This window comes from Adiantum capillus-veneris, chromosome 10, assembly GCF_014529385.1.
Source record: "Adiantum capillus-veneris isolate H3 chromosome 10, ASM1452938v2, whole genome shotgun sequence".
Lineage (NCBI taxonomy): Eukaryota > Viridiplantae > Streptophyta > Polypodiopsida > Polypodiales > Pteridaceae > Adiantum > Adiantum capillus-veneris.
The window spans coordinates 144,090,160-144,162,248 of record NC_140940.1 but is presented as its reverse complement, the minus strand read 5'-3'; the positions used below and the strand labels follow the sequence as shown (position 1 = coordinate 144,162,248).

The 72,089-nt window shown below is 44.3% G+C and overlaps 1 protein-coding gene across 2 annotated transcripts; it reads right to left on the bottom strand.

Moving 5' to 3' along the window:
- Window positions 1-14,493: 14,493 nt before the first annotated feature.
- Window positions 14,494-64,398, bottom strand: SPP (signal peptide peptidase). Of its 2 annotated transcripts, none has more exons than XM_086522139.1 (12): window positions 64,241-64,398; window positions 63,538-63,653; window positions 52,851-53,002; window positions 52,678-52,763; window positions 52,411-52,532; window positions 52,082-52,132; window positions 51,489-51,575; window positions 51,273-51,342; window positions 50,420-50,556; window positions 50,263-50,340; window positions 14,901-15,037; window positions 14,494-14,763 (listed from the first exon to the last, which is right to left on the bottom strand). In XM_086522139.1, the coding sequence occupies exons 1-11, from the start codon at window positions 64,278-64,280 to the stop codon at window positions 14,930-14,932; spliced, it is 1,047 nt and encodes a 348-aa protein (XP_086378265.1). In that variant the 5' UTR covers window positions 64,281-64,398; the 3' UTR covers window positions 14,494-14,763; window positions 14,901-14,929. The 2 variants fall into 2 exon arrangements, with proteins under 2 accessions (XP_086378265.1, XP_086378266.1); XM_086522140.1 differs by having other exon boundaries at window positions 14,494-14,759.
- Between the last annotated feature and the right edge of the window lie 7,691 nt (window positions 64,399-72,089).

Below are 72,089 nucleotides of genomic sequence, written 5' to 3'. Positions count from 1 at the left end.
CACGTGTCACTGCCCAACCCAGCCCAAGAGAGTCCGTCCAGTGTGAACCAGACCCGACGGTTCACACCAGACCAACTTTACTAACTGAGTGTCTTGTGAAAGTGACACTGTAGCCTGCTACATTGGTAGGCCAAGTTTATGGGGGATGAGGGTTGTGGAGGGCAACAGTGAGCATCATTAGATACTTGGATGGGACAAGGATTTAGTGCACTTTCTTTGGGCTAAAATAATGTGTATGTCATGGGCTTTAGGGTGTCTATGGTATCGTGTGATGTGTCACTTCATCATGGAATCTCTTGAGGATGAGCAGATTCAGCTTCTTAGAGTTCACATAGATGATAGGCATGCAAGTCAAGCTTATCTTCCAGTCGATTTTGATGGGCATTGGTTCATATATCCACATTGGTTCTTCTCTTTCCCTTAAAATCAATTGTCCTTTAAGTGGGAGATTGTTGGAGTAAAGTCAATCGGGCACCCCACTTATATGTATATTATTACATTCATATATAATTGAGGAGATAAGAAGATTAGGGTGAACTTGCACCCACAACCTCTCTCTCTCTCTCTCTCTCTCTCTCTCTCTCTCTCTCTCTCTCTCTCTCTCTCTCTCTCTCCAATGGAGAAAGGCCCGCAAGGAACATGCAGTTTATTTTTCAAAAAAATTCAGGTAGGCAAGGAAAACATAAACATGGAGATTAGCATCTTGAGGAGGAGTATGTGCCCTCTAGGCACATGAGGCACCCTGCAACATCAAGCCTCACCACTGCTTATGAATCTTTTTATTTATAGCTTTATTTTAAGAATTCACTTTGGGCATTTACACACCATGTGATCGCCCACCAAACCATGCAATAGATGGTTGGGGTGGGTTACACATAAGCCATCCTCTAAGAATAACTTTTGAAAAAGTGTGTGCATTGTCATCACGTGCGATGTAGCCTAATGGTTCTCACACTTAATAGTTGACATGGGGTCTATGGTTCAACCATTAGGCAATGCCTTACAGTTTTGAGTGAGGTAATTGTGCGGTCCAAAATTTTGGATGCGGCCCTTTTTATGGAGCAAATCAACAACTCCCATTTATTCTCCATGCAAGCACACACACCTAGCACCCATATATATGGCGCATGGTGTGTAAACACCCTTAGCCTCTTGCCTAGCATATATTATCATGGGTTGAAAGGTTGACTTTTTATTCGACCACCAATGAACACATTTACAAAGTTTCTTCTCATGCCATTGTTAAATTGCTCTAGAGCTCAAAGGAACGACATCAATATGGTCAAGTCCAAGTTACAAATGCAATGAAGAGTTTTTGCAAAAGAGGCTTTGCCTTATTTGAGTTTTTGAAAGATTGCATTATCAATAAAATTACTGCAGATTTCTTTATCACTTAAGCCTCTGAGTTATACAAAATGCTAGTCTCTGATCCATGCCCCAATACCTAGTGAGAAATGCTATGCAAGCTCAGAGAACCATGTCACTGATAGGGATAATATAACATTGCCTCTTAACCTCATCTCAAGCTATGTTTATGGTAGTATGTGATTTGTTTTTGGGGGGCCAGGGATGGGGTTCAAAAAAAGCATAAGACTTGTATTAATAGAAGAGGGCATACAAAATGAAGGAGCTCACATAGGGGGGAGTTACATATCCCGAGCGAACAAAACTGAGCGATACATTTTTTTGAGCAAATCTTGTCAAAAACTTGACACAAATGTGTACTTGCTTAAGTTATCTAGGCCAATAAAATGCACTAAAAGTAACATACACAAATTGGCCATCAAAGGTAGGAACAAATTGGGCATCAAAGGTAGGAACAAAATTTCAATCCATATGGGATTGGGGAGGCTTGAAGAGTGAGATGATTAGTGTGGTGAAGGAGCCTTGACATGGAGATAGAGGTTCCATTTGCATGCTCACCGACTCCAACGTAACGGTAAGTTAACAAAACCACATCCAAAAGTTGGCCCATGGCTCATCACAAATGTGGTCTTATCCATACGGGTAGCTATAAAAGCAACCTAATGTCCAGCATATGAGCAAAGAAATAAATACCAAAAAGGGTGCAAGACTTTGGGGCTAGTGCATCTGGAAACTCTATTACTACAACTTGCGACAAGGATCTTCTTTGCAACACGTTCGTGGCTTGGCATCTACTGGGTGTATGTATTACATAAGGTCCGTGAGCATTGTTCATGAGATTCATTATGAGAACCCTTTGTATGGAAATGGCCTATTAACTTTGGGAGTAGCAAAAATTAGAGAAAGTACTTTTGGGAAATTACTTTGAGAGCATAGCAGGGAACTTAATTGATGGTAGCATAGCATTTAGTTAACTTGGCATGAACAATACTTTTGCAACAGAGAGAGTTTAGAGAACATGACAATAGTTGAGGACATGATTTATGTGGATCCGGTCCCCCCTCCAAGAGGCATTTGTATTATAGTTTCTCCCATCAATAGAGACATCTTACAATACAATCTTTGTGTTCCTTGTGACCTAGGTAATGCAATGAATATGGAAATATTCATGCATCAAGAGCATAACATAAACTTTGTGAAAAACATTAACTATCCCAAGCCTCAGCCCCAAGACCTCAAACACCTTCGAAGGTGGAGAGAGCTAGCAGCAGGGAATGAGGGTAGGGAAGAGGAAGAAGAAACATTTCATAGGAGAAAGAATTAATTACTCACTTATCATCACTCTTCTTGATAGATGGAGAAGATGGCAAGCTTAAGCATTGAAGCATGGCTCTTGGTTGGATTTGCATTCCATAGCCAAGAGTGTTGGTGTAGGCTCTCAACCTCTCTACTTGCTTGGAGAAGGAGAGGGAGCTCTTGCACTTTGCATTTCCCACAATGAGAGTGTGTGTGGGAGAGTATACCCCTCAAGCAACCCCCTAGCATGCTTTGGTTGACCCCCCCTTGTAGCTCATGCTTGAAGCTCATTGGACTCCTCCATGCCTAGTCAATCACAAGCAGGGGCATATCAAGCAACAAGGGTAGCCTTGGGACAAGTGTCCCCCTTTCCCCTTTGAGAGAGAGGACTTGATAAATGCTAAAACAATCAATTAAATTAACTAATTTATCATTGGACCCTTTGAGAGGCCATCCAATAGGCTTTAGGCTCACCATGAGGACAACATGAAGAGGAGATTAACAAGTGTCCCTTTTGCCTTCTTTGTACCAAGCTTGCCTTGTGTGAGGGTGTGTGTGTTCTCTCTCTACCCCCCTCTTGTAGGGCTCACCCCCTCCTTGTAGGAATAGATGTTGACTTTTGCACACCGTACCCCCAAGCACCTTAGTCAGCAAGCATGACAAAGCACCTCAAGCCTTGGTAGTGTTCCCGCAAGCACCTCAGGCAAGCACGACAAGCACCTCAAGCTTGGGCCGAGTTCCCACCTCAAGCTCAGCCCTAGCTTACCTAAGATCAAAGGACTTTTTAACACTACCTTTGGAGGTCTTTAATGAAGTTAACCCTAAGGTCTTTTAAGCTCCATTAGCTAGTCTTGCTCTTTGATAGACCGTGGACCCCTTTACCATTGGCCCCATGTTGAGATAGATCTGAGAGCACATTTCTATATTCTAACCCTTGTTCCCGTTTATTCTCCCACGTTTAATGATCAGTTTAATATGAGAAAAGCATTTGGGTTGGTTAGATATTAGATTTTATGACATTATCTCTCTCTTGAAATCATAGTCATCCTCGACTATGAGGTAGAAGAGATAAAGCCTTAGTCATTAGTCAATCTTGCTTAGCGGATAGAGGATCCCTTTTTACCCACGATGGATGACTAATCCATTTGGTGCTTGGGAGACATAGTTGCCGCAAGCATGTTGGCTCCTTAGTCCAATTCATTCTCCCAAAGTAGAGAGACAAATTCTACTTGGTGTTTGAGAGATGTCATCATCGCAACCATGATTCTAAGCATGCATACTATTTAAATTTGTGCACAATAAAAAGAGAAACTAGTCTTATAAGACAAAAACATTAGTCATTTAAAAGAAATTTGTACATTTACTTACTTCAATGAAGCATTGTAAGCATTGACAAGGTTCATACCATCCTTAAGTTGTATTCCTTGCATCCATCTAGCATCATTAAAAGGATAATTTTTGAACTTAATAAGATACATCAGATGATCTTACCATGTCGTAGTACCTTGTCTTCATGCCAAAGGATAGCTTCCGATTGTAGCACCTCTTCTTGGTCTTCAACTTTGGGAGGGTCTTCAATAATTGGTTCACTTGGTGGCTCTCCTTTGTAGGGCTTAAGTAGGCTCACACTCCTGCTCAAGTTTTCCACCCATGTATAAACCTTTATGAATCACTAAATCATTCCAAAAAAAAGAAAAAAGATTTTGAGATTGTCTGCTCATTAATTTACTACCATGGCAAGTGTCCCTTTTCTCACATTCAGTGGACAAGAAGGAAGAAGACATCACCACTGATTTTTTGGATAACTTTGACATCGCTTGTGTGGTTTCCAATAAGGATGACAACGCCTCGCGGCTACGAATCTTTCCTCTACTGATGAAAGTAGAGGCCAAGTCTTGGTACAAATCTTCGCCCCAAGCTACCAAGGATGCATGGGACTTACTACGTGCTGCATTCATGAAGAGGTTAAGTGGAGGCACAACCTCCTCAGAAAAGTTATGGTAGTTGCTGACATAGTTAAAGCAGGGAGGTCTGCTAGAGTATGCCACTTACAAATCCAAGTTTGTGGATTTGTGGGAGTGATGGGTTGCTTCATTGGAGAAAGGTGAAGGAGCACATAATTTCCTGAAGTAGGACCATTTCATTGTTGGCGGAGATTCCCTGCAACGTATGAGTTGGCAGTGAAAGTAGAGCCACCTTAAATACAAGAAAATGTGCATGCAAGCAAGAGTCAACAAGTTAGAAGAATCAAGATCAGTTCGATTAACCCCAATTACTACAACAACCACTCAGAGGACCCAACCACAAGAGGCATCAGAAGAGCAGCAAGACCTATTGAGTCGCATCATTACTCATCTTGATAATCTGTTTGTGCATTTGGTGCAACAAGGCATGCACACAACCACAATCAAGAGCAAGGGAGAGGACAACAAAGGCAAAACCAAGAATACCACTGCTACAATTGTGGAGAAGACTGCCATGGTATGTATTACTGTCCACACCCAAGGAGACAAAATTTCAACAGAGGAGCCAAACAAAACCAGATTTCACCACCAAGAGCAAGACCACAACCACCAAGGCCACCACAACAAGCACCACCCGTGCAAATATATTACAACGACCAGTGCAACCACAACCACCACCACTAGTTGGCAACTAGGTGGTGAGTGTCATCAGTCTTGACAAGATGAGAGTGGAGAAACACATCAAGGGAGTAGAGGAGGGTAAGACCAATGCTGAAGAGGTAGACACCATGGGAGGTAAGCACTCTAAGCCTGAGGAAGCTTCAAAAAAGGAACAAAAGAGAAAGTCTAAGCCACGACAAAAAACTGGCATTTTAGATTTCACAATTGGTGAGTCTACAAAATCTTGTGATCTTGTAAATGATGTTTCTATGAAAAACTCAAAGGTCCCTAAGGAGGAGAGCTACCCAATTATCCCAGAGAGACCATGGCTCATGGCCATGAGAGCAAAGCAATATCTAGACACGGGAGTTCTCAAGATGCAAGGTAGAAAGGACAAGGACATTCTATACAACACGAAGACCGGTAAGCAAAAATGGAAGGACCTAGAGACTACTACATATGAGCTCTTTAACATTTCTACTACAGCATTGGAGGAAGAATCTACAACAACGAATGATAGTGAAAACTCTCTTGAAATCATGGGTCTCATTCTCACAAACCACAACAAGCTGGATCCACCAGATATACAACTGCAAGAAGGAAGCATGAAGTCTTTGGCACTACACCAATCAAAGGAAGAAATTGCAGACCAAACTGGAATGGTTATTACCAAGCAATGGGATTGTGAAGTCCACCCTAAGGAGATTCTTAACCAAATGGATGAATTGGCAATTTCTTGGCAACCTAGATATAGAGATTATGTTTGATCATATTGTGTTAGATGCATTTAAGAAAAGCTTTAAAGAACCCTTGCCACAAGGTATGGGCATAAGGGTCATAGAAAATGGATCCCAATGTGAGAAAGATGGAAGTATGGTCTTGCACGCATATAATCGAAAGGAAGTGTTTTTCAACATGTGGATTGCAGCCTATCTTTTGTATATGCTATGCACTTTGGCACAACATGTATCAAGATTGTCTTTAAGCTACAGGGTTGGTGGCTTATTACCAATGTCAAGAATGGAAATGGACCTTTTTGACAATACTCAAGAGGATAGTGACTCTTTTGCTTGCAAGGAGGCCATAAATGGAGGACCCTTGGTACAATCTTGGGGATCATGATTCTATGTATTGTCTTGGAAGGAGCTACAGTACTCAATTATCCTTTCACTTACAGTGGTTACAGATACTTTCCTTTTTTGCATGAGGCAAGAAGTCTTATTGTTAGGACATTGCAGGTGACTATCCTATTCTTTACTTAGGATCCTGGAGGATATTGACACAAAATTTTGGAAGCCGTAGGCTTCCCATTTACTCAAAGGCTGTTTGAGTTCTTGATCATTGATGATGCTCTAGCCAGGGAGCCTTGTCAGGACGTATTTCTTTTCTCCAAAACAGGTGAATGGTCTAGAGATCTCACTAATGGCCAAATACAATGGCTAGTTCAAAAGGCAACTAGATATCGACTTCTTTGTTGTAGTCTAACTCAAGTATGGACTAGAGGCATGAATGCCTCTAGTTTCAAGGGGAGGGCTAATGAGGGCCGCTTTTCAAATTTTTGGTCCACCTATCTCTTGGTATGCACTTACACGCTGCGTGAGATGGCGTACCTCACGGCTACGATGCACTCAGTGCCCATTTTCAAGAAATTGGCACCAACCTACAGACAAATATAGTGTGGCCCAGTGCGCCCAAAGTGCAGAATAATGATCTATCGAGGGTGGCAGCACGGCGCCGGTAAGGCCACATTCGCGAGAAAGTGCAGGATCTGCTGGACATGGCGTCCGTGCTGGAAGAGGCTGCCCACTACATTGGCTTCCTCAAGATGGAAGTGGAGGCGCTCAAGCGAGGCAACGGCGCGTAGGCTCTTCTTCATGGAGCTGTCTCCTTAAAAATATAATTTCGCCCAAGATCTTTATTCAGCACCTGTGCTAGATACCCTCTCGGGAGAGGGGATCAACGACGCCAACCTGCGGCCAAGCGGCCAAATATAATGTGGCCCGCCGGTGCACCCAAAGTGCAGAACAATGTACTATCGAGGGTGGCAGCACGACATCGATGAGGCTGCAGTCGCGAGAAAGTGCAAGCACTGCTGGGATTGGAACAGCTAGACACGATGTCCATGCTGGAAGAGGCTGCCCACTACATTTGGCTTCCTCAAGACGGAAGTGGAGGCGCTCAAGCGAGGCAACAGCGCGCAGGCTCTTCTTCATGCAACTGTCTCCTTGAAAATATAATTTTGCCCAAGATCTTTATTCAACATCTGTCCTAGATACCCTCTCGCGAGAGGGGACAAGAATGCTCAGCCCAATATATCTGCTGAGCATGGTGACAGTCCCAAAGACAAGGACGAAGAAAATACTCCCTGCTACGAGCTCAACCCTGGCCTCAACTCCTTCCTGCCTTGGTTGATGTGAATCACCATTTGTGTGTGTGTGTGTGTGTGTGTGTGTGTGTGTGTGTGTGTGTGTGTGTGTGTGTGTGTGTGTGTGTGTGTGTGTGTGTGTGTGTGTGTGTGTGTGTGTGTGTGTGTGTGTGTGTGTGTGTGTGAGAGAGAGAGAGAGAGAGAGAGAGAGAGAGAGAGAAGAGATCCATCACCCGAGTGCTGCATTTCACGTCATGGGTTTTCTGAGTCTTTGAGGTGGTTTATGATCTATCGCTTTCTCTTGCCTTATTAACTTGTGCTTCTGAACCCTAAACCTATTCAAGGTGCCCTGTACAAAGGAGACCATGTTGAGAAACCAAATATCCTACAGGTCAATTTAGGGATGATTGCAAAGTCTTAGAGCTTTTTACTTACCAATGACCCTATGCAACATCAGATCACCGAGTACGGTTTGCAATTTTTGGAGGAGTTACGTGGCTAGGTGTTGAAAATGTAGCCAAGTGGGTAGGTACTCGATACATCACTTTTTTGATGGGCAAGACTTTTTTCTAGAAAATACTCGGATGTCAAAATTTGTCTGTGGTGGTGCCTTTGTCAGAGTTGTTTGGTGTATCTAATGTACTCGGTAGGAAATGTGAAAAATGTGAAATTTTTGGTGCTTTCACAATGGTAATAATCAGACTGGTAAAATTTGGCAAACACATGGATTTTTTATCCAATGATCAAACGCCATTAGGTGTTGAGAGAGAGAGAGAGAGAGAGAGAGAGAGAGAGAGAGAGAGAGAGAGAGAGAGAGAGAGAGATTGGAAGTTCAGCTAAATGTGCATCTCTCCTCTTTTTTTTTTTAATGGGTGTCTAGTGAGCAACCATAAGATCTCGCAGGCTTTGGAAGTTGTAAATCGCCATTATGTGAGCTAGGACTAGAAATTCTTTCAATCTTGGCATGTATATCTTGGAATTACATGATCTCTATGTGTGCCATGACCTTGGGTGTTTTCAGCGATGAGAGCACTCCCAATATATGAGCTTTTACAGAATTGTTACTTCATGACTTTATCTCTGCATCTAGTAGGCAAATACACCTGAGACTTGCATCTTTCCTATGCAAAAGCACTTGCATTTGGATCTAGATTGTATCACTTCTATTTACTACTCAGATAGACTCTTTAGGCAATAAATTTTCACTTTCAAGCTTCCATTATAGAACCTCGTTGTCTATACATCTGTTTGAATAAAGGAGACTTTAGGTCACAATTGAGCAAAGCAATAGCTGAACATCTACCTATTTCACATGCGCCTCATAGAATGGGCTCTAATTGTCTTGTATTCATAGTAGATTTGCAAGTCAAGTCTAGTAAAAATAATTAGATCAATTATACCTCCAGAATCTCATTGAGATGGTTATGAGGAGGCAATTGGATATGCTTGAGCTCATCATGCATTGGGCACATCACTTCATCATCTCCACTACATAAGCCATTAATGTAGTTGCAGCGGGTGCATCCATAGCTTGTTGCTCTCATTTCCTCCACCATTTCAGTTTTGAGCTAGCAAGGGGAAATGGATGAGGGCAGCATTGTTGCTCTTGTATCAATTTGCTCGGATTTGTCTTCGCTCGATTTTTTTTGCTCGGTGATTAGAAACCCCCGTGTATATATGTGCTTCAATTTGCATCACACACACAATCAATCTCAACTGAGGTTCTCATTATTTCTTTAAACAACAAAAAGAGGAATGTGGAAGTTTGGGCATAGGAAAGAGGCTACATAAACTCGTTCAACATCAATCACTTAACCTCGACTCAAAGAGCAGTTTAATCAATCTTACCATTGACATTTAAAATCACGTACTTATAATGTCGTTAGTTTGCCTCTCTATAGTGTTGCCTTGTGTGTTCATAACATGAGGGAAAAACATTTACTCCCCCTTAATGCAGATGTCTGCATAGAGGTTAGTGAGAATTTTGGTGCCTAGTACCTTGATATGGTTATGTGTATAGTACTTTCATTTATTTTATATTGAATTATGCACGCTAAATAGTGTGTGTTGCGTATACGGTGTGTGCCTTGGTGGACATGAAGTTTGAATTGAGCCAATTTTCACATACCTTGTAGACTTCTTGAAGTCCTTGTCCTTTGACTTGGTTGGTCACCCAAGTTCTTTCTTGGAGAGAGGAAGCAAAGTCTGTGTTTGCAAAACATTTGATCTGAGTCAATAAGTCTTCCAAGAAGTGATAGCCTTTGAATCTTCTTTATCTGCTCAAAACCTCCAAGTTTTTCTGCCCCTTAAGCTTACAAGAAGATCAAGAGGCACATGTCATTATCTATAAGAAGATGATTCATTGAAACAACGTAATTGAAACCCTATGAGACGAGAAAAGTAGATTACATAACTACATAACACTATCAGATATATTTAGGGAAGAGAGGTGTCATAGTTAGTTGAATTATTTGATTTTTCTATGGAGTGTTGTGCCCAATGAGGACGTGACGGTGCCTATTGTGTGGATCACTCTTCATGAGCTGTCAGGAAATGCCTCATGGGGTGGTTGTTGGAGATATAATATTGGTGGTCATGGAGAGAGAGCATGAAGTCCCGCGCGGTCATCTACAACTCAAGAAATACATCTCAATCTTCCCTCAAAAACCAAGAAATGCATTACAACTCTTCTTTTTCACACACCAATACTTTCGCGCACACATGGAATATGCTAAGAAATATATGTTCTACACAAGTTCACTCCAACATTGAGATGAAAATGTATTTTCCCTCATGGGCTTGCTGGAGAGGTCACATATATAATACAAAGTTAAATTTAGCATCGAGTACTTAACCTTGACAGAATTGCATTTTTGCCATAGACAGACTGCACATCTACTTCAAGTCTCTCAGAGCTCGTGCTATAGTTGGGCAAATTTGTTCTTCAAGTTTCATAACCCCCAAAGCTCTCAACAACCAAAATGTCAAAGAAGCACTCAATAGACTTGAAGCATCTCAATGGCAATAAGTCTTGACAAAACTAGGTGGTGGTGACATGAAGCAGAGTTATTTGTTATTTCTTAGTATTGTTGTGCCTCATGCATGATCACGTGGGCATTCATATGCTAATCTTTTTGCAACTATATGAATTTTAGTATGGTTCCACTAAATACACATAATACATAATTGGTGCCCACATGAGCACATCCTTGCACGCCACCAACTTTTGAACGCTTGTGCTGCTACCTAGTGGTCACTCCGTGAAAAGTTCAAACTAGATGGCACAAGTGAAAGGCTAACAAATTAAGCATGTTGCTCTTCTATACCCTGAGAGGTACTCTTCTATACTCCATTTCATTGCACTAGTGGCTAATTATAGATTGCTTTTACACCAAGACCTATTGTGCATGGGTGTTCAAAGGTGGAATGCTAGATGTTTCAACCACCTTGTATTGTAAGCTAAGCACATCCAATTCATGTGTCGGCTACATGAATCAACACAATACTAAAGAGTTCGGGTATTTTTAATTAATTTGAGAGTTTGCTCTCTCTACCACTGAGGTAGAGTTTATTTTTGTTACCTTGTCCTTCTAAGCAGTCATTTGTCTCAATACTTGCTCAAATATTGCCATCATTTATCAATCCCAAGTTGTATCCGTGTCCATTGATAACAAAACATTTATTGTTGTAGCTCAAGGATCAAAGCTTGCCACTAAGATTTTCCAAGTCAACATGAGGTATCATTTTTTTGAGAGGTACTAGAGGAAGAGCTTAAGTACATTCCTTCCTCTAGGTTCACTCACCAAAGCAGTCTCTTATATCAAGCATGAGATAAAGATGCAAATCCTTTGCATCTTCTAAGGAGGAGAAATTAATAAACACTGTGTTTTTCTCATGTCACTACTGGTTACTTGAACATGTATTTTCATTTACTCTTGTTGTATTACCTTCCACCATTATTAGGGTGCTTTGAGGGGGCATGATAGACGTGTGAACCTACTACCATGGATATTTGGACATGTAGAAGGAAAAATAATTAGGATATTTGGAACTTTAGATGGAAAACTTTATATATAGGTTTACATGGTGTATAGCACAACAAGTGCACTTTCTTCATTGTTCACTTTCTCAATTCAATCAATCTAGTTCATCCTACTTTCATCAATGATTCTCTCTCTCTCTCTCTCTCTCTCTCTCTCTTTCTCTCTCTCAAGCTAGTTATAAGGTTGGGGAATTCGTTTTCCAAAGGAGTTTGCCATTAGGTGATCAGTTTTCCAAAGAAAGGTAAAAGAGCATAGATTAAAAAATGGATGAAAGAAGAAACTAGTATGAGGGAACCATTGTGTTCTTAAAATCAAGAACAATTACTAAAGCCTGGAACTAACATAGCCAAAATGACCAAAAGAGTTTGGACCAACGTGGGTGCATGTCAATATGCACTATGTTAAAGCCCCTCCAAGAAAGGTACTTCGAAAAGTGTAAAGGGCATTGATTCAATGAGGAAGAAGTTTGTGCTTTGGATAACATTAACATGTTCTTACCCCAAAACAATTGCCAAAGCTTGGAACTGAAGTAGTTGGAACAACCAGAAGAAGTTGCACTATGTCAAACCCCCGTCTCTTCATACTATTTTTGGTTGATTCAAAATCTTCAAATTTCCAATTTAAGGAGTCTGTTTAGGGATTTTTGACCACAACAAACACAATGGTAATGTCGGAAGCACTGTTCCCCTCAAATGCTATTTGAAAAGGGTTTGTTTATCATCATACTGTGGTTTAAATACATTTCATAGTTTGAAAAAATATATTTAAAGTCCCTAATCTCAATAGTAATGTTTGTGCTTCATTCCCGGAAAAAAAAGCTTCGCTTCTCTCGTTGGTCTCTCCTAATGTGTTAGACGTTATACAAGGGACGTTGCCCTCAAAAAATGCATAAATGGTTGCTTTTTCTTGTAGAATCATTGATGAAGAGGGATCTTAATGAAATGCATGCATTGTTTCAACATGCGTACATCACAATGGTCATGGGTGAATGCTTATACATGGCTCTTGCTACCTGCTTTTTTCTGTTCTATGTACTTAAAACTTTCCTAGATAAATTTGAGAAAGTTGCTTTCAAAACGTTCATGTCACTATGATTGAGAAATGCATCGAGCAAAGTCAAGAGCTGGAGTAAATATGTGGGCCATTTGGCATTTGTTGCTTAAATAAGGTCTAGAGTTACACTCTTTTGGTGTTAATTTTGCCATAACAGTGGACGTGTAGTTCTAGCCATGGGTTCTAGTGTTTAATTATGGTGCCATGGTCGTGCCCAATCCATTGAAATTTGTAAAATTTTGTGACCACTTGTGCATGACCTTCATTGTGATAATAAGATCAAGTAAGGCCAATGTAGTGATAATAAAATAACATAGTTCAAACCAAGTAAGATCAAGTAAGGCCAATGTAGTGATAATAAAATAACATAGTAGTAGTGCCACATGGGGTCTAATTGCAAAGCATATCTTTGTGGAACACAATAGAGCGCAAAATTTTGAGCACTTATAGAAATTATCAAAATAGGTTCATTTTACATATTTTCAATGCTTTTTTAATTGAACAAAGACTTAAGACGCGTGATCTGCAATATCTTCCTCTACCAAGCTACATTCTCTTGCCAAGGACATATCATAGTTGATTATGTGTGCCGCCTCCGGCATGAGTCACGAGCTTTAAAAGCAACAAATGTTGAAAAACATCCACCTTTCAAGATCCTGGGTCCTATTGTAGTGTTCAAGTAAGACAAAGAATGCAAGTGTCTCTCTCTCTCTCAACTATCCATAAGTCGTCTGAAAATATGCATCATTCAAGTACCAAATCTATAAAAACTGACAATTTTGCTTTGAAAATCCAACTTTCACCTGCTCTTGTCTGCATTATGGCTCAACATGCATTCTAACTCAATATACGACACTTAAGCGCCATTGTCAGAAGTATCAACTTGAAGCCAAAGTTCTCTCTTTTATAGACTACAAGCCATAACCAGTACATTAGTGACAAAGTTTGGTAGCAAGACAAAAGACTCTCACCATGTACACGCCCACTAGTTAGTATCCACGCCCACTAATGTACATAACCGGTACATTAGTGACAAAGTTTGGTAGCAAGACAAAAGGCTCTCACCATGTACACTCCCACTAGTTAGTATATCATGGCCAATAGGCGAAAGATCCATATGACAACCACACCAAACTTACAGAAGCAACACGAGAAATATACCCTCTTTGTAGGCAAACTTGAGGTATATACGGTGGGTGTCACACTGGGGCGGGAAAGGTCTGGCCATGCCGAGGTGGCAGCTCGCCATTTGCCAAGGAATAAGCAAAAGTTGGCCTCCAGCCCATGTCACAGGGATGGGCTAGCAGCCTCGGCCAAATTCTCCAGGCAGTGGCCATCTCAAACGTGTACACTGGAAGGGAGACGATGGGGTTTGAACCCTGACAGCACTAAAGGTGGGGGTTTTACCACTTGTGCGATTTCGATTTGTTGGCAAGAATGTGCAGCTTACCCGGTGTGACAGCACCATGGCCGGCAACTTTCAGAGAGAGAGGGGCAGGCACCCCAGTGTGACACGGGCCTAAGAGTAAGCTCGAGGCAATTGAAAGTGGTGCAACGGGTCCGCATTTACAAGAAGAAACAAAGAGCTGAAGTCACATGTAAAGAACAGATTGTAGGCATAATCCAATGTGGTCAAACAACATTAGGAAAATACTAAACGGATAAAAGTGATTAAAAAGCAGCATAATTCCCATTAAATTACTTCTTTACACCATTCACTGCATGCCATGCAAAAGACCTCATTCACTCGATCCAAACTCTATCGAATAAAAGACTCAAATTTTACAGTACAAACATGTACATAATCCACGTCTCTTCAGCCTATTCTACAACTGCCTGTAAAGATCTTCAAAATTGAATCTGAAACCTATGTGTTCAATCTCATCCTTTTGTTTGACAATTACAATGTCTTTAAACTTCTTGTTTTAGCAAACAGTTCATACCCCTACTTACAGGGTAATCTCTGCTTTATCCAAAGTGCGCACAGACGTGCAAAAGCGAGACGCCAGCATCCTATCTGTCAAAAGCAGTCAAAGTCTTAACATAGCAAATCTGTGCAGAATTGAGTTCAACAATCAATTTTTAGAGAGAGAGAGAGAGACATTTTCTTGCTTGGAGAGGAGACAAAACAGGCTTAGGAGTACGAGACTTTACCATTAGGATCTGGCATCACCAAGTTCTAATTAATCTTGCTTTTGATCTATCTTGGTATCATTTTCAACCTTCTGATCCTTCTGCGAGTCCACTGATTTCTGTTCTTGTGCTGAGGTTGACTCGTCAAATGATAAAAGCTAAACCACCAAAGCAAGAGTAATTTAGACAAAAAGGCACCTCTCTCTCTCTCTCTCTCTCTCTCTCTCTCTCTCTCTCTCTCTCTCTGAGGAAGCCCCCAGCACATGGATGCCTTCCAACGCAACTGAGATGAAGCTAGAGAGGAATTTGACTGCCATGATCAGCAACAACAAAAAAACAACCGAAAGACAGTTCAATATCATCGATCAGGATGTCCTCACTAAAGCACACAAAATTCGACAAGGAGATAAGAGGAATGAAGGTAGTGATGTGTATGGCTTTAGCCTTGACCTCCTCTCTATGATATGATTCCCTATGTTATATGCTTCTGCGTGTGTACCCTCTCTAGCCCACTAAGATGCCAATGTGGCAGAGGTCATGTGATAGACCAAATGTGGCATAGGTCATGTGAGAGGATGTGGTCAATTTCCACCTAGGATGATGATGTATAGGGTGAGGTGTCACCCCATAATATCACACTTATATAAGAGGCTTATATTCTCTGGTAGAAAACCAGAGAGAGCCCAGCTTACATGTCACAAGGAACCTCAAAGTTGGTACAATTTTTCCTGCTGCTTTCACTAGGGTTTTGGCCCCTTCTGTCCGGGCTTTATCCTCTAGGCCATGCCATGTCATCTGCCGAGTGGGCCAAAGGGGGTTAACCCACCCAACTTATGGAACCGGCAACCCTTGTAAAAATAAAAGTCAAGCAACATACATACAGCCCATAGGGCGCTTGCTTTTGGAGCCAAGGGCCTTTAGAATTGCAGATTTTCATGTGCCTGCTTTTGAGCTTGGCCAAAGGCCTTTATAAGTGTGCCCAAGGCCTCCTCTTTGCTCAGATTAGCTTGGGAGCGAGAGGAGGACCTCGGACATTGTGCATAATAATAAAGAAATATCGATAAGGGCGTTAGTCTTTGCTTGGATAAGCTTGGGAGCGAGAGGAGCAGGACCCTCGAGCATTGTACTCTGTGAAGTAGAATAATAAAGAAATATTGATAAGGACACAGAAGTACGCCGTGCCATGTCATTTCTCTCTCTCTCTGTCACAAACTACTAACGTGTCAAAGCCCTGAAGAATGGAGTCAACTTGCAGATCCTGGCCGAGGGGCCTAAACCCTAAGAAGAACAAGTAACCAAAGAAGAAGTCCTACCAACTTATGGGGACCCCATCCGATGGGGCCCCAAGTGACATAAAGGATTAAAATAAAACAGCACCCACGCGCACACTCACGCGAAAAACTGATGACATGGTAGTTGTACCGAAATTTCGGAAATTGCGTTAACGCGATGACGTGGCGGACTGTACGGATTTCCGCGTTTTGCGCTGACTGCTGTACGGAATTCCGTGATTTGTGCTAGCAACTTTTTTTGGCATTGCTTTTGGACCAGAAACTTTTGAGTTTGAAGGCTTTTAATGTAAACTGCTTTTCATAGGCCAAGGGCCTTCAAATATATACTGAGGGCTCATTCTTTGGTATGCTTCTTGGAGAAGGTGTAGAGCGTGGAGTACCGGCTTGTATTGTGTTGATGCAATATAAAGAAATACCGAAAGGGGCGCCAAGGTTTGGGGCCAATACTCTCTGGGGTGAAATTCTGCCACTCCGTGTCGCGTGTCGTCTCTTTCTTTCAGTTCAGTTGTTATTGTAGTGCTAGAGGTTTGCTCAGTCTGTTCTTTTCTATTGGCACGTGGTGCCCGTCTTGTGAAAGTGGTATTAGAGCATCAGGCGTATGCTTTTCTGAAAGCATACCGGTCCTACAAAAGCGCAAACAGAGCTATTGGAATTTTACTTGAAGTATCTTCGGGGTCCGGACCCCGGACTTATTTTACTTATTTTTCTGAAAGCATACTGGTCCTACAAAAGAGCACACAGAGCTACTGGAATTTTACTTGAAGTATCTTCGAGGCCCCGACCCCGGACTTATTAGGCACTCCCACCCTTACTTCATCGCGCATTGGGCGCGCTCCCGTCTTCATCGCTCTGTCTTACAGGGCATAAGCTATAAAGAACCCAATACATAGAATTCATGGATTCAACAGAATATTTCCAGTTTCTGCTCGACGAGCTTCACGACATTCTTTCGCGGCATCCTCAGCAGAATCTTCTGATGTTGCAAAGTTTTCAACAATTTTTGAACAACATGTTACCCCCTCTAAGAAGAATCCAAGATTTCTCGAGCAACGGGATTTCTTAAAGATAATGCTATGCAATGGTGGTATTCAATCGCGACACAACCGCATGCTCCAAGGACTTGGTAAGCTTTCAAGACAGTTTTTGCGCGTAGTTACATGATTTCGATCTTTGAAGTCCGGATTTTGGCAGAGTGGGGCAACTTGAAAATGCTTGCCACCGAAACCATGGACGACTATAACCAAAGGTTTCTCGACGTGTACCTTCCAGTGTCCTTCTCTAAGTTCATCTCCTTGGAGGACCAATGCGAGCGCTACACCATTGGACTACCATCACCATTGCAGGAATATTGTCTCTCCAAGCAAGTCTCTACTATGCAAGAGCTTATATGACCATGCCGCGGTCAGCTACAAGCTCGTGAAACGAAAGTTGGAGTTTACCACAGAAGAGCCTCCGGCCACTAACCAGAACTCCCGGCAACAACGAACAAATTCTCGGGAATCCCGTGAAAACCAACCTCAAGGGCCTCGTCTGACACAACGTCAACGAGACACCTTGTTACAAGAAGGCCGATGCTTCGAATGTTTCCAAACAGGGCATACGTCCAATACATGTCTTGAGCAAGCCTCAACGTCCTCAGTGCAACCTTCTGCTCCCACGTAAGAAGGCTAGACATGCTATTGGACTAGTACCCGATAACGGCTTGAAAGCCCTTATTTTGTTTGACCCCGGAGCTATGGAGAACTTCATCCATCCAGAATTCTTGAAGCAGACGCACTTTGATTTAAGGTTGCATCCGTACATACGTACGGATTCTATCTGTATCGTACGTCCGTACAATACGGTTCAGTACGTACGGATAGGTTCCATACACGTTTTTCTTTTCTTTTCTTTTTTTTCGAGGCTGTTGCTCTATTTCAGCGGATTAGGCCTCTCTTTTTGAAAAACGCTTTGCTGCAGCTGAGAGCGACTAGTTTTAGCAGAGATATAGGTACAGTGCAGCGTGTGCTCCTCTCTTGCAGTTGCCAGCTTTGAGTGCAGGTGCGGTTTGTAGTACTTACTACTTATTAGAGTCAGGACTTCAAACTGCAGTCTTGGATTATGATGATTCATTATGTATTTATTTTGATGCTCTTAGTGTTTATGTGACCATGACAGCAGACATCTGACACTATTTGGTTAGCTAAGCTCGGCTTTGTGTTTTCATTGTTCCATTAGTCGTGGACTCTAGTTTTTGGCATTTGCAATGGCCTATTGTTGATTTGCTAGTCTTTATTAAAAGTCTTGGTGAATGCATATATAAATGTATTAAGTACTCTCAGTTTTAGGCTTTGTGACAAAAAGTACGAATTTTTACATACCTGAAAACTCAATCCATTCTGTACTACGTACCTTACGAACCGAATTTGTACCGAACACTACGTACCTAACTACCTTGCTTTGATTATGATGCAGAGGGTGGAGAAATTGAAGCTGAGCTAGCCACGGGGCAAACTCAGAAAGTGGTACCGCTCATTGGTGCACTTCCAGTGACTATACAAGATTATCATGGAAAAGCTCATTTCCACATTATGAAGTTGGGCAATTGCGATGTTCTCTTGGACATGCCCTGGTATAACAAGAATGATGCAACTCTCCAGGTCCGGAACCGAACCATCACCGTGATGCAGAAGGGCAAGCCAATTGTCCTCAAAGTTCAGTTGTCCGAACAAAGCCTTGAATGACCTCTCTAGTTGTTTTCTAGTTAGATACTTTTGAACATTGTTTGAGAAAGTATTGTTTGAAATTTGTTTGAAATGGTGCTATCTGTTTTACCTGTCTTGGTGCCGATTTGAATTGTTTCACTCTGGTTTTCAATACTGGTTTCAATGATTGGTGATTTTATTCCTGGGTGGAGAAGTGAGGACAACTGTTTTGGTATTGTTTGAACCTCCAAATGACATAGGTCGATGCCTGGGGAGCGTTCCGTTGTATGCTAGAAAACCTCCGAACGAGGCAGGCTGATGCCTGGGGAACGTTTGGTTGTATGCTTGAACCTCCAAGCGATGCAGACTACGGTCTGGGGAGCGTTTCATTGTGAGCTCATGGCCCGGACCTATTTGCGAGGCGAGTGACGAGGTAGTCGTTAAGTAGCTTCATACCGCAGACCGTTAGTCTCGGGGGAGTGCTCAGCGACGTTGTTTGTTGTGTCATGTAACATGCATATGTAAGCATTTGTGTTGCATTGTGATGTGCCAACCACTGAATATTCCTAATTCGATGAGATTGCCTGGATATGTAATTTTAGTGCATCAGGACACTCGTGGAAGATCAGTGTGGTCTGGGTGTGATGGCTAATTTTCCTACGCCGGAATATCAAGAGTTCCGATCTGGACGAGAGGAGAAGCCAACTCCTTGATCAAAAGAGCCGAAAGGAGAAGCTAACTCCTTAACAAAAAGAGCAAACTGATTGTCCCTCGGAATGTCCCTCGGAAATTTTTGAGCTAACTTGAATTGTTCTACAGATATGCTGTAATCGCGGACGATTACTTTCTTTCAAGAAGGGGGGATGTCACAAACTGCTGACATGTCAAAGTCCTGAAGAAAAGAGCCAACTTGCAGATCCTGGCCGAGGGGCCTAAACCCTAAGAAGAACAAGTAACAGAAGAAGAAGTCCTACCAACTTATGGGGACCCCGTCTGATGGGGCCCCAAGTGACACAAAGGATTAAAATAAAGCAAGACCCACACACACACTCACGCGAAAACTAAAGCCATGGCAACTGTACGGAAATTCCGAAAATTGCGTTGACATGATGACGTGGCAGACTGTACAGATTTCCACGTTTTGCGCTGACTGTTGTACGAAATTCCGTGATTTATGCTGGCAGCTTTTTTGGCATTGCTTTAGGACTAGAAACTTTTGAGTTTGAAGGCTTTCAATGTAAATTGCTTTTCATACGCCAAGGGCCTTTAAATATGTACTAAGGGCTCATTCTCTGGTATGCTTCCTGGAGAAGTTGTAGAGCGTGGAGTACCGGCTTGTATGGTGTTGATGCAATATAAAGAAATACCGAAAGGGGCGCCAAGGTTTGGGGCCAATACTCTCTAGGGTGGAATTCTGTCACTCCGTGTCGCGTGTCGTCTCTCTCTTTCAGTTCAGTTGTTATTGAAGTGCTAAAAGTCTGTTCAGCCTGTTCTTTTCTATTGGCACATGGTGCCCGTCTCTCTCTCTCTCTCTCTCTCTCTCTCTCTCTCTCTCTCTCTCTCTCTCTCTCTCTCTCTCTCTCTCTCTCTCTCTCTCTCTCTCTGTATGTGTATGTATGTCACAAAGTGATGACAGGGCTGCCCGTGCCCGGAAGAAAAATGCTGACGTAGCGGCTGACCTGCTCGCTGCAACGTAGATCGTGGACCTCCCAGCGGAAATTGCGGAGGCTAGGAAAAGCAGCCAGCGGCAGTTTTTTTTGGCTGATTTTTGGCTACGCTGAAAGCTTTTGAATTGCTTTATTTTTACCTTAAGCAAGAGAAAGAGGGAGAAAGGGCCTTTGCTTTATTTTGAAAGCCTTTAGAGGCAGTTTTTATGGGCAGCTTTTTAAAGAAGCTTTTGGAGCTCTGCTTTTGGTATCCCATGTAACTTTTAAATAAACGGGCTGGCCTCTCACAACTCAGAGCATCTGGACGCAGAGTCCGAGTGTGAGCGCCTGCCCGCACTCTTGTACTTTGAACACAGATTAATACAAAAAGAAATACCGAAAGGGGCACCAGTCTTCGAGGCCAATATCTCTAGGCACGGAACTCTGTTGGGCCAGTGTCGAATAAATTGTGAACTGTGAACTGTTTTGAAGTGGTTATTTAGTGCTGTCGTTGTAGATTCTTGACTTGGAGTGTCCAAGTCTGTTACATTGGTATCAGAGCATGGCCAATTTCTCTTCTATGGGAAATCTGATCCCAATTTTTTTGTTCCGCGGGTCTTACTCAAATTTCCAAGGCTCGATGTGATCCCTCTACATCCGGAGATGCAGGAAGGGATCACAACGAAGATTCCGGCAAGGAGTATGGCCCGCCTCGGCCTACTTAGGCGGAGCGTCGTCAATTGATTGGCGATGCAACAAAGATGATGCTAAATTTTGCGAAGGACCCAAAATTTGTAAAATATATGAGCGAGACTTCTTTCCAGGAGGTGCACGCACAGTGGCAGAAAACCACACCACCACCTCCAAAACCCGCTCTCAAGAAACCTTCTACTCACAAGAAATATACAGAGAAGGAATTACAAGAGGTGGTTGATGCACGAATTGCTCAGCTTTTTGACACGCAGAACAAAGCTAAAAAGCACGGCAAAAAGCAGAAGAAAGGCACTGACTTCCCGGGTTATTTGGGTCGTCATTCGACTTTTGAAAAGGCAAAGAAACAAAAGAAGTGTGTTCGATTTGAAGAAGTACCCAGATCTTCTTCTTCTTCTTCTTCTCATAGTTCTTCTAGCTCATCTGACTCGAGCGAAGAAGACCGAAAAAGCAAAAAGCAAGGCAAGAAGCAACGCTTCGGAAAAGCAAGAAAAAGGCAAAGAAGTCTAAATCTCGCCCCATGAGTGACAGTTCTATAGAGGACTCGTCTATAGACAGTTCAGACTCTGATGACAGCAACTTTTATGCAAAGAAGAAGAATTTTTACAAAGCCAACGAGTATGACTTTTTGGAAGACAAAAGCAAGAAAGTCCGAGAGTTTAAGGAAGGTGGATAGTCAATTAAATTTGACACATTTTTTGGTTATAGAGATGCTTCGAAGGCTTTGTCTTTGTACAGCAGTTTGACATCGCTTTCGCGGGAGAACGCTACTCAAAGCACTCTAAGATTCAGAGAGCTGCCTCTTACTTTAAGGGGAATGCTCGAACTTGGTGGTCCACGCTTCTATTAAGCAAGACTGCGCCAGTTAAATGGCTGAAATTCAAGAGGCTTTCTTCTTGGCTGACGCGAGAGTATGAACGTGATATACGAACTACTTGGAACCATCTTCGGATGACCAAGAAGGATACAGTGGACGATTATTGCGAGAGATTCTGGAGCTCTTTTCTACCCGCCTATTCATTTAAGAAGATCTCGTTCAAGGAACAGATTGAGCGGTTGACCTTGGTCTACCTACAGAGATCTGAGATCACTGCTTGGAACAGAAGTCAGCTTCTATTCAAGAGTTAATGAGTCATGCAAACGGGGTTTTGCCATCCACTCTGGCAGTCTGACCTACCCCACTGATGAGATCATGACACAAAGAGCCGAACAGACTTCGCAAAATGAAAGTAGAAAGAGGAAAAGCAACCCAGAGAAGAAAGATGCATGACCCAAGCTTACTCCTCACGAGAGAGCTCGCTTCATCGAGGAAGGGAAGTACTTTGGATGCGGGGAAACTGGACATATCTCCGCGAAGTGCCCTAAAAAGGCACAGAAAGAACAGAATGACAAGAACGACGAAAGGCCTGAGAGTTCGAGAGCAGCTGAGGAACGTGGAAGAAAAGGCAAGATGAAAACAGGACTGGTTCCAGATTGCATGGGCATCGATCCCAGCATGTTGGACGAGAGTACAGAACTTTGCCGAGCTTGGGACAAAGTGAAAGACCAAGAGGCCCTGCTCTTCTTTGATGGAGGAGCCAAGGCCAACTTCATTTCACCGGAATTGGCGGCACGGCTCGAGATCATCACTCCCGATAGCTCTCCCAAGCCCACAGCCTCCAGTGGCCAATCTCAACAGCTGCTGGGGTGGGGTTGGGGTCTATGCCACAAGTCCTCCCACAGATGCCCACAACTCGGATCCTCTGAAAACAGCACTCTGCAACCTGTGGGGCCTCAACTGAAACTCGTTGTAAACGACCCTCACCCTATAGCTCGAAAAACAGGGTAGGTACAATCTCTGAACAAGCCCGAACTGCGATGAGGACTCCAATCGTGTGAAGGCCCCCATCCATCTCGGCGTTGCTGACTCGAGAGGTGTGAACCACTCAGCTGGTATTGCCTCTGTGATGTCCTAGCACATGCTCTGCACCCCTCTCATGCCATGTAGCTGGATGCTCTGAAGCTCCTCTGACAAGCCTAAGAATTGTAGCCAGTCACCTAAGGTGCGTGTTGGACCCTCTACCATGGGACCCCAAGAAACATGAGGCCTACTACCAACCAAGTGGCCTCTCCAAGTGCTAACCATGGGGTTCCAAACAAGGGGCTGTCGCAGATGCTCCTCCGTGCAAGTAGGCTGGTGCTGCTCCAGGCCTCTCCTCAACTGCTCCACTCGGAGCAAACTCACAACAAAACAGTCCTCCAGACTCCTGCTCAGGCCAACTCTGCGCATCTCTGTGAAAATCCATCTAGTCGAAGGTCTCCAAGGGCCTCCAACCTCAGGCACTCTAGCACTAAGTAACTGAAGCAAAAACTCCTTCCAAGGCTCCTCCCCTGGAAGCAATCCTCTAACAACAAACTTCCCAAGAAGGGCTCTACTCTACTGTACTGGGTCTATGATCCCCAACCCCCCCCTAAGAAAAGGGAAGAGTGATGACTACCAGGCCACTTTGGCCCGGGCTATCTGAGTGTCGCGCCCTGACCAAAGGAAATTCCTGATCAGCCTCTCTACCTGGCTGATGCAGGAACTCGAAAAGATCCAACAAGATTGATGTACCACATAGTAGCCAACACCACCTGGTTGGCCACTACAACTCTGCCTGCCAGAGAAAGTCATGCGGAGCTCCAATGCAGCAGCTTCCTCCTGATGGATAGGAGGGGTGCAATCTGCTACTCAGGAGACAAGTCCGGACCAACCTGACAGACTAAGTATCGAACTACAGTTCGTGGGGGAATCCATCCGAAACCCTCACCTGGCAACCAATCACGCGTAGGAGCACTACCAATCGAGAAAGCCACAGTCTTTATCCAGTTGATCCGTGCGCCTGATGCAAAACAAAAGGTCTCAAGAGCCTACTTACACATGTGAAGGTTGGCTCTTGGCCCTCCAAGTACAAAGCTGAGTCGTCTGCAAACTCAGCTCCAGTAACTTGTCGCCCCGAATAGGGAGCCCTAAGCCACATAGATCAACCTGCTGTGAAACCAAAAATCTACTCATTGCCTCAACATAGGAGAAAGAGGAAGGGGGCAAGAGGGCAGCCCTGTTTGACCGAACATGTGAGCATGAAGCGATCTCCTCTTCCCTCTTGCAAAAGTACCTGTTTGTGTGCCTGTCTGTAGAGAGTTGACACACCTCTGATCCAGGCATCTGAGAAGCCCATCCTGCGTTGAGTGCCCCCACTCAACTCTATCGTAGCCCTTCTCAAAATCGAGAAGAAGTATCACCAGATCCTCACCACGAAGACGAGCGAGGCAGGTGCCTCCCAAAACGTAAAGATATTGTCAAGGATAATACGCTCCTTGACAAAACCAGTTTGCATCCCATGTATATGCTCTCTAGAAGTGTCCGTGTCGTCTCTCTCTTTAAGTTGTTGTTATTGAAGTGCTAAAAGTCTGTTCAGTCTGTTCTATTCTATTGGCACGTGGTGCCCATTTTGTGACAGTGGTATCAGAGCATCAGGCGTGTGCTTTTCTGAAAGCATAAGGTCCTGCAAGAGAGCAGACAAAAGCTATTGGAATTTATTCGAAGTATCTTCGGCCTCCGACCCCGGACTTATTAGCCAAGGATTGGGGCCAATACTCTCTGGGGTGGAATTCCGCCACTCCGTGTCGTGTGTCGTCTCTCTCTTTCAGTTCAGTTGTTATTGAAGTGCTAAAAGTCTGTTCAGTCTGTTCTTTTCTATTGGCACGTGGTGCCTGTTTTGTGACAGTGGTGTCAGAGCATCAGGCGTGTGCTTTTCTGAAAGCATACAGGTCCTACAAAAGAGCAGACAGAAGCTATTGGAATTTATTCGGGTATCTTCGGCCTCCCACCACGGACTTATTAGCCAAGGTTAGGGGCCAATGCTCTCTAGGCTGGAATTCCGCCACTCCGTGTCGCGTGTCGTCTCTCTCTTTCAATTCAATTGTTATTGAAGTGCTGAAAGTCTGTTCAGTCTGTCCTCTTCTATTGGCACGTGGTACCCGTTTTGTGACAGTGGTATCAGAGCATCAGGCATGTGCTATTCTGAAAGCATACAGGTCCTACAAAAGAGCAGACAGAAGCTATTGGAATTTATTCGAGGTATCTTCGGCCTCCGACCCCGGACTTATTAGCCAAGGTTTGGGGCCAATACTCTCTGGGCACCAAGGTTTGGGGCCAATACTCTCTGGGCTGGAATTCCACCACTCCGTGTCGCGTGTCGTCTCTCTCTTTCAGTTCAGTTGTTATTGAAGTGCTAAAAGTCGGTTCAATCTGTTCTTTTCTATTGGCAGGCGGTGCCCGTTTTGTGACCGTGGTATCAGAGCATCAAGCGTGTGCTTTTCTGAAAGCATGCAGGTCCTACAAAAGAGCAGACAAAAGCTATTGCAATTTATTCGAGGTATCTTTGACCTCCCACCCCGGACTTATTAGCCAAGGTTTGGGGCCAATACTCTCTGGGCTGGAATTCCGCCACTCCGTGTCAGGTGTCGTCTCTCTCTTTCAATTCAGTTGTTATTGAAGTGCTAAAAGGTTGTTCAGTCTGTTCTTTTCTATTGGCACATGGTGCCCGTTTTGTGACCCTGGTATCAGAGCATCAAGCGTGTGCTTTTCTGAAAGCATACAGGTCCTAAAAAGAGTAGATAGAAGCTATTGGAATTTATTTGAGGCATCTTCGGCCTCGGACCCCGGAATTATTAGCCAAGGTTTGAGGCCAATACTCTCTGGGCTGGAATTCCGCCACTCCGTGTCACGTGTCGTCTCTCTCTTTCAGTTCAGTTGTTATTGAAGTGGCCATGTGCCCGTTTTGTGACAGTGGTATCAGAGCATCAGGCGTGTGCTTTTTTGAATGCATACAAGTCCTACAAAAGAGCAGAGAGAAGCTATTGGAATGTATTCGAGGTATCTTCGGCCTCCGACCCCGAACTTATTAACCAAGGTTTGGGGCCAATACTCTCTGGGCTGAAATTCAGCCACTCCGTGTCGCGTTTCGTCTCTCTCTTTCAGTTCAGTTGTTATTGAGGTGCTAAAAGTCTGTTCAGTCTGTTCTTTTCTATTGGCACGTGGTGCCTGTTTTGTGACAGTGGTATCAAAGCATCAGGCGTGTGCTTTTCTGAAAGCATACAGGTCCTACAAAAGAGCAGACATAAGCTATTGGAATTTATTCGAGGTATCTTCGGCCTCCGACCCCGGACTTATTAGCCAAGGTTTGGGGCCAATACTCTCTGGGCTAAAATTCCGCCACTCCGTGTCGCGTGTCGTCTCTCTCTTTCAGTTCAATTGTTATTGAAGTGCTAAAAGTCTGTTCAGTCTGTTCTTTTCTATTTGCACGTGGTGCCCGTTTTGTGACAGTGGTATGAGAGCATCAGGCGTGTGCTTTTCTGAAAGCATACAGGTCCTACAAAAGAGCAGAGAGAAGCTATTGGAATGTATCTTTGACCTCCGACCCCGGACTTATTAGCCAAGGTTTCGGGCCAATACTCTCTAGGCTGGAATTCCGCCACTCCGTGTGGCGTGTCGTCTCTCTCTTTCAGTTCAGTTGTTATTGAAGTACTAAAAGTCCATTCAGTCTGTTCTTTCCTATTGGCATGTGGTGCCCGTTTTGTGACAGTGGTATCAGAGCATCAGGCGTGTGCTTTTCTAAAAGCATACAGGTCGTACAAAAGAGCAGAGAGAAGCTATTGGAATTTATTCGAGGTATCTTTGGCCTCCGACCCCGGACTTATTAGCCAAGGTTTGGAATACTCTCCGGGGTGGAATTCGGCCACTCCATGTGGCCAGTCGTCTCTCTCTTTCAGTTCGGTTGCTATTTAAGTGCTAAAAGTCTATTCAGTCTGTTCTTTCCTATTGGCACGTGGTGCCCGTTTTGTGACAGTGATATCAGAGCATCGAGCGTGTGCTTAGTGTTACGGGACCCTGAAGAGCGGCCCGTAAATGGGACTTAGGGGCGACGCGCGTTCGCCAATTCTTCACCTGAATACAAGTTAGCCGACTTCACAACACTTTGAGCAAGTACTTCAAATGGGACGCACGAGACAAGAATTGGAGAACAAGCCTGTGACGGGCGCTTTTGTATTGATTCCAAAAAGATGATTACAAAAAGGGACGGAGGCCCCTCCAGCGCCTCTGAAGACTGGGTTAACCTAACTCCAACCTAATATGGGTAGATGGTTTTATAGATGTGAGGATTGCCACCCCGGCTCCGGTTAAACAACCGGCCCTCTCTCAGCTACCCCGGCAGGATGCGCACGGATCACCAAGAGTGGAGTACTACTCCCATATAAGTACTTCAATTCGGGGCACTCAGGCATAACCGCCTAAGCCCCAAGTCTTTGGGATAGAAATCCCTCTCAAGAATCACCCGTCGGTCCTATCAGGGAGCCGCGGTTTCAAAAACTGTGAAAAATGCCGAAACGGCCCCGCGGGCGCTTCTCGGGCCAATTTGAACCACGGGACCCCAAGGACCCGGCCACCGCCCAAGCGGGGCTCTCACTTTGCAAAAAGCCTTTCGAGGGCTCCCGGAGCCATGGTGGTTCGCGGGAGTGACGGGTCCGGGGAGCATGGCCGCGGAGAGAGGCAATTTCACCGAAACGGGGCACCATAGACCCGGGGTCCCCCTCAAGCACCCTCCACGTTGGGATATGAGGCTAGAGGCCCATAGGTGGAATGGGAACGTGGAGAGCTGGCGGGCATGAGGGACAGCCCACGCATGAGGCACATGAGTCAAGGTGGACCGCGGGAGGGCCGTCGGCCGCCGGGGAAAAAGCTCCCTCTCACGAGGATCCCAACATTCTCCCCCCCCCCCTTAAGGAACTTGACGTCCTCGTCAAGACTCAGAACATTTGACCACATAGTGCTTACATCGCATAACTGTCGCATACTGCATATTTATTGTGCTGAAAACTGAAGCATAACTGCTGAACTAATGCATCCTATTACTACTGCTTATTCTGATGTACATGTTTGCTAACTTCTATGCCCTTGTGCTTGAGCTCCGGGATTCTGTAATACCGAAGCAATAGCTGCTTGTCCATTGCAATGACTCTGTCTTCTGGCACCCAAGTGCAATCTGACATAGGGCGCCCTCGCCATTTGACATAGAATTCCAGGTTATTGCGTCTGAAACGGTGTTTGATAATGATCTTTGGCTCAAAAGGATTCACTCCTTTGTCTAATAGAGGCACATGGCGGCCGTATTTCCCATCAACTTGAAATCGTTTGAGTAAGCTGAGTGGACTTCATTGTCGGGCCCATGGACTCCTACGATATGATGTTCGGCCTAGTCTGGTATGACTCCTATGTGATGGGATTGTATGCCAAGGGCATGAATCAACTCATACTGGACATGAATGGAAAAGGGGTGATTGTTCCGATCATTCGACCAATGGACACACCTCCTGCCCGCAAAACCACTCAAGCTAAAACTCCTCCTAAACCACAGCCTTACATACCACCTCAAGCCCGAGGGCAAGTCAATGTGGCCCAGACTAAACCAAGCCGCTTGACACCGACACCAACTAGAGCAGAAAAAGGAAAGGCTCGCGTCAGTTGGGACGACCTAGCCCCAGACTCGATGTGGATCTCCCCAAAGCAAGCAGAAAAGGCTCTCAAACAAGGGGCTCAGATTCACTGTTATTAACCATGTCACAGAGATGTGGCAACTGCTAACCTTGGTTGTTGGTTTCTTTCCAATGGGGTTTATTTTATTTGTTTAAGACCCTCTTTTTGAAGTAGCAAACGGTCGGACATTGTATGGCCAATGTGAACGGTAGATTCACCCGCAGACGGGAAGGGGTCGGCACTGGAATTCGTATGGTAAGAGGATGTCTAGGCTCAGAGCAAGATCATATAGGTCCCCCCGTCGCACTTAGCAAGTTGGTGGATACTAGGAAGTGAACTCAATTAAGGCGTAAAGTCAAGGTGGGACTACCAACAAAAAGTATCCGACAGTTGGGCCACATTGCATTTTTGGATGCGGTCCCAATGAGGATAGATGGTCAGAAGACCAGTGGGAGCCCAACGGAAGCATCTCCTAAAATTTAGGGAACTGCTAGTTTGGGCCACGAAATGTGTTCGCGTCATTACCTTCGGTATGACTAGGGGAACACTTTACAACTCTGCCGCGAAGTCAACTGACGCACCATTTGAGATATTTTTAGCAGGGAAAGCCCAAACTCGGAAACTGGGCGACGTGTCAGCTTGTGAGCGATTCTGCCACTCTGGGAGGCAAAAACGAGCTGCATATCATCAAAGGGGGCGCCATTTTCAGCCACAGGCGGATTGTAACAGGTACAGAAGCTATGGAATGCTTACCTTGCCCTCTATGCACAGTATGGTGACGGGAGTGATGCCCCGCACGCTACATACTGTTCTCTTTCTCCCCTACGTGCAGTTATGTGATGCCCCACAAGAGGGCTACTCATTTGACTGATGTACAGTTGTGTGGGTTCATGCTTTTGTGCTGAGGCAAGAGCCTCCTTGAGCAGGAACAGGGGTAGCTAACTGCTGCTCCAAAGCAGGCACTGGTGAGGTTCATAACCTCATCGTACAGGTGCAAAATCAGCGCTGTGTATGCGCTGTAATTTGACTGTTTTTCAGCCATACGGACGCCAGGATCATTGGGAATCGTGCCCCACTGGCAAAGGATAGTTAGGGGACTGTTTGGGGCTGAAAACAGGGCAAAAACCAGTAAATACAGCGTGCTGAATTTACTGTTTTTGGACAGGAATCAGAGGGTATACGTCAGTGCAAGCGAGTTCCAGCAGGGGAATGGGTTTCGCGCAAGTTTTGGGGCTGTTATGCTGCCGAAATTTGGCCAAATCAAATGGTATCTAGGTGGATACACGTGAAGGATTCCCATGACCTTACCTTGTAATTTACCCTCCTAAAGAATAAAGAAATACCGAAAGGGGCGCCAATTTTGGGGCCTACAGGTTGTCGGCGTCTGCTCGGAGCATTCTAGCTTCTGAGCCGTGTGTGTATTCAAGTGTTAACTCCCGTCGCAGGTTTTCTTTGCAAAGTGCTCTGTGTGTGTGCATAAAGTAAAGAATTTCGGGTGAAAGCCAACGCCTACCGCCCTACGGGCCGGTTTCATGGTTCCATTGCCGGGACATCAATCACTTTTTCCTCAAAAAGTGAGCCTGGATTGTTCAAGGTAAAGACACACAGTGCAAGAACGCGGGGATTACATTATGGCCGACAAGGGGAAGGGAATTATGGAAGAGGGTTCCTCTCCAAAGGACAGGCAAGAGATTCCTATGGTTTTTGAGATTGGCGAGAGCTCACGGCCACGTCAGTCTGTACCTCCTGTCAACGTGAATGTCCCTCCAGTAGTACAGGGCTTTATGACAGGGCAACTTGAGGATGATGCGTTTAAGACTCAGTTAGTTGCCGCGGTGAATGTCTTTTCGCAACTGGTGCAGAATCCGAGGTTTATGGAATTCTTGCAAGCGCCACCAGTGCAACAGCAAAATAGACAACCTACGCCGCGTACGGAGCTTGTTGAAGCTCAAGCCCAGGTACTTCATGAGGCGTAGGAGGAAAGGGAACACTCGCATGTTGCGGAGTCAGGGGCTCCAAAGCAGGTTCCTCCCGTGCTTGAACAGGTGGCTAGAACGCCTATTCCACAGGTTATGCCAGTTCAGCCCGCCACCTTTCAGAGCCAGCATGCTGCCTTGAATGGACAGGGAGCTAGATACCAGGCTATGCACTCAGTTTTTCCACCACCCACGGTACATCCTGGGTATTTCGGGGGTGGATCAGTGTTCCAAAGTATGGCTGGTTATGCGTCTGGAAGTCAGCCGTACATGCCAGGAACAGTGTTCGGGGGTATGCAAGGCATCATGCCAAACCCCATGTATGGTACTATCGGCATGCAGCAAGGTTTCCACGGCAACCAGGGCCAGTTTGGGGTGCCACAGGGTCATTTTGGCATGGCTGGTTTTTCTGGACAGCAGCCAGATATCGCACCTCTGACGCAAAATGTGAATGGCCAACACGTGCCGATCATGCCTAGTACAGTGCCCATGTTACAGACCATTCCGTATGACAATTTGGGGGCACTAGAGAAGCCGAAGGCTTACAAAGAAGGTGGTGCAGCGGTAAAGTTCAGTACCTTCAGTGGTTTCGAGGACAAGACAAAGGCACTCACTTTCCTCCAGCAGTTTGATACAGCTTATGCGGGAGGGAATTTTACAGAGGCCTCGAAGGTTAGGAAAGCTGCCACTTTCTTAAAGGACAATGCGCTTACATGGTGGACGACATTGTTAATGCAAGGACAGGCACCCGCCACTTGGGTTTACTTCAAAAAAATGTTTGCATTTGCTTGGCTATCAAATGAATTTGAAGCCGATGTCCTGACAGATTGGCACCAGCTTACGGCAGCTTTGTGCAAGAGCTTGCTGGAGTACAATAGGAGGTTTTGTAAAGCATTACTCTCAGTGACCTCCTACAGATTTGTGCCACTGACAGAGCAGATAGAGAAGTATTGTTGTGGGTTGCCTAAAGGGCTTCGCGATTATTGTACAAAGAATAGAGTGGCTACCCTTACTCAGCTTATGGAAGTTGCGAACACTGGTCTTGCCCTGTTGAAAGGAGAGGACAGTGGATTTCCAAGCAGTGATAAAGGAGGGCAGCAGAAGAAAAATTCAGCGAAGAAGCCCTTTGTGAAAACGGCTCCTGATGCGTCACAGGGGTCTGAACAGGCCACCAAAGACAAGGATTCAACTAGGACTTCTGGAGCGCAGGCAAAGAAACAGAAAAGGAAGCCTTTTGTGCGCAAGTCGCTCGAGGAAAAGAAGGTCCTAATGGCTGAGAACAAATGCTTTATATGCGAGCAGCCTGGTCACTTTTCTATCAATTGTCCACAAAGGAAAAGGCCAGCTGACTCAGAGGATAAAGAAGACCAGAAAGGCAAGAAGCCAAAACCCACGGCAGGTTTAGTGCCAGACATGGTGGGTGACAGGCCCAGCACAGATGCCAGTGAGTTATGTAGGGCATGGGGTAAAGTTAGGGATCAGACGGCACTCATCTTCTTTGATCCAGGTGCCAAAGCCAACTTTATCTCACCAGAGTTAGCTATGAAGCTCGGCATCAAAGCTGAAGAGATGGGGTACACAGCAGAGGCAGGGTTGGCATGTCCTGGCCACTCAAAGTGTGTTACTCCCATCATTGGAAAACTGCGTCTGCATATTCAGTCGTATGTGAACACTGAAGAGTTTTACATTATGCCGCTGGAAGGTTGTGACGCCTTGTTGGGGATCCCGTGGATGTTCCGAGTGCAGGGAGTCTTGGATGCCTACAACAAAAAGATCACTGTACAGCATAGGGGCAAAACTCACATCTTGGATGTAAAGCTTAAAGGAGAGTCAGTCCCTATTGTATCTGCTTCTGCTATCACTTCTGTAATAAAGCATCATCTTTCTGTGTACTTGATTTTTGCACGTGATGTCTCAGATAGGGATCAGTCAAATTTATCTGTGTTAGATAAAGAAAGGTCAGCATTTTTGCAAAAGTTTAGTGACTGTTTTTCTGATTCATTACCGTCGCAATTACCGCCAGAGAGACCTGAGGACCATCGGATAGATTTGGTGCCAGGGTGTAGCCCACCAAATAGACCTCCCTACAGGGTTAGTGCGGCGCAGCAGAAAGAGATTATGGGCCAGGTTGAGGAGTTATTAGAGAAGGGGCTGATTCAGCCTAGTTCTTCACCCTTTTGCTCCCCAGTGCTCCTAGTGCAGAAGAAGGATGGCTCATGGCGCATGTGTATTGATTACCGTGCGTTGAATAAGAATACCATCAAGAATAGGTTTCCTATTCCTCGCATTGATGATATTCTCGATCGTTTAGAGGGTGCTGCAATTTTCAGCAGGATAGACCTGAAGAGTGGGTACCATCAGATTCGTATACGCCCAGAGGATGTGCACAAGACTGCGTTTAGAACGACATTTGGTCTTTATGAGTTTCTAGTGATGCCGTTTGGGCTAACAAATGCTCCAGCCACGTTCAACAGAATGATGGACCGGATTTTCCGCTCGCATCAACAGTTTGTTGGAACATTCTTCGATGACATGATTGTGTATTCGAAGAATGAAGAGGAGCATAGGCGTCACTTGACCATTGTGTTCGAAGAGCTGCGCAGTCACAGGTTACTTGTCAATCCTAAGAAAAGTGAATTCTTCCTTGAAGAGATCCACTTTCTGGGCCACATAGTCTCAAAGGATGGTGTTAGAATGGATCCCGCAAAGGTCGAAGCTATCAAGACATGGCCAGACTTGAAGACTGTGCACGATGTCAGAAGCTTCTTGGGATTGTGTTCCTACTATAGAAGGTTTATCAGAAATTTTGCAGAGATAGCATCGCCTCTTCACGCATTGCAAAAGAAAGAGGTCACTTTCAGATGGACCCAAAAAGAGATTTCAGCTTTTAGTCTCTTAAAGGAAAAGTTGACTTCAGATCCAGTTATTGTTTTGCCAGATCTCAGGAAGTCATTTGTGGTCCAATGTGACGCGTGTGGCAGTAGCATCGGAGCAGTGCTAATGCAAGATGGACGGGTAGTAGCATATGAAAGCCGAATTTTGCAAGGGCCAGAGAGGACTATGCAAGTCTATGAGAAAGAACTCTTGGCCGTTATTCATGCGCTTTCTAGCTGGAAGCACTACCTCTTAGGTGCTGATTTTGTTGTCCAAACAGATCATCAGACCTTGCGATACTTCTTGACACAGTCAAAGTTATCCGAAAAGCATATGCGATGGGCAAACATTCTTTCCATGTTCCACTTCCAGATTATGCATGTGGAAGGCAAGAAGAATGTTGTGGCTGATGCGTTATCAAGAAAGCCACAAATTTCAGCTGTGTCAATTCCTTATCATCATGAGTTAGATGACATGAAGGAACAGTATACTGCTGATGAAGATTTTGCAAGGATCTTTGAACAGTTACAAGAGGGGCAACATCACGAGCACTACCTCCTCAGAGACGGTTTTATGATGATGCATGGCAGACTTTGTGTCACTAGGCCACTGCGACATAAGGTCATGGAAGAGAGTCATGTCCCACCGTATGCAGGGCATCGTGGCATTGATGCAACAGTTAAAGCGGTAGAGACGTTCTTCTATTGGCCTACCTTGAGGAGAGATGTGGATGCCTTTGTGCGAGCATGCATAGTTTGCCAAAAGGTCAAGTTTGACAGGCAAAAGGCACCAGGGTTGTTACAACCACTGCCGATTCCGGATAAGCCATGGGAAAGCATTGCTATGGACTTTATCTTTGATCTTCCAAGGACGCCAACAGGGAATGATGGTATATGGACCATTATCTGCAGGTTCAGCAAGCAGGCCCATTTTATCCCTGTCAGGAAGAAGATAAAATCTGATCAGATGGCACGCTTGTTCATGTACAATGTGTTTAAGTACCATGGTATGCCACAATCGATTATCAGTGATCGTGATCCTCGCATGACCAGTTTGTTCTGGAGAGGATTGTTTGAGAACATGGGTACTACGCTCAAGTTCTCGTCTTCGTTTCATCCACAAACTGATGGACAGTCAGAAGAGGCCAATTCTATTGTCTTAGATCTGCTGAAATGCTATGTGTCAGATAATAAGGGCAAGTGGGAACAGTATTTGCCTATGCTTGAGTATGCATACAATAATACGGTGCATTCGTCTACTGGCAAAGCACCTTTTGAAATTGTTGAAGGCGGCAAAAAGGTTCCTCCCATTTTGCACACAAAGGACAAGATCTTTGAGGCAGATCGATATGTTGAGAACATGGATGAAATGTATAAGAAGATTAAAGTTGCCTTGGAGAAGACTCAGGCAAAACAGAAAAAGGCTGCTGATCGTCACCGTCGTGAATTGCTACTATCACCTGGTGATTGGGTTCTCTTAAGGTTCGAAAAGGCAAGATTAAAGAAGATGAAGGGCAAGGAACGGCTGTTTCCTAAGCTCAGCATGCGTTACTATGGGCCTTTTCAAGTGCTTGACAAGATCAGCGATGTGGCTTACAGGCTGAAATCGCCTGATGCGTGGAAGATTCATAATGCGTTTCACGTGAGTCTTCTAAGACCCTTCGTGGGTGATGTGCCAGAAGATATGCCAGTTGAGGATCAGCCAGAAGTTGAGGAACTTGATGAGATCCTGGTACCTGAGCAAGTTTTGGCACATAAGGACAGAAAAGTTACAGGACAAGTTGCAAGACGCTATTTGGTGAAGTTCAAGAACTATCCGCCTATGGATGCAAAGTGGATGGAAGAGCATGAACTGTCAGAGTCACCAAATGTATTGCAGCTTTACCTTGAAGCCTTTGGGTTACAGCCTACTTATGCCCCAACCCAATGTGTGCAAAGGAGGGGTAATGATAGAGCTAGTACATCAAATGTACATATGAATTCAGTGCCATAGATGGAAATGGCAAAAGTATGAAAGCCTCATTAAGTCATTTGTATCTATGTATGTTACGACCTTTCTTGCGGATACATGCGATGATAAAAGAGTGTTAATAGCACAAGATCATCAGTGGCGTGTATTTATGGTATGCAATCGAGGACGTTTGCGATTTCAAGAGGGGGGTATGTCACGAGGACGTGGCAGTTATTAACCATGTCACAGAGATGTGGCAACTGCTAACCTTGGTTGTTGGTTTCTTTCCAATGGGGTTTATTTTATTTGTTTAAGACCCTCTTTTTGAAGTAGCAAACGGTCGGACATTGTATGGCCAATGTGAACGGTAGATTCACCCGCAGACGGGAAGGGGTCGGCACTGGAATTCGTATGGTAAGAGGATGTCTAGGCTCAGAGCAAGATCATATAGGTCCCCCCGTCGCACTTAGCAAGTTGGTGGATACTAGGAAGTGAACTCAATTAAGGCGTAAAGTCAAGGTGGGACTACCAACAAAAAGTATCCGACAGTTGGGCCACATTGCATTTTTGGATGCGGTCCCAATGAGGATAGATGGTCAGAAGACCAGTGGGAGCCCAACGGAAGCATCTCCTAAAATTTAGGGAACTGCTATTTTGGGCCACGAAATGTGTTCGCGTCATTACCTTCGGTATGACTAGGGGAACACTTTACAACTCTGCCGCGAAGTCAACTGACGCACCATTTGAGATATTTTTAGCAGGGAAAGCCCAAACTCGGAAACTGGGCGACATGTCAGCTTGTGAGCGATTCTGCCACTCTGGGAGGCAAAAACGAGCTGCATATCATCAAAGGGGGCGCCATTTTCAGCCACAGGCGGATTGTAACAGGTACAGAAGCTATGGAATGCTTACCTTGCCCTCTATGCACAGTATGGTGACGGGAGTGATGCCCCGCACGCTACATACTGCTCTCTTTCTCCCCTACGTGCAGTTATGTGATGCCCCACAAGAGGGCTACTCATTTGACTGATGTACAGTTGTGTGGGTTCATGCTTTTGTGCTGAGGCAAGAGCCTCCTTGAGCAGGAACAGGGGTAGCTAACTGCTGCTCCAAAGCAGGCACTGGTGAGGGTCATAACCTCACCGTACAGGTGCAAAATCAGCGCTGTGTATGCGCTGTAATTTGACTGTTTTTCAGCCATACGGACGCCAGGATCATTGGGAATCGTGCCCCACTGGCAAAGGACAGTTAGGGGACTGTTTGGGGCTGAAAACAGGGCAAAAACCAGTAAATACAGCGTGCTGAATTTACTGTTTTTGGACAGGAATCAGAGGGTATATGTCAGTGCAAGCGAGTTCCAGCAGGGGAATGGGTTTCGCGCAAGTTTTGGGGCTGTTATGCTGCCGAAATTTGGCCAAATCAAATGGTATCTAGGTGGATACACGTGAAGGATTCCCAGGACCTTACCTTGTAATTTACCCTCCTAAAGAATAAAGAAATACCGAAAGGGGCGCCAATTTTGGGGCCTACAGGTTGTCGGCGTCTGCTCGGAGCATTCTAGCTTCTGAGCCGTGTGTGTATTCAAGTGTTAACTCCTGTCGCAGGTTTTCTTTGCAAAGTGCTCTGTGTGTGTGCATAAAGTAAAGAATTTCGGGTGAAAGCCAACGCCTACCGCCCTACGGGCCGGTTTCAGGACCACAAAATCGAACTGGTGCCTGGCCATTCGCCGCCAGCCCGTCCACCCTACAGGATGGATGCCACGCAACTACAGGAACTGAAGAAACAACTGGGGGAACTACTTGAAGCTGGATTCATCAGGCCCAGCAAGTCGCCTTATGGGGCCCCAGTTCTATTTGTCACAAAGAAGGATGGCTCGTCCAGGCTCTCAGTAGATTACAGAGCACTGAATAAAATAACTATCCGGAACAGATACCCTCTGCCGCACATGGATGATCTAACAGACAGGTTGGCGGGGGCAAAATTTTTCACTAAAGTCGATCTGCGATCGGGATACCACCAAATCTTGATTGTAGATGAAGATGTACACAAGACAGCTTTCAGAACCCGCTACGGAGCTCATGAATGGCTAGTGCTCCCCTTTGGCCTCACCAACAAAGTGGCCACCTTCTCAACAGGAATGGATACAGACTTCGGCGACATGCTGGATGAATTCCTTATTGTGTATCTAGATGACCTACTGATCTGCAGCAAGACTTATGAAGAGCACGTAGAACATGTACGCCAGGTGCTCCGCAGACTCAGAGAATGTAAGTGGTATGGAAAGTTGGAAAAATGCGTCTTTGCAGTACAGGAAGTGAAATTCTTGGGCTTCTTGGTCACTGCTGATGGGATCCGAGTGGATCCTAAAAAGATTGAGGCTGTGGTAAACTGGCCTGCTCCGCGAACCGTCACCCAGGTGCGCGAGTTCGTGGGCTTTACTCAGTACTGTCGGAAGTCCATCAAAGACTTCACGAAAATCATGGCTCCTATCACAGACACCACCAAGGGTTCACTGGCTTTCAAGTGCATAGAAGAAGCCCAACGAGCTTTTGAGCACATCAAACAAGTAATGTGCTCTCTACCAGTACTCAAGCTCCCAAAGTTCGATAAGCCATTTGAAATTCATACCGATGCATCGAGTATTTCCCTGGGAGGGGTGTTAATGCAAGAAGAAAGGCCAGTGGCCTACATTTCGAAAAAGTTTTCAGATCCGCAGAAGCGATGGGCTACACACGAGCAGGAGATGTATGCAGTGGTGTATTGCCTTGATCAATGGCATCACTACGTATTAGACAAGCACATAAAGGTATACACAGATAATGTCTCTCTGAAGTATTTTCAGACGCAGCCTAAGCTCTCGCACAAACAGAGCCGATGGCAAGATCAGCTAGCAGAATATGACATAGAGATCGTTCATAAGCCGGGTAAGCTGAATGCGATGCCAGATGCTCTCAGTCGCATGCCCGAGGTTAATGCAGTCTGCATAATAAGCAGTGAAGATATATTGGATCAGATTCCTGAGGCCAGTAAGACAGACCCCGCAGTGTTACAGATGATGCAGAGTTGGCGACAAGGCAAGACTTCAGTGGGGCTGTTCGACTTGCGGGATGGGCTATGGTATACTCATAACCGCGTGCATGTACCAGATGCTCCAACACTCAAAAGCAAAGCTACTCTGGGAAATCCACGACTGCAAAGTTGCAGGTCACGGTGGGCAAAAGAGATCTCTTGATAAACTAAGCCATTACTTCTTCTGGCCAAAGATGAAAGAGGATGTGGTTGAGTATGTAAGCACTTGCCCTACGTGCCTACTAGTCGAAGCGCAGCGAATAAAGCCGCAGGGCTTTTGATGTCTATGCCTACACCATCTCGACCTTGGGATGTAATCAGCATGGATTTCATTGTCGACTTACCAGAAAGTCACGGATTCACTACCATCTTCGTGATAGTGGATTACTTTTCAAAGCAAGCACACTTCATTCCCGCAAAGACGCCGCCTGAAAGCATACTGGTCCTACAAAAGAGTAGACAGAAGCTATTGGAATTTATTCGAGGTATCTTCGGACTCCGACCCCAGACTTATTAGCCAAGGTTTGGGGCCAATACTCTCTGGGCTGGAATTCCGCCACTCAGTGTCCCGTGTCGTCTCTCTCTTTCAGTTCAGTTGTTATTGAAGTGCTAAAAGTCTGTTCAGTCTCTTCTTTTCTATTGGCACGCGGTGCCCATTTTGTGACAGTGGTATCAAAGCACACGCCAGCATCACGCGTGTGCTTTTCTGAAAGCATACAGGTCCTACAAAAGAGCAGACAGAACCTATTGGAATTTATTCGAGGTATCTTCCGCCTCCCACCCCGGACTTATTAGCCATGGTTTGGGGCCAATACTCTCTGGGCTAGAATTCCGCCAATCCGTGTCGCATGTCGTCTCTCTCTTTCAATTCGGTTGTTATTGAAGTGCTAAAAGTCTGTTCAGTCTGTTCTTTTCTATTGGCACCTGGTGCCCGTTCTGTGACAGTGGTATCAGAGCATCAGGCGTGTGCTTTTCTAAAAGCATACAAGTCCTACAAAAGAGCAGACAAAAGCTATTGGAATTTATTCGAGGTATCTTCGGCCTCCGACCCCGGACTTATTAGCCAAGGTTTGGGGCCAATACTCTCTGGGCTGGAATTCCGCCACTCCGTCTCGCATGTCGTCTCTCTTTCAGTTCAGTTCTATTGAAGTGCTAAAAGTCTATTCTTTTCTATTGGCACGTGGTGCCCGTTTTGTGACAGTGGTATCAGAGCATCAGGCGTGTGCTTTTTTGAAAGCATACAGGTCTTACAAAAGAGCAGGCAGCAGCTATTGGAATTTATTCGAGGTATTCTTCTGCCTCCGACCCCGGATATATTAGCCAAGGTTTGGGGCCAATACTCTCTGGGGTGGAATTCCACCACTCCGTGTCGCGTGTCGTCTCTCTCTTTCAGTTCACTTGTTATTGAAGTGCTAAAAGTCTGTTCAGTCTGTTCTTTTCTACTGCCATGTGGTGTCCGTTTCGTGACAGTGGTATCAGAGCACCTGGCGTGTGCTTTTCTGAAAGCATACAGGTCCTACAAAAGAGCAAACAGAAGCTATTGGAATTTATTCGAGGTATCTTCGGCCTCCGACCCCGGACTTATTAGCCAAGGTTTGGGGCCAATACTCTCTGGGGTGGAATTCCGCCACTCCGTGTCGCATGTCGTCTCTCTCTTTCAGTTCAGTTGTTATTGAAGTGGCCATGTGCTCGTTTTGTGACACTGGTATCAAAGCATCAGGCGTGTGCTTTTCTGAATGCATACATGTCCTACAAAAGAGCAGAGAGAAGCTATTGGAATTTATTGGAGGTATCTTCGGCTCCGACCCCGGACTTATTAGCCAAGGTTTGGGGCCAATACTCTCTAGGGTGGAATTCCGCCACTCCGTGTCGCGTGTCATCTCTCTCTTTCAGTTCTTTCAGTTCAGTTGTTATTGAAGTGCTAAAAGTTTGTTCAGTCTATTCTTTCCTATTGGCACGTGGTGCCCGTTTTGTGACAGTGGTATCAGAGCATCACGGGTGTGCTTTTCTGAAAGCGTACAGTTCCTACAAAAGAGCAGACAGAAGCTATTGGAATTTATTCGAGGTATCTTCAGCCTCCGACCACGAACTTATTAGCCAAGGTTTGGGGCCAATACTCTCTGGGCTGGAATTCCGCCACTCCGTGTCGCGTGTCGTCTCTCTCTCTCAGTTCAATGTTATTGAAGTGCTAAAAGTTTGTTCACTCTGTTCTTTTCTATTGGCACGTTGTGCCCGTTTTGTGACAGTGGTATCAGAGCATCAGGCATGTGCTTTTCTAAAAGGATACAAGTCCTACAAAAGAGCAGACAGAAGCTATTGGAATTTATTCGAGGTATCTTCGGCCTCCGACCCCGTACTTATTAGCCAAGGTTTGGGGACAATACTCTCTAGGCTGGAATTCCGCCACTCCGTGTCGCGTGTCGTCTCTCTCTTTCAGTTCAGTTGTTATTGAAGTGCTAAAGTCTGTTCAGTCTGTTCTTTTCTATTGGCACGTGGTGCCCGTTTTGTGACAGTGGTATCAGAGCATCAGGGGTGTGCTTTTCTGAAAGCATACATGCCTACAAAAGAGCAGACAAAAGCTATTGGAATTTATTCGAGGTATCTTCGGCCTCCGACCCCGGACTTATTAGCCAAGGTTCGGGGCCAATACTCTCTGGGTTGGAATTCCGCCACTCCGTGTCGCGTGTCGTCTCTCTCTTTCAGTTCAGTTGTTATTGAAGTGCTAAAAGTCTGTTCAGTCTGTTCTTTTCTATTGGCACGTGGTGCCCGTTTTGTGATAGTGGTATCAGAGCACCAAGCGTGTGCTTTTCTGAAAGCATACAAGTCCTACAAAAGAGCAGACAGAAGCTATTGGAGGTATCTTCGGCCTGCGACCCCGAACCTATTAGCCATGGTTTGGGACCAATACTCTCTGGGCTGGAATTTCGCCACTCCATGTCGCGTGCCGTCTCTTTCTTTCAGTTCAGTTGTTATTGAAGTGCTAAAAGTTTGTTTGCTCTGTTCTTTTTTATTGGCACATGGTGCCTGTTTTGTGACAGTGGTATCAGAGCATGAGGCGTGTGCTTTTCTAAAGCATACAGGTCCTACAAAAGAGCAGAGAGAAGCTATTTGAATTTATTCGAGGTATCTTCGGCCTCCGACCCCGGACTTGTTAGCCAAGGTTTAGGGCCAATATTCTCTGGGTTGGAATTCCGCCACTCCGTGTCGCGTGTCGTCTCTCTCTTTCAGTTCAGTTGTTATTGAAGTGCTAAAGTCTGTTCAGTCTGTTCTTTTCTATTGGCCAGTGGTATCAAAGCATCAGGCGTGTGCTTTTCTAAAAGCATACAGGTCCTACAAAAGAGCAGACAGAAGCTATTGGAACTTATTCAAGGTATCTTCGGCCTCCGGCCCCGAACTTATTAGCCAAGGTTTGGGGCCAATACTCTCTGGGCTGAAATTCCGCCACTCCGTGTCGCGTGTCGTCTCTCTCTTTCAATTCAGTTGTTATTGAAGTGCTAAAAGTGTGTCTAGTCTGTTCTTTTCTATTGGCACGTGGTGCCCGTTTTGTGACAGTGGTATCAGAGCATCAGGCGTGTGCTTTTCTGAAAGCATACAGGTCTTACAAAAGAGCAGACTGAAGCTATTGGAATTTATTCGAGGTATCTTCGGCCTCCCACCCCAAACTTATTAGCCAAGGTTTGGGGACAATACTCTCTTGGGTGGAATTCCGCCACTCCGTGTCGCGTGTCGTCTCTCTCTTTCAGTTCAGTTGTTATTGAAGTGCTAAAAGTCTGTTCAGTCTGTTCTTTTCTATTGGCACGTGGTGCCCGTTTTGTGACAGTGGTATCAAAGCATCAGGCGTGTGCTTTTCTGAAAGCATACAGGTCCTACAAAAGAGAAGACAAAAGCTATTGGAATTTATTCGAGGTATCTTCGGCCTCCGACCCCGGACTTATTAGCCAAGGTTTGGGGCCAATACTCTCTGGGGTAGAATTCCGCCACTCCGTTTCGCGTGTCGTCTCTCTTTTAGTTTAGTTGTTATTGAAGTGCTAAAAGTCTGTTCAGTCTGTTCTTTTCTATTGGCACGTGGTGCCCGTTTTGTGATAGTGGTATCAGAGCACCAAGCGTGTGCTTTTTTGAAAGCATACAAGTCCTACAAAAGAGCAGACAGAAGCTATTGGAATTTATTCCAGGTATCTTCGGCCTCCGATCCCGAACTTATTAGCCAAGGTTTGGGGCCAATACTCTCTGGGATGGAATTCTGCCACTCCGTGTCGCGTGTCGTCTCTCTCTTTGAGTTTGGTTGTTATTGAAGTGCTAAAAGCCACTCCCACCCTTACTTCATCGCGCATCGGACGCGCTCCCGTCTTCACCGCTCATGTCTTACAGGGCATAAGCCATTAAGATCACTTTCAAAGAAGGATCTATTATTTGTTTCGAGTCACTGTTTTTCTCAAAAGCAGTGCCATGCAGATGTTGATGTCTACAGCTACCAAGAAGCATACTCCAAGTACTTGGCAAGCTTTGAAGAAAATTTTTGCCCTAAGTTATATGGTTTCTTACATCTTCCTTTGGAGTGCAACTTCTGGCAGAGTGGGGTATCCTGAAATGCTTGCCATGGAAACTCTAGCAAATTATATCTTGAAATTTCTCGACATCTCTCAGTAGATGTCTCTTCACGAGCAGATGACCTTGGAGGTTCAGTGTGATTGCTATCTCTCGGGACTACCATCACCGCCAAAGAAACACTATTTATCCAAGAGCTGATGGACCATGCTGTGCTCGGCTACGAGCTTATGGAAGAAACCTAACCTTAATTTTTGGTGCCGGTTTCAGGATGGAAAGTCAATTGACTTTTCGAGCTCGACTGATGTTGAGATTGCTTTTTTAAGTTTGAAATCTGTTTAAGAATTTGTTTGGTGATCCTGTTTGGAATTTGTTTGAAATGGATGATATCTGTTTTGAACCTGTCTTGGTGCCGATTTAAATTGTTTGACTCTGGTTTTAATATTGGTTTCACTGATTGGTGATTTTACTCCCGGGTAGAGAAGTGAGAAATACTATTTTGGTATTGTTTAAACCTCGGAACGACACAGGCCGATGCCTGGGGAGCTTTCCGGTGTATGCTAGCAAACCTCCCAACGACGCAAGCCGATGCCTGCGGAGCGTTTGGTTGTATGCTTCAACCTCCAAGCGACGGAGATTGCGTTTTGAGGAGCGTTTGTCTCGGGGGAGTGCTCAGCGGCGCTGTTTGTTGTGTCTTGTAACATGCATATGTAAGCATTTGTGTTGCATTGTGATGTGCCAATTACTGAATATTCCTAATTGGATGAGATTGCCTGGGTATGTAATTTTACTGCATCAAGACACCCGTGGAAGATCAATACGGTCTGGGTGTGATGGCTAATTTACTACGCCGGAATATCAAGAGTTCTGATCTGGACGAAAGGAGAAGCTAACTCCTTGATCAAAACAGCCGAAAGGAGAAGCTAACTCCTTGATCAAAACAGCCGAAAGGAGAAGCTAACTCCTTGATCAAAAGAGCAGAATGAAGAAGCTAACTCCTTGATCAAAACAGCCGAAAGGAGAAGCTAACTCCTTAATAAAAAGAGCAAATTGATTGTCCCTCGGAATGACCCTCGGAAATTTTTGAGCTAACTTGAGTTGTTTTGCAGATATGCTGTAATCGCATACGATTACTCTCTTTCAAGAAGGGGAGATGTAACAAACTGCTAACGCGTCAAAGCCTAAAGAATGGAGCCAACTTACAGATGTGGCCCTAAAACCTAATTTCTGTCGGAAACCCTAACTGCTGAAACCCTAATTCTGGAAACCCTAACCCTAAAACCTGTAAACCCTAATTCTAGAAACCCTAACCCTAAAACTGCAAAAACCCTAACTCTAACCCTAAGGGCAACAGGGAGATTTCTGAAAATTGCACTGGCTGATGACGTGGCAGGCTGTACGGATTTCCGTGATTTACATTGGCAACTTTTTTGGCTTTGCTTTTGGACCAGATGCTTTTAAGTTTGAAGGCTTTTCACTGTAATTGCTTTTTAGGCCAAGGGCCTTTAAATATGATGTTAGGGCTCATTCTCTGGCATGCTTCCTGGCGAAGGTGCAGAGTCTGGAGTACCGACTTGTACTGTGTTGATGCAATATAAAGAAATACCGAAAGGGGCGCCAAGGTTTGGGGCCATTACTCTCTGGGGTGGAATTCCGCCACCCCGTGTCGCGTGTCGTCTCTCTCTTTCAGTTCAGTTGTTATTGAAGTGCTAAAAGTTTGTTCAGTCTGTTCTTTTCTATTGGCACGTGGTACCCGTTTTATGACAACCTCCAATCCTGTCAGAGGGGTCATCCAACATGTTGAAGTCACCCCCAATGCACCATTGCTCTGCCTGCAGCAGAGACTCAACAATATGAGACCAAAACTCTGTACGTGCACTCGCCACATTGGGTGCATAGATGTTCAGGAAGCCCATGAGGCAACCCTAAACCTGCATAGTGATCCACTAAGCCTTGCCTGGCACAATAATCCCTCTACCCACAATGGCCTGCTACAAAGAATCCGCAATAGTCACACATATCCCTCCCTGGATGCCTCCAGGTCCAAATCAAGCTGACCAAAACGTCTCGTAGCGACCAAGCAGAATCTGACCACACCGTCCAATGCGGCTCTCACAAAGATGATGCTCCTGAAGCATAAGAATGTCAATCTCACCACCCTCAAGGCATCTCTGAAGCGCAGCCGACCCCTCTGGCGCTGAAACTGGGGCTCTCCTAATCCCTGCACATTCCATGACATGATCCTCATGGAGTCGGTGAGAGAAAACAGATGCTTCCATAGCAGCCAACCTCGCTATCTTTGAGGCCGGTTTGGATGGGGAGTGATCCGCATCCGAATGACCTCTAGACAAGCCCAAAAGGAGTGACTGTCCCGCCCAGGCCCAAGCCGAGCATGCAGCCTGAAGGGCTACATCCTTTGTCCAAGAATCCTCATGTACAAATACATAACAAGGAGGGCTTTGAGTGTCAGCAAACAAATGCACCACAATGTGCCTGCAACCCGGTGCATACGGAGGCGTCACGCTGAGCTTGGCAAGAGGCCAAAGTGTCTGCACCAAATCTGTCACCCCTAAGTCCCCTGTGTGGTGTGAGAACTCAATAGCCTAAATCTCGAGCCAGTCAAGAATTGTGTGATAGGTCCACTCTTTGAATTCCCTACCACACAGCGGAAAGGAGAAACCCACAGTTGTGTCCAAAGCCTCAATGCCTCTAGTTGTAAGAAAGAGGACATGGACTCGAAAGCAAGCCTCCTCCAGGTCAGGAGAAGAGTCACCTAGGAACCGTGTGAAGCTGTAGTCGAAGAAATCCCAATGTCTACGAATGTCAAAGCTAGTCAAATGCTGCAAGAAGTCTGCACCAAAAAAGGTGGCCTCATGTGGGGCTCTCTCTCTCGAGCCACACGGCTCGTAGCAAAAGCACTACCAAGAGATCGCCCCTCCCTGCCCCCCCGCCCACCCCCCCGGCCACTTGAAAGAATTGTAATCACCATGATTACGCCTGTAAAACAGCCAAGAGAGAGAAACTTTCTTCAGTAGACACTAATTCTTTGTATCCATGCCACCAATCCAGCACTTCTACAAAGGTATTAGTCACTAGTTTCTCTTGTACTCTCGGCCATTTCTTTCCAGTTGGGCACGCCACATCATCACTTTGTGACATCCCCCTCCCCCCTCTTGAAAGAGTTGTAATCACCATGATTACGCCTGTAAAACAACCAAAAGACAGAAACTTTCTTCAAAAGACACTAACTCGATGTATTCATGCCACCAATCCAACACTTCTACAAAGGCATTAGTCACTAGTCAATCACATTCTATCGAAGGTCTCAGATACAACTCGTGATCATTGTAACCTATTAGCAATCACATCTAGACCGCGCTGATCTTTTCACGGATGTGTTGATCTACTAAATCCTGTTATTATCAAATTGTTATCCTTTCTTCTCGCATTTCAATCAGGTAAACCATGCCCATGACCATCCCCACAAGACAGTACATCCACATAGCATGCAGTTCACAAATCACACACTTAGTTCACACTAGACACTTTTGTTTCAATCATTCAATCTAGCCATCTCATTCCACCCGGAACCCTTGATGCACCTAGATCATTGTGCAACCATCTCATCCTTCCGGAACTCTTGATGCACTTACAACAGTATCCAGTCATCTCATCTAGATAGACATCTTGATGCACTAGAATCTCATTCAATTCTCATTCACTTAACCATCACATCCAGATCTTGTTGATCTCTAACAGATGTCTGGATGCACTAAGTTCAAATCATTCATCAAGCAAAATGCTGCAAACAATTCATCTTTCTCTATACGTCTCTAGCAATACAGACATGAAAGAGCACATGTCTTAAGTTCAATCAACGAAATTTCCAATTCAATGCACATATTTTCATAAAGTCATTCCTCAACATACTGTTAGCCTACGAGTATCCCTAAAATCTCAAAGAGAAATTAATGACTTTATTCAATCTAGGCAATTTGTGACATAGTGAAGTGGCTCCCCTCTTGTGCAGTACAGATTCAACCTGTTGATTCATAGGTAACTTTTAGCATAAAAACTACTAATAATCCAAAAGCTTCAAGGTACAGCTCATACTGAAGAGAATTTGTGATGTTCTCGTCCTCCATCCGCTTTGCATTGAGGGCCAAAAAGTAGCCTTGACCAAATTATCTGATGGACCTAGCTTACCTTTCAGTTCTTTTCTTGTGCACTGCGACTTGTTAGTAGCCCAGCTGGCCTCCTCTGTTGACTGGCACCTCAATCGTTCGAATTCTCTGATGAACCATCACTAGATTCCCTTGCTCCGTCAAAACCCTTGGATGCACTATCATCTCATTCCCTTACTTCTCCAGAATCCTCTGATGAAATTTCAATCAGTTCCCTTCGTTCTTTCTCCTCAGTCGAAGACTCTTGCCCTGTTGAGGTGGACACTCGTTTGTCTCTAGGATAGGTCAATGAGCTGGCATGCATACAAAAACCTTGTTTGGCATGTCCCATAAGTCTCTGAATGGAGTCAGACTTCTGTTGCAGACAATACTCAAATCTATTTTGGCAAACCACAACAAAACCGCTCAATTCGGTCCTTCAAAGTGACCCTCCGATACGAGGACACTGGCAAAAAGGTATCCCAAAACCTATAATAACAGTCATCCAATGTATCTTTTTTAGTCATTCTACCAAAACCTTGTTTGGCATGCCCCATAAGTCTACCTCAAATCTATTTTGGCAAACCACAGCAAAACCGCTCAAACCAGTCACATTAAGTGACCCTCCGAAACGAGGACACTGGCAAAAAAGGTATCCCAAAACCTCTACTATCAGTCATCCAACGTATCTTTTTTAGTCATTCTCAGATGATGCCAAACCCTGATGACATCTTCTTCATGTTCTTCCGTTATCCAGACAGAAGTGAAAATTCTCTTGAATTCTACCCACTTCTTAGGTGCTTCTCTGCGTAACAACAGAGTAGACTACCATGTCTATGCATTTCCTTTCAAGTAAGATGTCGCCCTCGGCGTTCTGAGAAACGACCTCCCGAAAAGGCGACGTGAAACTCTTGTATGAACTCAAGGGCTCGATGGGTATCCCAATAGCCTGAAAACGTGTCAAACATGACTGCTTGGCCCCATCCTTGAACTCCTTGGTCTTCTTGTTTTTTTTCTCATTGCCAGAAGAGGACGAGCTCTCCTCCTCTGAACTGCTAGATCGCCTTCCATAATCTGCTTTTCTTACTTTTCTAGATTTTTTTCAAAAACTTGGCAAACCTACATATGTGAAATTTTAGAGGTAAATTGGCAAAATATGAAGGTTGTACACCAAATTACACGCCTTTCCTCGCCATCTTGAGTGAATCTCATCAATCACGTGATTCACATATTTCAAATCTTTGGAGTACTTGATCAATCTTTTCACACACGTGTCACCTGCGGTTGACGTTTGTACTCCATTCATTCCCTACCCAAAATTTGTCAAAATCTCCGTCGGTTTCATATGTTCCCGCGTTGGGTTTCAGCTTTCTTATCTCTCCACTGACCAGTAGTCGAAGGGGTGCCTCCTCTATTGGATTCTCCGCGAAAACCCATGTGTGCTAGCGGAAAAATCGGATCCTCCATAGAAGAAGAATCCTTATGAGCTCTGGTACCACAAAGTTACAGGCTTGGATACTCCAAGCGAGAAATCAATAGCAACACACAAACGGAAACTGCAAAATATTGAACTTATCTATATATATATATATATATATATATATATATAGAGAGAGAGAGAGAGACAGAGAGAGAGAAAGAGAGAGAGGAGGGTCGACATGGCACGGCACGGCAGAGTTCCAAGCCAAGACAAACTGGTCCCAAAGACTAGTACCCCTTTCGATATTTCTTATTATCACTCTTCATAAAGTACAACTCCTGAGGGTCCAACTCTCTTCGAGACTCTGCGTCCACATGCTCTGCGGAAGAGAGTCACAGTTAGTATGGAAACTGCAAAAGCAGATACGTCCAAATCGAGTCTCCTTTAGGTTTTACATCAAGAAGGTCCGTACCCTCATGCTTCGAAAGCTTCCCAATCAGAGTACCAATCATGATATTGTTCTTGTGATGCCATGATATCCCTGAAAGGACATGACCACCCTCAAAGAAGCATAATATGAAAGTCCAGTTGAACATACCCTCGGACACACAAACAAAGTTTGCTCTTCAAAGGGGTCACTACCTTCTCATGCCTTGGCACTGCCAAAGCTTCATCCAATTGTAGTCCCAGGGCCATCACCTCAAGCTTCACTTCAAGGCATGTTGCAACCTCAAGCCAAATAAAATTTGCCTTGGCTCCATTGCCAAAGAAGATAAAGAGTCTCCTAGTCTCGACTTTTCCACATGCTCTAAGAAGCTCCAAAGGAGAACGGACTCCCTCTCATTGCACTAGCAGGTCAAACTTCTTTATCTCGCATGTTCCTAACTCCCACTTCAATTATCAATAACAATATTGTATAAAATCCTTAATGTCCTCAAACCATGTATTCAATCAGCCTAAAATGAAGGCCATGATACTAATTGCAGGCTTCAGGTTCATGGTGTAAGCTATGCCCTAAGGGTTAACATATGCTCCTACCATATTCACTAAAATGATGGAAAGAACTTTTTGCCCGCACGGGCTTTTATGAGAGTATTTTTTTGCCATCTAATAGTTTACTGCAAGTCCCTTGGTGAGCATGACGAGCATCTCAAGGTAGTCTTTCAAGCATTATGAGATAATAAGTTTTCTTTCAATCGTAAGAAGAGTGAGTTTTCTTAAGAAGAGATTCAATATTTGGGCCATATTATCTCAAAGGAGTGTATCTGTATACTATATAGATCCTCAAAATTTTGAGGTAATAAGCACGTGGCTTGAAGAAACGAATCTACATGAGCTAAGAAATTTTGTATGAATATTTCCTCTATAGCATGCCCATATCATTACAAGGGTAATATTCTTGTGCGTGCGTGCGTGCGTGCGTGTGTGTGTGTGTGTGTGTGTGTGTGTGTGTGTGTGAGAGAGAGAGAGAGAGAGAGAGAGAGAGAGAGAGGTGCACCTCCTTTGTCTCTCCCTTAATAATGGAGTGTATAGCCAAAAATCCAAGGACTCCAGGAACAATATAGAGCAAAGCTGGCTGCAACCAACACCAAAAATGCAGAGTATTTTTTAAAATACAGTTAAAAGTTCAAAAGGCTAAAACTACCGTATCCCACCTGAGCTGCTTGAAACCAGTTCATAATGACGATGGTTATCCCCAACCCAGCCACATAGCCAGCAAAGGCACTCCTGAAATAATTTGAACCTTTTCCGCGAGACACATCGAAGCGTAGTGCCAAAGCCACAAAGATCCCTGAAACTCACTCAAAAGGATTAGCGCAGCGCCTGAAACAGGTAAAAAGCTTCTAAACACATATAGATTACTCGAAACTCTGGTCTTGTCAACACTTCACAGGCTAACTGGATTAGATTGGAAAAATGCTACGATGTTTTGCAGTCAATTTTCTGCTTTGTCAAAAGTATATTGTAGTTCAATTAATACACACACAGACATAAACACAGATGGTAATCATACAGCATTTAACAAAAAAATACACTTTGAAAGTATGTGCTAATGAATGTGGCTAGTATAAAGAGTCAACCATCCTAAGACCCATGCCTTATGCATCACAAATGCATACTAGGCATGCTCTACTAATGAAGTCCCGATCCACCCCAAAGACGTGTGGGTATGGTCAGCATTACAACACTGATGAAAAGACACCCTTAACATTGTTGCTCTCAAATGTAACAAGCTGCTTACAACACCTGATACTCAGCCAAAATATTCTCTTTCCATCTTTCTACAAGGTGACACAGAAGTTTGCTTTAAACCAAACTACATGACAATCTCACACTAAACATTCAAGGGACCAATGGGCATGTCACACAATTATATTCTTTTGCCATAAGCCAAGTATGACAGAGCTGTTAAAACATAGAAAAACCAATTCCATCACCCAAGCAGCCAAATAAATTAAAAGAACACAAAAACACAACACAGTTGTTTATCTACGCTATGAGCTTTACCTGGAATGACAATATCTCCAAGTCCTAGCATGGAAAACGGACGTTCTGCGATTGATGTAGGGAATAATAACTGCAAAAGAGAAAGACAAACCATATCGAATGCCAAAGGGAATTAGCAATCTGATGACTCAAATAAACTCTGAAATTCATGTTTCTCTGTGAGTTTAAAACTGTAGAACTCAATTTTGCAGAAAAAACGCAGGAACCGAGGATTACCTTGATAGGTGCATCAAAGGACTTTGCGACACTGACCATAACTGGTGTGCAAAACACCCAAAAAATGTCGTAGAAAAACAACCCAACCTGAAACGGATCATCATCAGTCTCCTTGCCTTTGAAATCTAAAACTTTGCATTGAAATTTGAAAGAACAGCAAAATGATCCACTTGGAGCTGAAATGACTTTCAACATTAGCTTTAAGCCAGCCATTTTGGTGGCTTCCACCACAGTAAATGGCTTAGGGTCTCCCCAATTCAGCACGCAGCACAAAGCACCATGAAACTTCTTATGTGAACTTTAACAACCAGTATTGGCCATGCACACAAACTTTTCCTTGCCGCTCATAACAGGATGATTGTCAATAAATATTTGTCCAGCTACATATCACACTCAACTATTAAATATCACTACTGCTTTTCGAACCATCCCCTGCACTCTTCCAAAAATAAGAAGTAATCTAGCGTTTGAATGGAGTGACCCTTCAGGCTGGCATCAAAACAAGCACTTTATCTCTTACTACACTCCGCTTGTTTTATAACTGTGAGAAGCCATCCATCTAGAGAAATGTCCTCTAACCATTCAACACTTACCAACAGAATAGCACCAATCTTGAAGGTTCCCAATGAGATCAATTCTATACCCTGATCCATAAGACAGAACAAAGAAACTCATTTTACTTCAACGAAAATCCCTGACAGTTCAGCATAAGACATAAAAATCATCAAGCCAAAATACTTTAGCGTATTTCTAAGTCGCTAGATCAACTCAGTAAAAACCCAAATTCACCTATAAAGCAAAGTGTAAATTATAGACTCATGGAAATCATTCCACATACACATTGCCATCAGCTCCAATATGCATAGCAGCTAAATATCAATCTGTTACATGCAGGAAAGCACACTTTATTTTCCAAAAGTACCTCTATAGAAAAGGCGAGTCCCAGGATGTTGTTTGCAAGCCAATGCTTTTTCCAAACATACAACGAGCAAAAGCCTATTGCTGGTACCGCTGCCAACATTTCCGCAATGGATAGCTGAATACCTGTTTTCACACAAGCACTAGGCCTGTCATAACTCAATGAGCTCCCTTGACGGGTAAAATTTCAACAAAAACGAAAGAGTTGAGAGAGAATCAGCACTTCAAAACAGCCAGTCCCCACATCCGCTAAGCATAATGATTCACGTACTCTGAATAAATGGAACATTGATTGTTAAGCAGCTTTCTTTGAACTTCTTGGGAAGAATTGGTTCAAGATATGGTAGAATAGTCGCTCTGTAAGACAAACACAAAGACTCAATGCCAACGACCCAGCGGTTACCTTGTGAGTAAAAACAGTAGACAGCATATTGAACTGCTTACGAAAAGGCCAAGACCCCCAAACAGAAGAAATAGGCAGCAAGAATGCGGTTAACCAATTCCTTAGGCAAGAACTTGAAGACTAGAAATAGAGAGAATAAGACGGCGCTCCCAATGAAAGGGAAGCGTATTGCATGTTCTTTAGAGATTGTCTCCTGCAACAAGGAACCGAACCATTGTAAGCTGATGATAGAATAGTGTGGTTCAACTGAGAAGCTCAACAATGTTTTAACAATTTACAAGCCACCACATATGCCATTAATATGCAAAAATCACAGGTATCAAATTGGTTTACACCATAAACGTTGCTCTCAAAGTAAGATATACCTTCTAAAAGCATTTCTAAAAGCGACATCAAATGTATTGATAGCATTTCTAAAAGTAACATCTCCATGGCAAGCATTTCAGAATACCCCACTTTGCCAAAATCTGCATTCTGAAGGAAGATGCCGAAAAGCATGTAACTTCGGGCAAAACAATTCTTGAAAGCTTGCCAAGTCCTTGGAGTGTGCGGCTTGGTAGCTATAGACATCCACCTCAACATGGCACTGCCTCTAAGAAAAGGGCGACTCGAAAAAATCTTTAATCCTTCTCTTGCAAGTGATCTTTACGACTTATGTCTTGTAAGATAGAGCGATTAAGACGGGAGCGCGCTCGATGCACGATGGAGTAAGAGTGGGAGTAGCTAATAAGTCCAGGGTCGGGACACAACGATTCTTTAATATACTTTCATGTAAACTTTGGAAGCGCGCGGATGGGTTTCTCAGATGCTTGGATCAGAGGTGTGTCAGCTCTCTACAGACGTGCACACAGTCGGGAGCCTTTGGCGGGAGGTAGAGGAGACCGTTTCATGCTCACACGCTCGGTCAAACAAGGCTGTCCTCTAGCCCCCTTCCTCTTTTTGTTCTATGTTGAGGCAATGAGCAGATTCTTGGTCTCACATCAGGTTGGTTTGTGTGGCTTAGCGCACCCTATTCGGGGCGATGAGCTACTGCTGTCACAAACTGGTGACATGGCGTGCCACAACACACATACTGCCGGATAGAAGCTGGCAGCAGGGAAAGGAAATGCTGACGTGGCTGTACCCGAACGGAGGCAGTGCCATGTGGCAGGCTGTACGGACGCCAACGCAAAACGCGGTGCAGATTGCAGAGTTCCGTACTGCTGACGTGGCAGCACTGTACGGCAGTTTTTGGCAACTTTTGGGCGATGCTTTATTCCACGCAAGGCAGCAAGAGAGAGAGAGAGAGAGAGAGCTTAACTTGCTTTATTTTATTAAAGCATACGTAGAGAGAGAAGCGTTTTGCTTTATTTTATAAAAGCTTAAGAGAGAGAAAGAAAGAGCCTCTGCTTTATTTATCAAAGCTTTTGAGTTTAACAGCTTTTGGGCTCTGCTTTTGGCATCCCTTGTAAAACTTTATAATGGTCTCTGGGCTCTCACAACTCAGAGCATCTGGACGCAGAGTCTGAGAGTGAGTCCCGGGCGACTTACTTGTACTTTGAACATAGATTAATACCAAAAGAAATACCGAAAGGGGCGCCGGTCTTTGGGGCCAATAACTCTAGGCACGGAACTCCGCTGGGCCAGTGTCGAATCAATTGTGAACTGTGAACGGTTTTGAAGTGGTTATTTGTGCTGTCACGGTAGATTCTCGACTTGGAGTGTCCAAGTCTCTTACAGTGGTATCAGAGCACGGCCGATTTCTCTTCTACGGGAAATCTGATCCCAATATTTTTTCCGGCGCCACCTATGGCTTCAGCCAAAGATCAATTGATTCCCTCTGCATCCAAAGATGCGAGAAGGGATCACAACGAAGATTCACGCAAGGAGTATGGCCAGCCTCACAGCCTGCTCAGGCGGAGCGTCAAGAGATGGAGCATCAATGATTGATCGACGATGCAACAAAGATGATGCTTAAATTTAGCCAAGGACCCGAAATGGCAAAATATATGAGCAAGACCTCTTTGGAGGAGGTGCACACGCAGTGGCAAAAAACCACGAAACCACCCCGAAAACCCACTCTCAAGAAACCTCCTACTCCCAAGGAGTATACAAAGAAAGAATTAGAAGAGGTGGTTCATGCACCAATTGCTCAGCTTTTTGACGCACAGAACAAAGCTAAAAAGCACGGCAAAAAGCAGAAGAAAGGCGCTGACTTCTCGGGTTATTTGGGTCGTCAGTCTACTTTTGAAAAGGCAAGAAAGCAGAAGAAGCGTGTTCGATTTGAAGGAGTACCCAGTTCTTCTTCTTCTTCTTCTGACAGTAATTCTAGCTCATCGGAGAAGACCGAAAAGGCAAAAAGCGAAGCAAAAAGCAACACTTCGGAAAGGGCAAGAAAAAGGCAAAGAAGTCTAAATCTCGCCCCGTGATTGACACTTCTACAGAGGACTCGTCTACAGACAGTTCGAACTCTAATGACAGCAACTTTTATGCAAAGAAGAAGAATTTTTACGAAGCCAACCAGTATGACTTTCTGGAAGACAAAAGCAAGAAAGTCCGAGAGTTTAAGGAAGGTGGACAGTCAATTGAATTTGACACGTTTTCTGGATATAGAGATGCTTCGAAGGCATTGTCTTTTGTACAAGAGTTTGACATCGCTTCTCGGGAGGGCGTTACTCAAAGCACTCTAAGATTCGGAGAGCTGCCTCTTACTTTAAGGGGAATGCTCGAACTTGGTGGTCCACGTTTCTATTAAACAAGACTACGCCAGTTAAATGGCTGAAATTCAAGAGCAGAATTCTTTTGAAGACTCAAAGAAACTTGCAAGTCTATGAGAAAGAATTGTTGGCAGTAATTCATGCTCTCATTAGTTGGAAACACTATCTGCTAGGGGTTGATTTTGTTGTCCAAACAAATCATCAAACCTTGCGATATTTTCTCACACAGACGAAGTTGTCTGAGAAGCACATGCGATGGGCAAACATCTTGTCAATGTTCCATTTTCAGATTGTGCATGTGCAAGGGAAAAAGAACGTGGTGGCTGATGCATTGTCACGAAAGCCCCAAATTTCAACAGTGTCAATTCCGTACCATTATGAACTAGACGAAATGAAGACATAATATACTGAAGATTCAGATTTTGCAAGGATCTATGACCAGCTTGTTGATGGGCAACATCATGAGCACTATATGCTTAAGAATGACTTTCTCATGATGCATGGAAAGTTATGCGTTACTAAACAATTACGGCCAAAGATTTTGATGGAAAGTCATGCTCCACCTTATGCTGGGCATAGTGGAATTGATGCGACAATGAAAGGAGTTGAGGCATTCTTCTACTAGCCAGCTCTGCGTCAAGATGTTGACACATTTGTAAGATCATGCTTAGTTTGCCAAAAAGTCGAATTTGACAGGCAAAAGCAACAGGGACTGTTGCAGCCATTGCCGATCCCTGATAGGCCATGGGAAAGCATAGCAATGGACTTTATCTTTGATCTTCCAAGGACGCAAACAGGCAATATGGGATTTGGACTATTATTTGTAGGTTTAGTAAGCAGGCCCATTTCATTTTTGTGAGGAAGAAGATAAAGCCAGAACCCATGGTCAAGGTAATATCTTTTAAATATCACAGGATGCCTCAGTCAAAAGTCAGTGAGACAGGGATCCACGTATGACGAGTCTTTTCTGGAAGGCATTGTTTGAGAATATGGGCACTACGCTAAAGTTCTCTTCTTCGTTTCATCCGCAAACTGATGGACAGTCTGAAGAGGCAAATTCTACTATCCTTGATCAGCTCAAATGTTATGTGTCAAAGCACAAGGCAACTTGGGAGCACCATCTCCCATCTCCCATTGGTTGAATATGCTTACAATAACACTGTGCATACATCAACAGGTAAGGCACCATTTGAGATAGTGGAAGGAGGGAAGAAAGTCCCGCCCATTTTGCAGACTAAGGACAAGATATTTGAGGCAGACAAGTATGTACAATATGTGGATGAAACATACAGGAAGATAAAGATTGCTCTTGAGAAGATGCAAGCTAAGCAAAAGAAAGCTGCTGATCGTCACCATCGTGAACTTGTATTTTCACTTGGTGATTGGGTGCTTTTGCGCTTTGAAAAGGCCAGGTTAAGGAAAAGGAAAGGCAAGGAACGTTTGTTTCCTAAGCTCAGTATGCGATATTATGGTCCTTTTCAGATTTCGGAAAAGATCAGCGATGTAGCTTACAGGTTGAAGCTACCAGAAGGCTAGAAAATACATAATGCTTTTCATGTCAGCCTTCTAAGACCTTTTATTGGTGATGTGCCAGAGAATATGCTTGATGAGGAACAACCCGAAGTGGAAGAATTGGATGAGATCCTTGTTCCAGAACAGATATTGGCACATAAGGAAAGGAAGGTTAGAGGAAAGGTTGCAAGACGCTACTGGGTGAAGTTCAAGAACTATCCATCTTTGGATGCCAAATGGATGGAAGAGTCTGAATTGGTTGATTCACCTCAACTGTTGCAATTGTATCTTGAAGCCTTTCAAATGGAACACGCAGTGACTTGATGTAGCCTTTTTGAAACAAGGCAAGAGCATGGTTCATGATGCTCAAGAGAGTAGTTAAGCAATTGTATCTACTCTTTCCATACAGAATTTAGCTAGAGAAGTTTGTGCTTGAGAGTACACTAGAAGACTTCTATGCTTGATATATGTGTCGTAGCCAGGTTGGTGGGATTGTTTAATCGTCCAACGCTACATTTCCAGAAGCATATATATCTTGGATTCCGATCATAGAATATTTTTATTTATTTTTATTTTGACTTGTTTTCCGCAAAACCCTTGAAAAGGTGCAAGTGGACATTGCATGGCCAATGTGAAACGGCTGCGGCCGAATAGGTTTCTCACATCGGGAGTCTGGGTCAGTCAGTCGGGGACTGGTTGGGCCAATTAGCACTAAATTCTGAGGAGTATGGAAGCTTGTGTGCACCAAATGAAGTCTGGGCCACTCGGAAAGTCACTTGCGGGCCGCCATGCTTTTACAAAAGTCTCCCTCTCTCTCTTTCATTATTCATATTAGAATCTCTCTCTCTCTCTCTCTCTCTCTCTCTCTCTCTCTCTCTCTCTCTCTCTCTCTCTCTCTCTCTCTCTCTCTCTCTGTGTGTCACCAGCTTGTGACTACTATCTATCCTTTTTGTTGATTTCTTTCTTATTATCTATTTACTTTCACTTTTTGGAAACACCCCTCAGGAAATCTAACTGCCCTGCATTCCATAGCCAGTGTGGAACTATCCAAAGGGAGTCCAGGCCTGAGGGCAAGAGAGCACTAAGGTTGGACAAGGACTATGGTTAGCTAAGTGGGGTCATTGACTAGCCAAAGTGGAATCCTTTGCTACAGAGGCTACATTTCAGTTCTGGATGTGGCCGCAGTGTACAAAGAGGGTCGGATGACCTAGAAAGATACAATGGCAGTATCTCCTAAAATTTAGGGAATTGCTATTTTGGGACCTGAAAATGTGTTGGCGTCATTACGTCCGGAATGACAAAGGGAACATTTTCTTACTCTGCCGTGAAGTCAACTGGGCAACCGGTTGGGAGATTTTTAGGCGGCAACCCCGAAACGGGAAAATGCTTATAAATGTGCCAAGTGGCACCTTCTAGTGCACTTTCCTCATGCAAGAGAAGGGGGCGCTGAATTTTAAGCTGGGAGAGGCTCATTTTCAGATTTTGTAACAGGTTAAGAGCTATGGAGTGCTTGCTTTCCCTCTTATGCACAGTGCGGTGCCAGGAGTGATGCCCTGCACGCTACGCACTGCCCTCTCTCCCCCCTATGGCAGTATGTTATGCCCCTCTAGTGGGCTTTTCATTTGACCAATGTACAGTTGTGTGGGTTCATGCGCGATTGCCAAGGCAAGAGCCTCTTGCACAGGTCGATTAGCTAGCGGCTAATCCCCCGCAGGTACAGCTGATTCGGAGAGGTTTCACGCTCGAAATCTCGTCCGATTCAAAGGGCAAGTAGCCCTACAGGTGCGGGAGCTCGAGGACTTGCTACGGATGCGACCGGCACGCGGAACGGAGCCCGAAACAGTAAATTACAGCCTGCTGTATATTTTTGCAGGTTTAGGGTTTTGGCCCTAAACGGACCCTAATACCCCCAGGAGGTTCGGGGACGCAAGGGGACCGCTGTACAAGCGATCTGGCGCATTTTCAAGGCTGAAAACAGAGAATTCAGCATGCTGCAGATTCTCGCCAGGTTTTGCAAAGTGTCCGTATGCGTCGGGAAAGTCATTCAATGCGTGGGAATACTGACCGTGAAGGGTTCTAGTACAGTTATGCTGCCGAAATCAAGCCAGAACAGTCAAAATTCAGCCAAGGTTGTGCGGGGCAGCTTGGAAAGAACCACAGCGTTTATTCCCTCTTTTAAACAATAAAGAAATACCGAAAGGGGCGCCAAAGTTAGGGGCCAATCTGGTGTCGGTCTACTCATACAGGTGCAATCTAGCAGCCTGTATCCCTCTCCCCTTTGTTGTGTCTTGAAAGTACAGGTAAAATAGACGACTAATAATGGGTGAAAGCTAAATCAAGGTTTAAATTAAAGTCTACCGCCCTTTTTGGATTGAATAGGCCGGTTTTACTCTCTCTCTCTCGTACCCCTCCTCGCTCGTCTATACTCCCTCCGGCGGGCCACCATACCACACTCTCACTCTCCCCTCTCGTCCACACTCCCTCGACCTCACTCTCCCCTACCTCTCTCCCCTCTTGTCTTTCTCCCTCTGGGGGGCCACTCACCCAAGCCCTCTCACTCTCATATACCTCTCTCTATCTCTCACTCTCTCTCCCTCCCTCGTTCTAACTCTCTCTCGCTCTCTGTGTGAGCGGCCCCGAAGGCGCATCATAGCAGCTCTCTCTCTCTCTCTCTCTCTCTCTCTCTCTCTCTCTCTCTCTCTCTCTCTCTCTCTCTCTCTCTCTCTTAGCACCCGGCCCACACACACACCCTTAACCCTCAACCTCACCCTCATCCCCCCCTCCCCCCCTTGGCCCGCTACCCTCCCACCCCCGTTGACCTCTGTCGGCCAGGCAGCCCGAGGCCGCGCTCTCTCTCCTTTTCTCTCGCGCTCTCTGTGTCAAGCCCAAAGGCGCAGTACAGAAGCTCTCTCTCTCTCTTATTCACACCCCACACTACCCTCTCGTTCACACCCCTCAACACTCCCTCCCCCCATCTCACTCCCGCCCTCTCTGTCTCTCTCCCCCCTTGCAAGCCCGAAGGCGCAGCGCATCACCGCTCTCCCTTAGTTCAGCCCCACAAGCGCAGCAGGTTAAAACACACACACCCATCCCTCTCACCCCCCACCCTCTTGTTCTCTCCTCTCTCTCTCCCCCCCCTTCGTCCATGCACGCCATCTCTGTGTAAGCCTGCACTATATATATATATATATATATATATATATATATATATATATATATATATATATATATATATATATATATATATATATATATATATATATATATAACCATCTCTCCCTCGTTCACACCCGCACACACCCTCGATACTTACACAAACACTCACACACTCTATACATACACACACAACCCATGGCACATACACCCGAACACACGCCTACACGCACGCATATAAACACACAACACACTCATGCCATTACGCCAGAGTTACCGGGGAACGCCATCCCATGGGCAGGGAACGCCGGAACGGCGTTCCGGGGGGGTTACATGGTTCGGAACGGCCAGACGTTCCGCAGGGACTTTTGATACCGAAACGGAAGGCCCGGAACGGGACGGCCCGGAACGGCTGGGAATGGGCAGATTTTCAGATTTTTGGTGATTTGTCTTGTGAGCCTTCCATTTGCTAAATGTCCCTTCCCCCACCCCTTACCTTCACTATGCACACAAGCTTTCAAGAGCCAAAGCTAAAGATCTACCCTCTCGACTCTCGACTCTCAAGCTCTAGCCTCTTTCAAGCTTTGAAGTCTAGACTCTAGAGTCTACAAGGCTAAAAGCTCTCCCCCTCTCTCTCAAGCTCCCTCCCTCTCTCTCTCAACTTTAAGCTCTCTCTCGAGTCTCTCCCCCCTTCCCTCTCTCCCCCTCTTAAGCTTTCAAGTCTACACGACACACGTTTGTCATAGTAAGACTGAATGGTCTTCAAATCAAGTGTTTTGTGAGTGTTAAGAGTCAAAGGACTCTGATACTACTTCTATTCAATCACAAAGAGCTTGAAATTGCATTATTTGGGTGTTTTTATGCCTCCCGTTCCGGGCCCCTCCCCGTTCCCCCGTTCCGCGGGGGATCCAGTCGCCGTTCTCGTTCCGCGTTCCGGGTAACTATGCATTACGCACACACAAGGGAAAAAAAAAACGAAGAATCGACATCGACACCCAAAGAATAAAGACGATCGAGTCACGCGATGGCGACATCCAATCAAGGAAAGACGCCGAAGGCATGCCCCGCCGGCTCCGAAACTAGCGAACACGCTACACCGACGCACCAACGAGGCCCGCCGTTCGCCGACATCTCATCCATGACGCATCTTTGCAATAATATCCGTAGGTTATCATTATTTTCCAGTTTCAAGCCAAAATCTTATAAAAAAACCCCATTTGTAAATTGCTACCTCTCTAGGTGATGGTCACAAAGGCCCACCTAGGAGATTTCATTTTTAAATTCTCCTAAGACAAAGCAAGGGTCCACCATCTAGGACCCAACTCCTTGCTTTGTCCCTCCTGATTAGGGCCCTAAACCTAATCAGATTACCCTAACCTAATGCAACCTGCACCTATAAAAAGACACTTAGAGGTCACTATCGGGGGTCAGCACTTGGTAGCATTTTAGTGGGAGAGATTGGCAACACTTGCATCAAGAGAGAGAGGATTTAGTGTAGCATTTTGAGAATTAGCACTATGTGAAGAAGCCATGTCTACACCTTGACTCCAATGGTCGCCACACACTCACGATAGTAGAAATCTCCGTGTTTGTGAGTCACCTCTAGAGAACGCACTATAGGCTCACCATCTCTCTCTATCTCTCTCTGTCACCATGGTTGCCACCTCGCCGAAGATAAGGTTGCTGTTAATATTGCATTAAATCAGTTTTCCCTCACACCCCGAGGGGTTTTCATCACCTCTCTCTCTCTCTCTCTCTCTCTCTCTCTCTCTCTCTCTCTCTCTCTCTCTCTCTCTCTCTCTCTCTCTCTCTCTCTCTCTCTCTCTCTAAGTGTGCAGAGTTTGTGTTATTTCAAATCACCGTTGATCCGCGTCCTAGCCGCTCAAAGCTAGGTATTGCACCATGTTCATCTCACCGTGACTAGCTCGGCGTGCATCGGCTCCTGGCGTTTAGAGGCCGTCGGGGTCCGTGTCGCGCTTTGCACTCGTCAGTGTCTCTTCGTCTCCTATATAAGGAGCCTATTGTACTCAATTTTCAGGCATTCATTCATCAATCAAACACAAAGTCTCGTCCCGGAGTCATGTTCAAGTTTCTTAAGTCTTAATCATAAGTTTAAGTACTTAATTAAGGATTAGTACCTAGAATCCTTACATAGTGTTAATGATGTTGCCTATCAACAATTTGATCATAAATCCTTGTAAAATCTGAATCTTCAACATAATGTGTCTTCATTTCGTCTACTTTACAATGGTGCGGAATTGACACTGCTGAAATTTGAGGCTTTCATGACAACGCATCAGCCACCATGTTCTTTTTCCATTCCACATGCACAGTCTGAAAATGGAACATTGACAAGATGTTTGCTCATCGCATATATTTCTCTAACAACTTCATTTGTGTGAGAAAGTATTGCAACGTTTTATGATCTGTTTAGACAACAAAATCAGCCCCTAGCAGAAAGTGTTTCCAACTAGTGAGAGCGTGAATTACTGCCAGCAATTCTTTCTCATGAACTTGCAAGTTCTTTTCGGGCCTTCAAAAGAATTCTGCTCTCATATGCGACTACTCGGCCATTCTGCATTAGAACTGCACCAAGATTGTGGCCACATGCATCACATTGAACCACAAAAGGTTTCAAAAGATCTGGCAAAATAATTACCAGATCTGAAGTCAGCTTTTCTTTCAAGTGTTTGAAGGCTAGAATTTCCTTGGTTGTCCACTTGAAAGTGACTCCTTTCCCTTATAGTGCATGGAGTGGAGAAGCGATCTCAGTAAAATTTCGGATGAACCTCCTGTAATAGAAACATAAGCCTAGAAAGCTTCAAATGTCATGTACGGACTTCAAGTCTGGCCATGACTTGATTGCTTCCACTTTGGCAGATCCATACATACCCCAATGAGACATGAGCATAGAACAATTGTCCGAGACAATTACTACGGGGTGCAATGGCCATGTGCTTTAAATGACTGCCATGACATATGGAACACTATATACATGCATACATTTCCCTTCATTATGATCCAGAACATATTATAGCTTACAGGTGTAAGGCAAGTTTAATGAGATAAAACGATTTCTGCCTAGTGAAGTCATTTGACTCTTTAGGTTCCTATTAAGTGACCCCAAGGCTGTAAACAATGCTGCTGCTTGTGGGATCCACTAAAATGTTCAATGCTCGAGTGCCCGAGCTTCTAAGTTATCATGCCAAGTGTAAAGTTCGTGATCAAAGCTCAAAATGAACCCAAAACTCAAAAATTTCCATCTACATAGATACGAGCATTAATTGTCTACATTTCTTTAATGGATTTATTTGGCCAGCTTAAACATTAACTTCATTACCTCCCTCCCTCCCTCTCTCAAACTTACAGAAGGAGGAGCATCCTTGACTGACCGTTTGCAACCAACAAAAACGGCCAAGCAAGCAGTCAAAACACAATTCCAATTGGGATCCACTGGTATAAAGAGAGGGGCAATAGATAGGCCTGAAACCAACAAGGAAAAGCTTAGTCTTCACTGTTTTCTGGAGAAACGGTGAAACTACACAACTTCACCCTAAAAAAGAAGAACTTGATAAAATATTGAAAGGAAAATACATATCCTTGAGACTTATTCAATACAGATCAATAATGCAATAGCATCAGAAAATGCCAACTTTTAATGTAAATGCCTTTCAATGTATGAAACCAGTTCAAGTAATAGTCAGAGACAATCAATGTCATGATATATCATGCCTGAAACCGTGCAGAAAAGCTCAATATCACCTAACTGTCCATTTTCATGAAACTCAAAATCCGAAGTAACATAACCATCCACACAAAACTCACAGTGCCCATGATTCGGCCTTAAAGATCTGCTCTATAAACTCAAAAAATACACCCCGTAGTTACTGTTTTGAGTGCAGCAGCGAAGGCGAGAATGACTAAATATTGTCTAGCGGTGCTTAAAGCTGTTGATCCTATCGCTTCGTGACTATGGTCTTCCGCTGCTGGATTATGTGTATGGTGGTGTGCGTGCGTTCGTGCGTGTGTGTGTGTGCGTGTGTGTGTGTGTGAGAGAGAGAGGTACACACCAAAAAGGGCGAACGATGCAAGCTGCAGGGCGGACGCCATGGCAGCTGTTGGGGATCAAACGAAGGACTGCGCGCAGATCTTAATTTTTAGCTCACCGGGGAAGTCGCCTTAAAGAGAGACAGGAAATTGAGTCGGAAGTAGCAAGTGATAAAATCAGGAGGCGTAATCAACATAAAGCGCAAAAAATTGTAGGGAAAATTACCAAAATACCCCTCTAATTTGTGGAAATCCCTTCAAATTTCAAAATTTCCAAACGTACCCCTCTTTTGTCATAAATTCCCAAAATGCCCTTCAAATTTTCCGAAATTCCCAAAATACCCCTAATTTATCCAAAGATTAAAAAAATTGTAGATTTTCATAAGAAGACTAATTGTCTATCAATAGGAGATACTAAAACTAGAATTTGAGCTACTTTTGTAGGCTTTAAAGATGAATTGCTTCATTATTTTTAGACATAATTGTCTTTTTTTGGGAGGTAATTTGTGACAAATTACATGCTAAGCACTAACCAACGGATCTCTGTTGTCAAAAATAAATAAAGATTAGGAAATCATGAACAATCCAACTAAAATAGATATAAGGGTATTTTGGGAATTTCCACAAATTAGAGGGGTGTTTTGGTAATTTTCCCAAAATTTGTATTAGGAAGAGAACAATGTGTACATTGTTGAAATGCAAGGAGAGGATTCAGAAGAGGTTAGAGGGCTCGCCCATAGGCCCTTTAAAAGTGCCTTTGAGGGACTAGATGGCAGTGCCCCATAAACCTGCAATGCGTTGAAGACACCCTCAACCAAGCAAAAATCGTCAACCGCCTAGAAAGCGGAGAAGACTGCTGCTTTTTAGCTGGGGGGGTGCAAGCACCACCCTCAATATGTAATGGAATTTGCCTATTCAATTTGAGAGTAGCGGAATTTAATGAGAGTACTTTCAAGAAATGATTTTGTGAGCATAGCGGGTTGACATAATTGAAGATAGCAACATAATCATAGCAATTAGTTAACTTGGCATAGACAATACTTTTGCAAGAGAGAGAATTTAGAGAACATGACAACAGTTGAGGACCGGATTTATGTGGAGCCGGTCCCCCCTCCAATAGGCATTTGTATTATGATTTCTCCCATAAAGAGAGACTTGTTACAATACATTCTTTGTGTTCCTTGTGACTTAGGTGAAGCAATGAAGATGGAAAGCTTCATGCATCACCATCATAGCATAACCTAAACTTGAAGAAAGCTTTAACTATACCAAGCCTCAGTCCCAAGACCTCAAACACCTTCGAAGGTGGAGAGAGCTAGCAAGGAATGAGGGTAGGGAAGAGGAAGAAGAAACATTTCATACGAGAAAGAGCTAGTTCCTCACTTATCATAACTCTTGTGCTAGCATACATAATAGCATAGTAATGAAGAAGAAATAGATGGCAAGCTCAAGCATTGAAGCATGGCTCTTGGATGGATTTGCACTCCATAGCCAAGAGTGTTGGTGTAGGCTCTCAACCTCTACTTGCTTGGAGAAAGAGAGGGAGCTCTTGCACTTTGCATAGTACACAATGAGAGTGTTTGTGAGTGTGTGTGGGTGAGTATACCCCCTAAGCACCCCCCTAGCTTGCTTGGGTCGACCCCCCCTTGTAGCTCATGCTTGAAGCTCATTGGACCCCTCCAGGCCTAGCCAATCACAAACAGGAGCCATTACAAGCAACAGGGATAGCCTTGGGACAAGTGTTCCCCTTTCCCCTTTGAGAGAGAGGACTTGATAAATGCAAAATCAATTAATTAAATATCCTTTATTATCATTGGACCCCTTGGGTGGCCAACCAATAGGTTTCAGGCACACCATGAGGGCAACATGAGGAGGAACTTGACAAGTGTCCTTGCTGCCTCTTCAAGCTGGGGCTTCCCTTGTGTGTGTGTATGTGTGTTCTCTCTCATCCCCCCCCCCCCTTGTAGGCTTGCCCCCCTCCTTGTAGGGATCTTTTTGACTTTGGATGAGCAAGCCCCTTAGTCATCAAGCATGACTAAGCACTTGAAGTAGGGGGTGCTCCCACAAGCATCTCAGGCAAGCTTCTCAAGGCACTTCAAGCACCTTAATCATGCACCAAGTCAAGCACCTCAAGCATGGAGCCAGTCAAGCACCTCAAGCATCTTAATCAAGCACCTCAAGCAGGACAAGCACCTCAAGCACGACAAGCACCTCGAGTTTGGGCCGGGTTCCCACCTCAAGCTCAGTCCTAGCTTACCTAAGGTCAAAGGACTTTTACACACATTATTGGAGGTCTTCAATGAAGCTAACCCTAAGGTCTTATGCTCCATTGGTTAGCCTTGCTCTTGATAGACCATCTCCCATTTGGGCCCCTTTACTATTGGCCCCGTGTTGAGATAGATCTATAAGCACATATCTATATCTTAACACTTGTTCCCGTTTATTCTCCCACATTAAGTGATCAATTTAATATGAGAAAATCATTTGGGTTGGTTAGATATTAGATTTTATGACACAATAAAAGAGAAACGCCATTATCATTGCCTACATGCAATCACTGGCTCCTTGCACAAAAAATTTACTGGAACAATGCACGTACAGGCTCATATTTGAAGGTGGAAGGGATTATATGGGGCTCCATCTGTGCAGCAAATGGACCCTTTAATTTTTGAGGACCCTTCATACAAAAGGGTGCTAAAGCGGCCCTATGGGGGGGCGCTCTTACTTTATAAAGCCTCAAAAGGCACATTCGAAAGTCACTTTCTTCATAAACCATGGACTACTTCTCCAAATTAAAATGTACTTTATAATAAATTCAAGAAACAAAGCTCTAGAAATTTATTGGAATGTGCCAACGGTGTTGTTCCCCCTATGAGCACCCTAGTCAGTTGTTTATAGGACCTCGCACATACTTAGTAGCATGCCATAATTACATCAAAGGCTAGGATAGATATTGATAGGAAGGGTGTTGTTCATAGTAAATTACATGTGCATATGCAAACCATTATGATACTTCTAGCTACCATTCCTAGCAATGAGGGTTGACACACGTCAACATATGTAACAGAGCCTTTCACACATGTAACGAAACCTTCACACTCGTGCAACAAATATGTGTTGCAAATTTTGATGTAATACCCAGTTACCAACAAATGACAAGTTTGTATCGCTACAATAAGGAGGAAAGATAGATAATGTAAAGATTTGTGCTTTTATATCTCATCAACACGAGACACAAAGCAATATGTGTGTCCTGAATGTGCAAAAAAATAGTGGATAAATATTAATTCAAAACACACACTTAACATGAAATAACCTCTTTTGTTTTACCATACTCATATTGTGATTGGATGAATTAATTTCACCATAAAGGGACATGAAATAACCTTAATTAACAAACATGAAAGTAACTAATGAATCGTAGCATCATGTTTGCAGCACATGAGTGAAATCTTTGAAAGAAATAAAAAGACCAAACCTTGTTGTCAAAAACAATGTAAGAGTGGAGAAATCTAAGAATGGAAATAAGGGTAGCAGCATAGATATGAAAGAGTATACTTTTTTTTTTCAGTACTCTCCCAATAGAGAGAGTTGAAATATATACTATTACCAAAAAGAATTACATAAGTCCCCTACTCTACAACTCACAGCCAAGGGAGCTAACAACACCACTCGCAAGACTACGACCTGAACAAGGTAGGCCAACCCTTGCACAAACTTATATACAAAAGGTATCTAAGAGCATAAAAACTTATAAACAAAATATATCTAAGAGATTTAAAGATTTGTTGAGCCTTGTTAAACATCCTGGAGGAGAACTTTGACTCAACAAAACATTATCGTCAAGTGATAGAACTTGAATTCAAAAGATAGAAAATATAAGAAACCTATGATTTCACTTGTGTCTTTAGTGGATAATTGCCAAAGGGTGAAAATGTTGTGCATGGCAACCCCTCTCGGTAATCTAAACCACCATTAAGTGCAAGTACGTATAATGGATGCCAACCTTCAAATATGGTGGAATCACGCTGTACATACCAGTTAAGCCACACTTCTTGTTGTTGCACTTGGATGCAGAATCACTTTTGCGAAGGGCAAGAAGCAATACGTCAGTTGAGAATGGAACAGTAGCTTGGCAAGCTTTGATCAAGGATCAAATGGTGGAAGAATGCAAGTAGGCATCCGTCATGGGTAGTCGAGCTAGCCGTCAAGTAGGACTTCCAAGTTTTTCTTACCTTGCAACGTCTTTACGATGCAATATGCTACTACATACTTGTTTGCATAGGGGATCTCACTATCTAGAATTAATCATGCAATATACGGATTCTCCTTGTCCACCAATATAAAGTTATGGGCATTCTGGGTGAGGAAATCTTCAATGAGTATGGCACTCATTGCCGTACACTTGTGTAGCACCGTAGTACCATGCTTTGAGAATTGTGTGTGAGAAACTCAAAGAATCAATGGTCCCAAGTGGCTCTAGTAGTGCCACAAGGAGCTATCCTTACCGGTGGGGATGTTGCAAGAATCTCTAGTTTGCATTACAAACTTACCACCATGGTATGTGTAATGGAATTGGCCTATTTAACTTGAGAGTAACAGAAATTAATGAGAGTACTTTTGAGAAATGACTTTGTGAGCATAGGGGGTGAACATAATTGAAGATAGCAACATAATCATAGCAATCAGTTAACTTGGCATGAACAATACTTTTGCAAGAGAGAGATTTTAGAGAACATGACAACAGTTGAGGACCGGATTTATCTGGAGCCGGTCCCCCCTCCAATAGGCATTTGTATTATGATTTCTCTCATTAAGAGAGATTTGTTACAATACAATCTTTGTGTTCCTTGTGACCTAGGTGATGCAATGAAGATGGAAAGCTTCATGCATCACAAGCATAACATAAACTTGAAGAAAGCTTTAACTATCCCAAGCCTCAGTCCCAAGACCTCAAACACCTTTGAAGGTGGAGAGAGCTAGCAGGGAATGAGGGTAGGGAAGAGGAAGAAGAAACATTTCATAGGAGAAAGAATTTAGTTCCTCACTTATTATAACTCTTTTTGCTAGCATACATAATAGCATAGTAATGAAGAAGAAGGAGATGGCAAGCTTAAGCATTGAAGCATGGCTCTTGGTTGGATTTGCACTCCATAGCCAAGAGTGTCGGTGTAGGCTCTCAACCTCTACTTGCTTGGAGAAGGAGAGGGAGCTCTAGCACTTTGCATAGCACACAATGAGAGTGTTTGTGGGTGTGTGTGGGTGAGGATACCCCCTAGCTTGCTTGGGTCGACCCCCCCTTGTAGCTCATGCTTGAAGCTCATTGGACCCCTCCAGGCCTAGCCAATCACAAGCAGGAGGCATTACAAGCAGCAAGGGTAGCCTTGGGATAAGTGTCCCCCTTTCCCCTTTGAGAGAGAGTACTTGATAAATGCAAAATCAATTAATTAAATCTCCTAAATTATCTTTGGACCCCTTGGGTGGCCAACCAATAGGCTTCAGGCACACCATGAGGGCAACATGAGGAGGAACTTGACAAGTGTCCCTTCTGCTTTCTTTGTTCCATGCATGCCTAGTGTGAGTGTGTGGGTGTTCTCTCTCATCCCCCCTCATGTAGGGCTCGCCTCCTCCTTGTAGGGATTGAATATTTGACTTTTTGACACCTCAAGCCCCTCATGCATAGGCCCAGTTCCCACCACAAGCTTGGCCCTTAAGCACTTTAAGCTTGGGCTGGGTTCTCACCTCAAGTACAACCCTAGCATCTCAAGCATGTCAAGCACCTCAAGCATCTCAATCATCAGGCACCTCAAGCATCTCAAGCATCTCAAGCACCTCAATCATCAAGCACCTCAAGCACCTTACTCATCAAGCATGACAAGCAGAACAAGCACCTCGAGCTAGGTCGGGTTCCCACCTCAAGCTCAGCCCTAGCTTACCTAAGGTCAAAGGACTTTTACACACATTATTGGAGGTATTCAATGAAGCTAACCCTAAGGTCTTATGCTGCATTGGTTAGCCTTGCTCTTTGATAGACCGTCTCTCATTTGGGCCCCTTTTCTATTGGCCCTGTGTTGAGATAGATCTATAAGCACGTCTCAATATCTTAACCCTTGTTCTCGTTTATTCTCCCACATTAAGTGATTAGTTTAATATGAGAAAATCATTTGGGTTGGTTAGTTATTAGTTTTTATGACATTACCTCTCTCTTGGAATCATAGTCGTCCTCGACTATGAGGTAGAAGAGACGAAGCCTTAGTCATTAGTCAATTTTACTTAGCGGGTAGAGGAACCCTTTTTACCCTACGACATCTTTCAAAGATGGATGACTAATCCATTTGGTGCTTGGGAGACATAGCTGCCGCAAGCACGTCTGCTCTTTGGTCCATTTCATTCTCCCAAAGTAGAGTGACAAATTCTACTTGGTGTTTGCGAGACGTCGTCATCACAAACATGATTCTAAGCATGTATACTAGTTAAATTTGTGCACAATTAAAAAGAGGACTAGTCTTATAAGACAAAAAAATAAGCCAATTAAAAGAAATTTGTACATTTGCTTACTCTAATGTAGCATTGTAAGCATTGACAAGGTTCATACTATCCTTAATTTGTATTCCTTGCATCCATCTAGCATCTTCAAAAGGATAATTTTTGAACTTAATAAGATACCGTCGGATAATCTTACCATGTCGTAGTACCTTGTCTTCATGCCGAAGGATAGCTTCGGGTTGTAGCACCTCTTCTTGGTCTTCAACTTATGAGTGATCTTGTGCACACTTGCCACGTAATGACTCCAAAAATCCACTCTTTAGTTCCGTAAAAGCAAGTGAATTAATATGAGGCATCCAACTTAGTGCATCTGCTACTACATTATATCGCCCCTTGCAATATCGTAGCTTACAATCATAATCTTGAAGGATTTCTGCCCATCTAGCTTTACGGCCCTTCAAGTCTGTTTGAGTAGTAAACCATTTGATACTCTCATGGTCAAAAACTACTTCAAACTCGGCACCATATAAATAGTGTCGCCACTTTCGTAAAGCGTGAATTATGGCATAGAGCTCTCTCTTATAGACAAAATAATTTTGTTGAGCTTTATCTAACTTTTTACTTTCAAAGGCTATAGGTCTTCCCTCCTGGAGAAGTACCTCACCAATGGCTTTATCACTAGCATCAGTCTCTACCACAAATGGCTTAAGTGGGTCGACGATTGCTAGGATGGGAGCAGTGGCTATAGCTACCTTGAGCTGTTCGAAACTGCGTTTTTGGGCTTCTTCCCAAGAAAAGGTCTTACATTTTGCTTTAAGTTGATCCGTCATAGGAACAGTGATTTTGGCATAGTCACGGATATATTGTCGATAAAATCCAGCCATGCCTAAAAATATTTGAAGATCCTCAATCGTGTTGGGGTGTGGCCATCGAAGAATGGCAGTGACCTTGTCAGTGTCCATCTCGATGCCAGAATAAGAGATCACATGACCGAGGTAATGTATCTCATTTTTAAAGAAATCGCACTTGCTTTGCTTAGCATACAGCGTGTGAGCTCGTAGTTGTTCAAACACTAATCGTAAGTGTTCTATGTGTTCATCTTCAGTCTTACTGTAAATGAGACTATCATCAAGAAAAACCACAACAAATTTTCCAAGATAGGGACGTAAGACACTATCCATGAGTGTCATAAATGTAGTTGGAGCATTGCTTAGACCAAAAGGCATAACCAAAAATTCAAAATGCCTGAACCATGTTCTAAAGGAAGTTTTGGAGATATCTTGCAGTAGGATACGTATCTGGTGGTATCCTGAACGAATATCTATCTTTGTATAGTATTTTGCCCCGTGGAGTTGATCAAATAACTCATCCACTCGAGGCAGAGGA

Excerpts from the sequence above, each read along its gene's own strand:
- SPP (XM_086522139.1), bottom strand. The coding sequence starts at position 64,280 with ATGGCGTCCGCCCTGCAGCTTGCATCGTTCGCCCTTTTTG. Across the intron at positions 52,133-52,410 it reads GACTCGCCTTTTCTATAGAG|GGTATAGAATTGATCTCATT; the intron begins GTACTTTTGGAA and ends CTTATGGATCAG. Across the intron at positions 50,341-50,419 it reads ACTGGTTTCAAGCAGCTCAG|CCAGCTTTGCTCTATATTGT; the intron begins GTGGGATACGGT and ends TGTTGGTTGCAG.